This window comes from Coccinella septempunctata, chromosome 1 (genome assembly GCF_907165205.1).
Source record: "Coccinella septempunctata chromosome 1, icCocSept1.1, whole genome shotgun sequence".
Taxonomy (NCBI): domain Eukaryota; kingdom Metazoa; phylum Arthropoda; class Insecta; order Coleoptera; family Coccinellidae; genus Coccinella; species Coccinella septempunctata.
The window spans coordinates 31,448,163-31,509,110 of record NC_058189.1 but is presented as its reverse complement, the minus strand read 5'-3'; the positions used below and the strand labels follow the sequence as shown (position 1 = coordinate 31,509,110).

The 60,948-nt window shown below is 37.2% G+C and overlaps 1 protein-coding gene and 1 long non-coding RNA gene across 3 annotated transcripts; one reads left to right on the top strand and one right to left on the bottom strand.

Annotated features, from left to right (window-relative positions):
- Positions 1–266: 266 nt before the first annotated feature.
- LOC123322619 lies at positions 267–1,807 on the bottom strand. The gene is made up of 3 exons (XR_006539181.1): positions 1,350–1,807; positions 1,117–1,279; positions 267–1,039 (listed from the first exon to the last, which is right to left on the bottom strand). It is a non-coding gene; the product is annotated as an uncharacterized LOC123322619 (long non-coding RNA).
- A 5,916-nt stretch (positions 1,808–7,723) lies between these two features.
- On the top strand, positions 7,724–53,891 carry LOC123322614 (rootletin-like). Of its 2 annotated transcripts, XR_006539180.1 has the most exons (9): positions 7,724–8,209; positions 8,383–8,491; positions 8,549–8,689; positions 8,746–8,862; positions 12,899–13,003; positions 13,059–13,201; positions 37,610–37,902; positions 45,361–45,626; positions 53,029–53,891. XR_006539180.1 is itself a non-coding variant. In XM_044910569.1 (8 exons), exons 1-8 carry the CDS (start codon positions 7,866–7,868, stop codon positions 45,546–45,548), a joined length of 1,440 nt encoding a protein of 479 aa, XP_044766504.1. In that variant the 5' UTR covers positions 7,724–7,865; the 3' UTR covers positions 45,549–47,344. The 2 variants fall into 2 exon arrangements, 1 of the variants encoding a protein (XP_044766504.1); XM_044910569.1 differs by lacking the exon at positions 53,029–53,891 and having other exon boundaries at positions 45,361–47,344.
- Positions 53,892–60,948: the final 7,057 nt, after the last annotated feature.

Here is a 60,948-nt window from a genome sequence, read left to right as displayed (position 1 = left end):
TTCATCAATTCAAGACGTTTTCTGAGTTAATTTTGCGACGTTGATCATATTTTTCAGAGCAGTGTAGACGGAATTTAATAAGTCTTTTTTGTATGAAAAGAACAGAAATTTGTTCATTTTAACTAGATTAGTATATTATGAAACAATGTAATCATGTGAAATTCATCAAGGTTTTAATCTACATGTTGAACATACATATTTTCCTTCTACTATACTGAATTTTAAGTTAATTAAGGAGCGTTGTCCAAAAAAAAAACAAGTGTCAATTCTTTCTATATTTTTATTATATACAATATATAAAATAGTTTACATATATCTTCAGTAATAGTCTACAATGAAAAAGAAAATTATTGATTTCAAATAATTTAAATTCACTCGAAAACTTACATGTGCTCTGCTTCTCATCGGATTAGATTAGGTTAGAGGTATCTTCGTTTGCAATTAATATTACAAATGGTGTCGACAGTAATAAACAAATATAAAATATCACAGTGGTAACAACATGCATACAAACACAATAAAAATAAAAAACAAATCTCATCACATATTCTTTCTCGATAAGAACTTCTATAGAATATATAGTTTCATTTAAAAGCAACCTTTTCACTTCTCTCCTAAAGTTCATCTAGGACTTGTCATGAAACTCAGAAGAAAATTTATTATATAGTTTGGGGCCGCAGAAGTCCATGCCCTGGTGTATGCGCTTCAGATGGTGCACTGGAATCTGCAAGGAGTCTTTATTTCTTGTTTCATATGCATGATTTATAGAATTGGTCGGAAAGTTCTTCCAGTTCTGATGCACATAACACAGTGAGTTGTATATGAAGAGTGATGAAACTGTAAGTATTCCATGATCCTTGAATGTCTTGGGATATTATTGAATACACTTGGTACAGCATCAAGTTTCAATATTTTTCTTGTATAACTTGGATTATGAAGGTAATCTTCACATATTCTACTATACTTTGAGGGATACCAATTTTCCCTTCCTACAGCAGTAATCCAAAGTTCCAAAATATCTGGGCGTTTAAAAGGAAACCTAAAATAAAGTAACATATAATGCTTTAGAAGTCGCAAAAAGGGATCTCATAATGAAAATATTTGAAATAGACCTACCTGTGGAAACTCTTTGGCTCATTTTTGTTCGCCTCATTGGAGCATCCTTTAGCAACTTGTTACAACCATCGTTGTAACAGGAGTCTGAAATTTACCAATTTTGCGTGACTGCAAACAGTACTGATATTGATGGGGACAACAATGATTTGAGAAACACAAAAACCTATAAAATACTTTCTCTAAAACTTTATACCACAAATTTACAAACAACTTCAATTCTGAAGATTACTTACTTTGATTTTTTTTTAACTGTCCAGTTAATATCGAAAGAGGTCTTTTCAGACAGTTTCAACCCTTTTAATTCCCTCGGGTGGCCAGGTAAAGGTAATCTGTCCCTTCACTAGATCCATATTTCTCAGAAACCGAAAATCCAGATACTTAAAGGTTTTCGAGTGGGATTCGGAGATTCCCCGATTTATATGAGTTTTTTCAAGTTTCAAGCGAATATTAATCGTGAGTTTTAGCATTCTGAACACTTTTAGATCTCTTTCCAATTGAACACAACCGAAATCATCCCAAAAACTAATTTAAACTGAATAATCAACAAAACCGTCAGCTGATTGATGTAAACAAAACATCTAAAAGAGAGAGAAGGGATACCCACCAATAGTCTTTCTCTCTCCCACACTTTTGGACACACTTTCGACCGATTTGCTGAACTGCGGGTCCCTTCCATTTCTTTCTTTAGTTCAATGATCTCTGATTGAACTAAAGAACTTTCTTTAGTTCAATGGTCCTCACAAACCATAGACATAGATGTTGTATTTGGGTTCGGCTTTTGGACGGTCCGAGAATGGTTCTAGAACTGCGCAGAGGATTTTATACTAGGGCGCAACAGTTTTGCGCAGTCCTAGAACAATTCTCGGACTGTCAGATAGCCGAACCCGAATACATTGAGAGACATGTCTATACTTCATTCACTTTTATTTTGGCAGTCGGTTGGCCATGGAAATTTGACACATTTCACTCTGTATAGTACGAAAATGTGGGGTTATGAAGCTTGTCAAAACATTTTTGGGTTTTAAATCAACGCCATGTTGCCCGTTCTACGTAAAAGTTTCTGTTATTACGTATTTTATCACAATGTCGAATCACTGCGGAAAATATGTGACGAACATAATTGAAGTTTATACAAACTGATTGAAGGCATATCAAACCCAGTTATTTGCATGGAAAATACAAGAGATCAGTATATCTTAATATGCACTAGCTTGAGGAGAGTTGATGTTCGTTATCTTCTTTGGCTTACATCATTTGTAGATTTCAAAAATATTAACTCGAAGATGAAATGCATATGATGCAGTAGTTGGGAATGGGTATCTCCCGAAGGAATTAACAGATAATTACAAGAATGTTAAATTCTTCAACAAAAATCATCTTGCATCAATATAAGTAAAAAGAATTGAAGGAGGTTTCGAGTTAAGATGAACTTCACCTTTGAACAAAAATTTCACATGAATAAACAAGTAACAGGGTAACTTGCGCGTATTTGTGGCTATTCATCTCAATACATTGATGTAATAATAATAATTATAGGTATTTATTAGTACCTTAAGATATTTACATTGTATAGGACAAGTCAAATGAAAAATAGAAAAATCCATTTTAGGGAACTTAATCTCCGATGACATTTATCGAAAATCCTGTAGTAAACTTTTCGCATTAATTCACTCAAACATAAAAAAATGCCACCACTTTTTTGGGTCTCCCAATAGAAGGAAATTCTTTGTCATCCTCTTCATTCACAATCTTTCTGATTGTGGAAATATCCACCTGAAATATATGTCGTTTAGATTCAGATGAAACATTATATAAATTCTCTCATATTGAATATGTTCGCTACCGTCTGACGTATTGTGGATTTAAGAATATCAGGGTATAACTATTTGAATGAGTGGAACTGAATTCTAAATAGCACTTCCTGAAACCCTCTCTCTTTTTTCAATCACTTTCGGCATTTTCGTAATATAAATTGATATTAGCAAAGAGGAATTAATCTAATCTTTGATATTAGTTGTGGCAACGGCGTTATGATATTAACGACATTTCATGAGTGCCAACTTAACTTCGTTCCAGTTACAAAAACTTGAGAAAATTATTTCATGGCCAACCGAGTGCTAAAATAAATTTGAATGAAGTATATATGTCTATGTCCATAGAGTCTCTGTCTATGTCACAAACCAAACTAACCACAAAATTAAATTGATCATAGATTAGTCTGCAGTATTTTCGAAAATGCCCATATCATTTTTTAGAGTTTTGATCGGTTTTCTTTCATTCCATCATCATTTATTTTCAAACATCCTTACATATGCAAGGACCTACAGGTGGCATAAATGCCCGTACATAGGTTGGCCCTGAAAACTAGAAAAGAAATTCAACTGATAATATACATAGGCATACCTGCCCAGATTCAAAAAAGAAATAATCCCACAATGGTGGTGGTTTAGCTATTGTTTTAGCTATTAGCTATTGTTTAGCTCATATTAAAAAAAATTAACTAAAATTTCATAGAAAAGGTATATCAGCATATCTGCCATTAAAACCACAAACTTTTCATTTTTGTACTACAATAAAATCAATGTCCCACCTTAGTCAACATTAAGATGTCTAAAACTCTGGTGTATTCACTGATTCGATTTTGTTTTTAATTTCGTGGGGATATGGGATCAGTTTCGTTTTTCCCACTGTAGGTAGCGCTGTTTAGAATTTGACAGAGCATTGTCAACTGATATTTGAAAATAATTTGAATACTTTACTACGACTTACGAATATGGGGTATTTAAAAGCGATTATTGGTGTGTGAAAATGTATTAGTTTCGACAAAGGAGTGTAGAACATTCATTTATTCAACATGTATTTCAGTAACTTCAGTTTTCTGTATGGACAATCAAGAACTACAGTTAATAATTCGGTGTTGTTGGAATTTGAGGCGGAACCAAATCAGATGAACGAACATTCGGGACGGATATAGCTAAGTTTTATGGCAACTTCAGCAGTATTTCAAAGAAACTGTATTGAAAATACGTAATGTAAATTGTGGGCATGTATTGAGAAACAGAAACATAAATCTATTCTAGTCTGTTCTTCAAATATTCTTCATGAGTAGATATAGTGACAATTCCCTTTCCGTCAACTGAATATATTGGACATTTGACCAATCAACCGTGTTTTATTAAAATCATATTGAACCCCCCTCATGAATTCAATTTGTGAAACGGAAATTATCTTGAAGAAGAATAGTAAATACTCCTTCGAATCCTTATTCGACAGTGTTGAAATATCGACAGGTTTGTTTTTGCAACGAAAATTAAACTGTAAGTTACAAATATTCCTTAACAGCTGACAAAATGGGCCAGTTCATATTTTGAATTCGTTTATCGATGTTCGATATCAACGCACAACAAAATAAAACGAGAGAATATCATTGGACTTCCTTTGGTAGAACAAGGATAGACCGAAGCAAATGACATGGTGGCGCCGCCACGAAACTGATCCCATATCCCCGATTTTCTGAAATGTTGATGCATGCAAAAAGTGACAAGTGCACACACCAGTGTTTTAGACATCTTAGTCAACATACATATCTTTAACAATATTTTTCAAATTTTTAAAAAGCACTTTTTTACTGACACTTAATTTTTTTAAATTCATTGGCAATTCATTAAAATACTTATATGCATCGTATCTATAGCTTCTTCGACATATTTTTAGAAATTTTTTTGGTAGGGATATATTTTTTAACCTAGTTTCATTTGTATTATTTAAATAAAAATTTTTTAATTCATTATACATGAAGGCAATGGATCTCAACACAAAATAGTTCCTCAGGTCAAGTGGTCTGTTAGAATCAGTATCATCAACTCAAATGACCTGTAATATCTTATTTTGTAGTCTATTTATGGACTGGATGATGATATATCTATTATATATTATATTATATAATAGATATATGTGGATGATATATTACATCGACCACCCCAGCCTATTATACCATACACAGCTATATTATTGAAAAGACCATAATAAACATGCAGAAGTAGATTTTTAGAAAGAATATTGTTTTATCTATAAAACACATAAACTAGATATTTTGTTTTCTTGTTTATGCTTCAACATGCTTATTCCATCTCATATGCATATTCCCAGATTGAAGCACGAACAAGATCAACCCCATTAATCAATTTCAATTTTCATGTTCAAACATTGAATTATAAATATGAAAATGGAATACCTAGCAAGTTATTTTATTTTCTTTCTAAATTTATTTTTAGGATTTAATTTATCACCATCGATACTACTGAAAAAAATCTCTATTTGAAAAAAATATATATATTATATAAAATGCGATCGAGTATGGTAATTATCATGATCTAGTAGCAGCATGGACCTATAATACCAACTGGACGTCGAACTTCATATCCGTTAACGAAGAACGATGTGAGGCATTTGGCCGCCATTTGTAGTTTGGGATGAACTATAAAGATATTATAGAATTATGCGGGACGAACATGCGCAATTCAGTCGAATTTTAAAAGTTATGAAAAACGAATTCTGAAAATCGAAATATTGACCAATCTCAAATGAAGAATATTTCCGATCTGTGTGAAAAATATTGAAAATGTAAATATATGTAAATATAATACCACGCTACCACATCAAAACAGAAACTATCCCAAACTGCAAATGGCGTCTGTTTGCCTCAAAAATTTTGACAGGTTCGCCATCTAGGTTAGTATCAGGGGCTTGACACTTCCTTACCCCCACCCCAAATACGGTTTTTAGTTCTGCAATCAATCGCTATGTGGCTCTGCATACGAAAATATATATCATATTCTCCACAGATTACTGTATTCTGACATATTCGATTTGTGAACGCCAACAGTGTCAATGTCAATATGCTTTAATGCAAACTCTTGTTTACAAACGAGATCTTATACGAGAGTAAATTAAAAATACCCATTTATTGAACTCGACAGTTTTATCAGGAAATCAATTTTCTTGTAAGAAATATTTGATTCAAAGAACCACGTAATTATAACATTAATCGTTTATACTTAAACCAATCCAACCAAACCCTTTAAAAATTGTGTTAATGGAAATGAAAGTCAAACTGTGTAGTCAGTTATTAAGCCACTCCGTGGGGTCAATGATGAAGCTCATTTCTCAATGGGGTAAGTATTTTTTGAAACATAATAATACCAAAATTTACTATTTTCCTTTTTAGAAATCAAGCATCCGCTTCAGCTTCACAGAGAGGCTATCGACACTGCTGACGTTATAACTATTCTTGGATGAGTTATTTGATTCGTTGAATGTATCCAGAGCTTGGACATCCACTGCGAAACTCTTAAAGAAGACGGTTAGTATTCAAACAGAACACAATGTTGTTTGGAAGCAGGCGATACAAATTTTCAACAGTATTTCATTTTATTGCCCTCGAAAGAAAAGATCCATTGTGGTGCCCACTTTGAAGAATATAGTGACAACATTGAACGCATTCCTTTACCTTACTCAAAAACTGTTCAATGATTATCACTTTAAATATATTCTCACTGGGGCTTTCAATCAAGATTGTTTAGTAAACTTTTTTGGGTACATTAGAGCACATGGAGTAAGGAATACTAACCCAAATGTTGAACACTTTATTTCATCATTATGAATATGAATATCGACAAGTGTTACGATCTGAATTGAGCTAGCCAGCTTGTCGATATTCATATCGTCGGGTGGTATGCATCTGAATTTATCCTCATTATTTTATTCATTGCCTCCCTGTTTAGGCGTGATCATTCTTTATTAATATTATTACTGTTTATTATAATTATTGTCTTACGAAGATATGTGACCCTATTGACATTTTACCACTGCTCATATATTCTTTGCCATAATTATAGCTTATGTATTTCCATATTTTTTTTTCCTGTGCTGGGTATATCAATATATGTATATTTTTCACGACAAGTTTTATTTCTCCTTAAAATTCGCCCTAATAATCCATATTATACTATCGACGTCTAAAATACCAGTGAATGGGCTAATTTAAATTTCGCGCCATGCGATTGCAGTTTCCAGTTATACCGACATTTCTCCCGGTTAGTTGGGTGGCAGCCGCATGGGGGCGCTGAGGGCGGGATAAACTGTATTTTGCATCGTAGAACGTGAGTGTCAGATCTATTCTACTCTGTAATCTGTGGTTAGTATTATACATCTATGAGTAGCAGGCTAATTCGGTCTGAATGGCCCACAGAGGTTACCTCCATGGAATGGCCTAAGCACATAGACATAGAGACATGGACTGAGCAATGCCAGCATGAAATTGGCTATTTAGTATTTATTAGAAAGAGAGAAAAGCTCGTCGGGAATTACCTTTCTCTTTTTTGTTCACATAGAGGTGAGTGTGGACCAATCAAAATTCTAGAAAAAGACAACTGCATTCCCGACGTGTTTTTCTCTCTGTCACTTTTTTTGACCGTATTTCATGCATAGATATAAAGAGAAGGCACAGTCCATGTCTCTGTCTATGCCTAAGCATTAGTGGACATATTCACAGGAACGAAGAAAATGAAGAAGTGTCAATATGTTTTCTGTGGTCATCATTGCCATTCGAAAATTTATTTTTGTTTATGACACTTGAGTTCGTGATTGAATCTTCAACTTAAAGTGCAAAATTTTTATTTCTTATTTTCTAATTAGCCAGTGCGTTGTTTTTATGATTTATTCAGAACTACTGTGTAATCTGATTCATAATGACCGAATTATTACTGGGTCGTGGTGACACTTTCCCGAGAACTTTTATGGACACATTTCGTTATAGCAGAAATGAACCCATTTATAATGAGTTAAAGGCCAGTAAAAGTGACGAATTGATCTTGCAAAACCCTAGTGATATTCCAATATCTTGTGAAATTCATCATGGTAGATCAGAAAGTATATTAGATGTTCCTGGTGAAGAAGAATTGAATACATGTCTTCAAAATTCTGAAGTTATTCGCCCTAACACTTGCAGAAAAAGTAAAAGGATTTCAGTCTATGATAAGGTGGACCCAGAGGACAGTATCCGAGATATTGTCTCCGAAAATGATTTCTACAAGTAAGTTGTTTGGAACTATATTCATTTTTGTACAACAATTGATCATTGTCTTACAAGTCTGGTATTTGAAAGTAGGATATTTGTGTTGTCGAAGAACTCATATTATAAATTATATGAATATATTGTTGAGATGGATCTACCTTGGTCATAAAAGCCATATGATATTATTTCAGGTTCGTCCTATTTAAAAAGCATTATGATAAGTACTTACTTTTGTCACAAAAATATGAAGAAGCAAAGAATGTTGCATATTATTTAGAAGAGAAGTATCATGAACTGAAGGTAAGAATAATTTTGCATTCTCAGTTCCTTCCAAGACACTACTTTAATCAATTATAGATGGAAAGAGATGCCCTCTTATCAAAAAAAGAAGATTTGCAGCAAAGACTAGAATCATGTGAAAGTTTAGTGCGAGATAAAGAGGATGAAGTGTTTGTTCAGTTTGAGAGGGTATTATATTTGGAAGAACAGTGTGAAAAGGTTTGATACAGTTGGTTATTTTCTTTTTTTTCAAATACATTAATAATAATTTGTAGCTATTATTACAAACCCAAGAATCAGAGAAGACAATTAAAAAACTGGAGGCAGCACGTCATGAGCTAGTTAAGCATATGACTAAATTGAGGGACGAGAAAGAATGTTTAGAAAAAGAGGTAGGATTAGGATAATGGTAACATATGGTCCGAAAGGTTTGAAAAAAATTTCAGGAACTGGTAACTCTTATTAAAATGGTTTTATATTTTTATCAAATTCTCAAACAATCCATCCTAACAAACCTCTCAATATAACAAAATAAATATAATAGATAGCGGGCCTTTATTTGCGTTATTCTTTGGACAACTAGTGTCGATTTATCTTTATTTTTCTGGATATATGGCGTCGCAGTTGTTCTTCATTTTGTGCTTCCCATATGTTTTTAGACCTTCCTGCTCAATATTGCCGGGAACTTTTCAATTGGGCAAGTTTGAGGTAGGTTAGGGGCATTGTTGACTTTCTGTATAAAGATAAGGTTGTTGGCTTCATATTGGTTCTTAGTGATTGTTACGTAATGGCATGAAGCAAGATCTGGCCAATACATTCTTTCGTCATCTGCTTGATATGTAATTGGTCCTTCTTCTTCCTTCTGTGCAGGGTGGTCAAAACTGGTGATACCTGAACTACAACTTTTTAACCCAATGAGATAGAGGAAAATGAATGTGCCATTCATGTCATCCTTTTTCCTGAAACTAATAATGCCATCAATTGCATTCCTCTAACTTCTTGTTTTTGAGTTATAGGCCAAAATTTAAATTTGGGGGACAATCAAATAGAACGCCGCATATTGGACGCAACAGAGCAGAGGCCTACGCGACGTAGTAACAGAGTACTCTGTCTGCCCTGCGTCAATTGTGGAGTGCGCACAGTTTCCCCGGCAGAGTGACCACGTTTTTTTAATGAAACGGTTAAATTTTATGAAAATGGAATTGTTAATTGAAATGGTTCGCGAAAATAAGGTGCTTTACGATACGAGTAACAACGACTACATGCGTACAAATATGAAATCTGGAAGATTAGCAAAACTTTGGACAAACTATTTAAAAACAAAATGTTTTCTATTTCCGGCAAAAGAAGGTTTAACTGAGCGGCTGTATCCATATTTTTGTAAGAAACTAACAAAAAGACACAGAAACAAGAAACTATCTATACTCCATTCACATTTATTTTAGCAGTCGATTGGCCATGAAATAATTTTCTCAAGTTTTTTGTAACTAGAACGGAGTAAGGTTCTCATGAAATGTCGTTAATGTCACAACGCCGTTGCCACAAATAATATCAATTTTTATTACGAAAATGCCGAAAGAGATTGAAAAATAGGGTTTCAGGAAGTGCTATTTAGAAGTCAGGTCCGCTCATTCAAATAGTTATACCCTGATATTCTAAAATCCACAATATGTCAGACGGTAGCGAACATATTCAATGTAAAAGAATTTATATGTTTCCTCTGAATCTAAACGACTTCAATCAGTTTGTATAAACTTCAATTATGTTCGTCCCATATTTTCCGAAGAGATTCGACATTGTGATAAAATGCGTAATAACAGAAACTTTTACGTGGAACGGGCAACATAGCGTTGATTTAAAACCCAAAAATGGTTTGACAAGCTTCATAACCCCCACATTTACGTACCATACAGAGTGAAATGTTTCAAATTTCCATGGCCAACCGAGTGCTAAAATAAAGGTGAATAGAGTATACATGCAATATGCGAGCTTCGCTCATATGGATCACATTATCACATAATTTGTTGTCCTCTATAGTTCTTGGTACCTTCCCTATGCTGTGCTCAATATGCGGGCATCATTCAGGCAGAGCACAGGAATAGTTTTCCTCTGTAGTTTCTCCGCTGTGCTGTGCTAGACTACGCTTCCCTCAATGTGCGGCTAGCCTAATGTGCCCCTCATTTTCCTTGTTTGATTTGAAAAAGTTGTAGTTCAGGTCTCACCAATTTTGCTCACCCTGTACAAACTTCGTGGTACCTAGCTGTTCTAGAAGACACAAGGTACTTCACTCAAAGTTGCTCAATATCACTCTGGTTCATTTAATAGAGAGATTATTTGATTACGGCGATATATTAGAGGATTGCTTTGGTTTTAAGGAAACTTTCGGCGCGCCTGACGATGATATTATTGTTATTGTTGTTATGATTGACCGACTAGGACAAAATCAGCCTGACAAACCCGAGTTAGGCAACCTAACGTGTCCACTATATAACAGGCCCCCGCACTGAAATGTCGCTTCAGTAGGATCGAATAAGAGTATCTGTTTAGTAAGATGAACTGAAAGGAGTGAACAGAGAGCCAGTACCAATCTACTGAATTATAAGAGGCCCTGTTGTGAGGGTCTCAAATTCAGAAGGGTCAGACGATGGCAGTTATAGAGGAGGAGAGTCGAAGATCGCCTCAACTTTTACAGCGACTTTCTAAAGGCCGCCAAAGTGAGGACTGAAAGGGAGTATGAATCGCCAGTCAGTTCCGGAAGACGAGGCTGCATCACAAAGACTTTGCTGATGTTGCGGAGAAAACAAGGTCGAGGTCACGAAGGTAGTTATGTGCACCCACTAAGTTTGTCTCGAAACTTTCTCGAAAAGATAGCGGAAGGATGACTTCGGCGTGCAACGAAGCGACGATAAGCTACAATGAAAGCTGGGGTGGATAGCTCAGACGCCTATTCTAGGTGAACCGCTTTGGTAGTGAAGCAGATGAAGACAACTGGATAGGCCTTGGCTCCACGTAATCGTGCACTCGTCACACAAAATGAACCGGCGTAGTCAACCCCAGTGATATAAAAGGGTCATAGCAGAGGATAGCCGCTGAAGTGGAAGATTGTCCAGACGATTACGTACTACATTACGTCCGTCCAAAATCCAGTACCGCCGGCGAATAAACGAATGAGTATCTGAAGAACCGGCGTGCAGCAGACGATGATGGGCGCCATCGATGATCAGACGAGCGACATGATGATTTTTTGTAGAAAAACCGCATGTTTGTGTCTGTATGGTAATACGGAGGCTGAAAGGCGACCTCCAACACGTATAAGTCCATGATCATCACCAAAGAGGTGGAGTGTCATGATGAGCCGATGACGAGAAGATGCATGGTTTCTGAAGCTCAGCTAGCTCCTCCTCAGCGAGATGGAACAGATTGAACGAGACGTATTAAACAGATTTCTGTTTCCTGGAACTCGATAGAGGAGAGAAATCCTGAGCCGGTGAAAGATTGAACACGAGCATTCCGTATGAAACGTCGACAAAAAGCAGTTACGCGCTTGAGTCGAAGATACGAGGAGAAAGGTTCAATCATGGTGGGTTCATCGGAGATGGCCGAAGAAATCAGATCCTGTATTTCAGCGACTCGATTGCCAACAAATGTCTTCCACCTGTGACTTTCACCGCGGATCCACGACAAGGCAACGGAAAAATCGCGAAAAGTCAGAAATTGCACACCATACCAAAATGTTGTCCTCAAATTTCTTTTTGTTTTTTATTCTCACATTATCTGGGATTATCTCGTAATCGTCCGTCCAGAAACCATCATTGCTCTTCATTTCGGAGTTGGACAAAGTAAAGTATTCTTCATCGTCTCACACAATCATTTTGTTGACGAAATGCACTCACCTCAAAGTTCGGAAACATCTCGAAATTCTCTCCAACTCAGCCTCTGTGTATTTTGAAGCCTTCCTCTTTTTCTTGAAGATGATATTCTTTCTTGACAGGATCTTGACAGGTCTTTCATACCATAAAATTTCCTGGCCAGTTTTCGCTTGGATACCCCAACTTCGTGTTCAGATGCTTCAATCAGCCTTTCTTCTCTAAATTGGTTCAAAACTCGATGCCGATCGCATTTAGGCATATTTACACATTCTTTGATTGTGCGATAAATTGTCGATTAGCCTATGTTTTGATCTCGATAAACATCGACAATGTTTCTTTTTGGCATTCGCCCGACCAGGTTATAAACACCTCAAGATCAATTTTATGAGACCAAAACTTTTTGCTTTGTTTATTTAAATGACAGTACAGGTGACATTTCGTGGTCCTGGCCTACTTCATTGAATGTTTTCTGTCACTAAACCACACCAGGTGAATTTTTTCCCAACACTTTCAGACCATACGTAAGTAGTACCTTGAAGTATTAAATGATATGTTTTAGAATGATCAGTTGAAAGAAACACTTGAAACTGAAAGACAGGGGATGAAACGTTATATAAATGAACTAAGAAAGAAGAAAAATGAAATGGAACATAATCGACGACAGGTTTGTTTATTTTTCTGAATAGCCAGATTTGCACTAATTCAATTAATCTTTGTAGACTGAATTAGAAAGGAATGCCAATTTAACATCACAATTTCAAAAAGCCGTACAACACTTGGCTACTTGCAAGCGAAAAAAATGCTCGGTTTGCACTTATACAAAATCTGTCTATACCAAATCTTCAAATAGCAGACAGAAAGAGTAAGCCATATTTTTTTAAGCACGAATGCATGTTTTTTTTTGTTTACTCTTGAAAGAAATGTAGTTTTATGTTCCAAGGTTTTCTCCTAACATTTCTATTTTTCTATCATTGATTAATAGAGTCGTTGAATTTATAATGAAACTAGCTGTACCCGCTGTACTGTAGTGGGGATTGTCGCTTCGAAAAGGAGTACCATCACTCCAGTCATCGGAAGTGAGACCCATGCTCGAATCGATTTATTTCCTAAATTTGCAATTCTTCAACCTGCCATATCTCGTGAAATATTTGTTGAAAAAAATATTTTGTTGAAGACATTTTTCATCAGGAATAAATTCCGAAGATGAAGGTTACATTCATTTGTATATTTATTTTAGCATTATATCACTGAAAATTCATTCACCTCAAACAATGCATCACGTTTCTGCAGAAATTAATCTCTAATTAATCTAGATCACTCGGTATCACTTCCCGCACTTGTTAGGAAAATAACTATTTTAATAAAAATGCATATGAAATGACTAGACGCAAGAAGTTGAGTACGGTCGCAAGATTTATTAACATTTTTTCTACAAGCTCTTGAAATATTTGAATATATAAGGACTGAACGAGAATAGATTCGCTATCACAAAAACCCCTATATCTTTTAAACCAATTGAAATAATCAAAATTGCTGATCATATAAAACTTTGTAATGAACGTCAGAAATGAATGGAACATTTACTTCATAAATTTAGTTAAATTTTGCCGTAAAATGTCAAGCGAAGGGGAAACACGAGAATTTATAGTGAAACTTTTTCCCACTAATCAAAATTGGAACTTCAAAGAAATCGCAAAAGAGGCTCACGTTCGTCTAGAAACGGTTTCAAGAGTTGTTGAACTCTCCAAGGAAGACCTTACAATCAACCGCAAGGAAGGAACCAGGAGGAAAAAGAGGTTCATAGCCGGAAAGGATGAAGAAAGCCATGAGTCACTTTCAAAAGAATCCTAACCTCTCAGGACAAAGGTGGCCCAAATTGTGGGTTGTTCGCAGTCGACCGTTCAGAAAATCAATTCGAGTAGTGGGCTAAGAACATACAAGGTACAAAAAGTGCCAGGCAGGAACGCTGTGAAAAATCCAGAAGCAAAATCAAGAGCAAAGAAACTAAAAAAAGATTTCTTACACAATGTTTCCTGTTGCGTGATGGACGACGAAACCTACGCCTCAGCTGATTTCTCGCAGCTTCCTGGTAAGCAATTTTATACTGCAGACTCTCGTGGGAATGTTGACGAACAATTTCGCGTGAAGAAACAAGCAAAGTTTCCTAAAAAATTACTGGTTTGGCAAGCAATTTGCACTTGTGTGAAAAGGAGAAAATTTTTCGTTGGCCAAGGCTATGTTGACTCAAAAATATACATCGAGGAATGCTTGAAGAAGCTACTTTGACTATTTTTACGTGAGCACGATGTGTCAACAATCTTCTGGCCAGAGTTAGCTTCATGCCACTACAGCAAGACCACCAAGGAATGGTACGAAGCTAATCGTGTAGTTTTAGTCCCCAAAGAGGCCAATCTAGCAAATTGCCCATAACTCTGGCCAATTGAAAGATATTGTGCGCTCGTGAAAAGAAAATAAAATAGGACTAAGAAATCAACCAAAACATTAGCGGAATTCAAACAAAAATGGAAGACAGCATCCCACACAGTTACTGAGAGCACTATAAAAATTATGATGGAAAGAATTCCAGAGAAAATCAATGAATTCTGTGAAAATTAAATTTTGTTTCCTTTTGTGAATACGCTTTCCATAATAAAGAAGAGATGATTCTAGAATAGGCTTAATTTTGGAAATCAGTCCAGTGGTTCAAAAGATGTAGGCGTTTTTGTGATAGCGAATTTATTCTCGTTCAGTCCTTATATCCGTTTTAAGAAAAGATCAAATTTCTATATATAATATAATAATAATAACTCTTTATTGAGTGTATATTTTACAAATTCAACGAAGTTTATTCAACATAACCTATTGCAAAGAAATAACACCTTCGACGTATAGCAGATCACCATGTGCTTTTGTGTCCTAGTCAAAGCTTTATTTATTAACCATAATTCCAATTTTTGTAAATTTTTTTTGAATAGCAAATAAAACTATAGCACATCCAACATTGTTTTTCATTGATATCAATTGATTCCAAACAATGTTCGGATGAAAACTAACATCCTGATGACAAAACAAAATCATACTTTTATTTTTTCGCTCAGGATGTTTTTTTTCTTATCTAAACAAAATCAATATTGAAATTTAATACCTGGAATAGAATTCGAATTTCGCGCCCCCCAAATATAAAACAGAAAAGGGTTATTGAAAAGTTTTTCTGTATTGCGCCATCTCATCGTCAAGCGTGTTTTCACTGACCAAAATGTAGTCTGTTTTTAGTACTAGAGAAATGAGGGCGTATCCTATCTTTCTACTCTATAATCTTTGGATTGAAGTATACTTCAAACATCGATTATGACGGATTTTTGAATAAAATTCATAGAAAAAAAATTCTGTGATTTCACTTCAGGTTTGCCCAAATTTCAGGTTTTGGAATATATTAGAGTGATGTAGATTGAACACTTCCATAATACGAGACATAATCGTTTTTCTTCGCCCTCTCTTAATCTGGGGTGAATTAATGGGTATATATATAGTCAATAGATGACGCGGGAAAAAGTAGATTTCCTTCAACTTCATTCAGGGGACAAGGAAAGATTTATGTTCAGTCATTTGAAATTTTGAAAATATTTCATTTTATTTAGTTTTAGTTCGAGGTTTTCATCCATGATATTAGTAAATGAGAAAGATTGTCGGGAATGTGGACTTTATTGCTGCCAATTACAAAAAATTTGCCACCTTTTCGAGGACTTTTATCCTCTTTCTCAAGGCTGCAATAAACCAAGTTACTGGTACAACAACATACAAAGAAACATCACAATTATACCAATATTTTGTACACTCAAATGCGGTCAAAATCTATAATATTTGAGAATATCTATGTCAACTGTTAAAGCTTTAAATGCTAAAATTACTAAAATGCACGAGCAGGTTAAAACCAAATCCTAACAAATTTCTAGATTTATTGCGCAGTCGGTAAGACCACTGAACAAACTACATAAAACAATACTAAAAGAACTACAACTACCTCATGTTACATCTAATATAAAGTCATACACTATACTAAGGTTCTTGACATCATCTCTAAAGTTTACTGAGTTGTTGAGCTTTATGTGTAACATTTTACTAATATTTCGTTTGTATGTCGTTTTTCTGTCAAGAATCGTGGCGTTATTAAAGTTTAAATAATGTTTTTCTTTGAGTGCATGGCTTGTGAGGGTTGTTTTGTCTACTTTACGTGTATTCCTCAATTCAGGTTCGTGTTGTTTTATCCTTTCTTGCACATACTGTTTGGTTTGTCCTATATAGCACTCTCCATAGACACGGCACGGGATCTTATATACTACTTCTGTCTGTAACCTTAGAGGGGCTGGATCCTTGAGACGGGTGAAAAACTTTTTTGTTGTACTTGGGTTATAAAACGAACAAAGACAATTGTATTCATTGAAAAATTTTTGGATCTTATAGGAAAGGTCAGGTATAAATAAAAATCTGCAATATCTTTTACCGCTCGCCTCAGCATCCAACTTAACATTATGATTGTTTCCTACATTGATGACTCTTTTTATGATCTTATTAATGAAGTATACAGGGTAGTTATTCTCAATTAGGATTTTCTTGACTACTTTTAAATTATCAGCCTGGAAGCTAGGGACACTAAGAGTTAAGATTTTCTAATTAAGTTATAGGCTGCATTTGTTTTCTGGGATACACTGTGGTTGCTATAATAGTTAAGTAAGCGAGTTTGTTGGCTTATAGTACCACTTTGATAAAAGTTTACTATCACTATTGACTATAATAACGTCGAGAAACGACAAGCAGTTTTGATTCTGGACTTTCATGGTAAACTTAATGGAAGTGTGGTTGGTATGAGTTGAGTAACTGCAACAAAAAAATCACAACCATCACAAGGTATTAATTTATCATTTACATACAGTTTTAACAAGGGAACTACAAATGATATCGCACTAACCACGAACTCAAATAAATCATTCATTACAAGATTCGCGATATATTTTTCTAAAGAAGGCACCATTAAACGCAAAATAGCCACTATCGAAGCACATCTCAACTAGCGTCACAAATACATCCTTGTCCAAATATGTAAAATTAGATATTTACCTCCAACGTTTCTTATAACTCTAATAACCAACTCTTTTGGAACATTAGTGAAAAAGGATACAACGTCAAATGACACAAGGATGTAACCCTCAGGTACTACGATGATTTTTACCATCTTAACAAACTCTTGAGAATTTTTAATATTGAAAGTCGAAGTAAATAAGACTTGTGAAATAGTCTGATGTAAAAACTCACCAATGTTGTATCCTGGTGAATTAATACTACTACTATGGGTCTAAGACAAAGAACCTTTCGAGCTCGTACACGTGCACACGTATCTTGCATCGTTCTGATATTATTCTTTTGAATAGTTAGTTTTGTGACTTGAAACTTGTGCGAATTTTATGCCTAGTGTAAGTACACCAAAAATTTTTACAGTTTGGGCTTGCTGTTTCCCCTGGGACGATTTTTCTCCATTTTTTCTGGACGTAATATTGTTTGTTTACCTGCGAATTCCTTATCATTGCGCTGAGATGAACATCTGATTGATAACGGGAATTCCCTAGATTAGGGTGAACATACACGTCCATTCACGTATCCGCTGTTTCTTTCCCTGTGTTTTGCCCGTTCCAACCTTGGCCTTTTTCTGTGTGTTAACTTTGAGTCTCCCTGACGGGCCACAGAGGAGTGAAGCGTGTATCCCTGTTTTTTATCCTTCTCTGAATTTTTAACGTTCCCCAATATGCCTGTATGTAATATTTGCACAAACGGTCTTTCCGCGAGGATGCCAGGCCTAAAATGTTCTGGTTCATGCGGTGAATATTTCCATGCTAAATGCAAGTCGGATGTTGACCGGTTTCAGATGCCTGGTGTCTCTTGGACCTGTACTGCCTGTCGATGTCTAGCCGAGGTGCCGAGGCGTCGATCAGTTATTGCAACTGTCAATGAAGTTGAGGGGACATCTAGGTCATTCAGTGTACTTCAAGAGATACAGGGAGACTTTAAATCCCTAGTAGAAAAATATGAAGGCCTTCTTGGGTCTCTTTCCTTTTGTAGTGACTCAGTCACATCTCTTGAAAAAACTATTTCAAATCTCAGTAAGAAGATGAATGAGATGGAGAGGATAACTAGGGAAAATATGATGCTTAGGACCTCTGTGAAGAATTTGCAGGATCGGGTCGATTCGCTTGAACAGCAAGGCAGAGCCAATAATGTCGAGATTTGTGGAGTACCTGAGAAGGAGAGTGAAAATGTTCTGAGTATTGTTACATGAATCGCTGAGAATATTGGTTGCCCAATCGAGCCCTCTGAGGTGGATAGCTTCTATAGAGTCCCCACCTTCGACCCTAAGAAACCCAAAACTATCGTGGTTAAGTTTCTCTCTAAGCACAAAAGAGACAGTTTTTTGGGAGCGTCTAAAGCGAAGCGCCGTCAATTGGGTACATCTAGGGGATTCAAGATCGATAATATTTCCCACGAATTATACATAAATGAACATTTGACGACCAGGAACAAGAAGCTATTGATGAAGACCAAGGATGCTGCCCGATCAAAGAACTACAAATTTGTATGGATTGGCGATGGCGCCATCCTGGTCAGGAAGGACGAGCGATCAAAGATTATGAGGATTTCCGACGAGGATGAATTGGCTAAAATTGTTTAGATTGTTATTGTTTCAGTATATAGTATATATTTTTGTTGTATCGTATTATGGGATTGTCAGCTTTTTATCAGAATGTGCTTGGTATTAAATCTAAGTTATCATTGGTGAACGTGACACAAGCACCGGTAGGCATGACATTATATTTTTAACAGAGACATGGTTGGATTGTTCGGTCTTAGACTCTGAAATATTTGATTCACATTATAAGGTCTATCGCCGCGACAGGGAACAAACTTCATGTGTAAAGAGTAGGGGTGGTGGTGTCTCGATAGCAGTTTCTGGTGACCTCAAATGCTACCCTGAGAGCTCATGGTCCTCTGAGTCCGAGGACGTTTGGGTGACAGTTGTTCTGGGGGACGGGAGCAAGATTGGTTGAGATTGTTGATGGTAATCGAGATGAGATGTTTGTGGTGTGCGGTGATTTCAACCTTCCAGGAATCAAGTGGGATATTGATGAGCTGAATTCGTGTTACGAACCAAAAAATTTTAGGGATCCCAGTGCGAGCTTGTTTGTCGATTCGATGTCCTTGACAGGATTGACTCAGTTCAATGGCTTCGCCGGTATCTCGGGAAATGTTCTCGATCTGGTTCTCAGTAATAATTACTTGATAGAGGGCTTGAAAGTTTCTGATCACCCCCTGGTGCCAGAGGACCCTTGTCACAGTACTCTTGAGTTTTTAATTAGAGCCCCGATATGTTTCAGGAAGAATATGGGAAATTCTAGAGGACGTAATTTCAATATGGCCAACTACGATGCACTTAATGAAGCATTGGGTTCTGTCGATTGTGGTGCCGAACTTTCCTTTTTGAGTGTTGACCAATCCGTAGACAGATTTTATCAGATTATTGATGGTTTTCTGGATAGTTTCGTTCCACTATTGCCCAGATACAGCAGAAAATATCCATCTTGGTTTTCACTCTCTTCTGTGAAGGCCGTCAGAGAAAAGGCTAAGTTCCATAAGCGTTGGAAAAAATATGGTAATGATATAGATTATTCAACCTACAGACTTCTCAGAGGGCGGACTAAATTTCTTATAGAACAAGATTACAGAAAGTTCATTCAGAGTATGGAAATTAACTTGAAGCTTAACCCAAAGTCTTTTTGGCGTTACGTGAGAGCCAAGAGGAACTCTCCTTGTGTGCCCGATTGTATAAGGACTCCGGGTGATATTGTGGCTGATCGTCAGAAGATTTGTGATCTTTTTTCAGAGTACTTTGGATCTGTATTCTTGCCTTCTAGTGTTGGAAACTTGGCTGAGTATCCTGAGGCACCTTTACATGTGGGAAGCTACACCATAAGCCGTGACAAGATAAGAGAGAAGATCATGGAGATGAAGAATGTGGGTCCCGGTCCTGATGGGATTCCCCCTTCATTTTTGAAGAGCTGCCTGAAACGCTTGGTGGAGCCTTTATTTATCCTCTTCAACAGATCTTTAATGGAGGGCTGCTTTCCTCAAAGATGGAAGTTCTCCAAAGTGGTACCCGTTTTCAAATCTGGCGACAAAAATCTCCTGGAAAATTATAGACCCATCTCTAAGCTTTGTGTGATTGGGAAGCTCTTCGAGGGAATCGTGACAGACTTCTTATTTTTCGATGTTAAGAACATATTGAACACTGAACAGCATGGATTTGTGAAGAAACGCTCCGTTGATACTAATCTGTTAACTTTTGTGGAATATGTGCTGGGTAGTATGGACTCTGGATATGCTGTTGACTCTGTCTATACAGACTTCAGTAAGGCTTTTGATAAAATTGATCATTCAATAATTATTTCCAAGCTTGCTGATGTGGGTGTGCATGGAAGCCTTCTAAGATGGTTGGACTCTTACCTCAGGAATAGGTCTCAGAGAGTAGTGTTGGGCCAATACTGTTCCGAGTATATTCCCATAACATCGGGTGTGCCCCAGGGCTCACATCTTGGTCCACTGTTGTTCATACTCTACGTTAATGATATCGCAAACTGCCTTCAATTTTGTAAATTTCTCATGTACGCTGATGACCTAAAAATATTCCTCTGTATTCGCAATTCTGCGGATAGATTAAATATGCAAGAGGACTTGAAAAGGTTTGCCTTATATTCCGAGAGAAATCAATTATTCCTCAACCTCTCCAAATGTTGCTCCATCACATTCACTAGAAAGTCTGATGTAATCTTACCCTCCTATACTATTTCCACCCATATAATTTCAAATGTCGACTCCGTGTGTGATCTTGGGATTACTCTGGACTCTAAGCTGCTTTTTGATCAACACATATACAACATTACCAAAAAAGCAAGTAGCATGCTTGGCTTCATATTTAGAACCTCATATGAGTTTAGGAGTCCCATGGTATTGCGTACACTTTATTTATCTTATGTCAATAGCGTCCTGAGTTTCGGTTCAGTTATCTGGAATCCACGGTACGGAATATATATTGATAAATTAGAGAGTGTTCAGAAACGATTTCTCAGGTGCTGTCGTACTCGTTTTTTCCCATCGGTGTTGGATACAATGGAGATGTACCGCCGTATGAATTTGATACCACTTGAAAATCGCAGAAGAATGGCTGATGTATTGTTTGCCCACAAGCTGGTTAATAGTAGTCTGGATAGTGTTGACATCGTCTCTCAGGTTCGGTTGGTTGTCGCACCCTATAACACACGACACGGGAACACTTTCTTTCTGGAGCAGGCCAGTACCAACTATTTCCTGTATTCACCGCTGCATAGAATAATGAGGTCATATAACTACTTGTCTCGGTCGACAGGTTTGGACATTTTTGCCGATACATTATACAAGTTCCGAATCATTTTGTTTCGGTTTTTCCGATCCGCATTTTTCTGTGATAATGCTGGCTGGTTGAGTTTTCTTGGGCCCGGTAGACTGCAATATTGAACATTTAATCGTTTTCACTCATTGTTTTTGATATTACACTTGTTATTATTCTAGGTAATTATTGTTATTTTTGCTCGATGAAAAATTGTTGTCTATTGTAATGTTAAATGTGTGGATACTTTTTTGGGTTTGTCCCGTTTGTATCCCAAAGAAAATAAATAAATAAAAATAAAAAAAAAATAAAGATTGGGTTTATGAACCTTTCTTTGACAATATAGTTTAGGTGTGGCACTATTAGGTCTGATTAATGATTTATAGTCACTTTGATTGATTCTCGAGTTGTCCTTGAAAGTTTTTAATGTTTTATTGATAATAGTTTCTATATTCTTCGTTGGATCCCCGTCTTATTTGAGGTAAACTTCATTGTCATCTAGAATATTATTCGACTCCATAATGTATTCTTCATAATACATAACCACCGTGGTGTTACCCTTATCAGCGTTACCAATGATGACGGATTATCTTTGATAAATTTTGAGATTTCTGCTAACTGTTTGTGATCTGGAATGGTGTATCTGTGCTTTCTGCTTGAATTTAAAAAGTTGTTTATAGCATTGACACATTTCAACCTGAAATTATTTTTGTCCACTTCATCCAATGGGCATGTTGATATACAATGTTCAACATCTTTTATAAGATGATCTTTTATGTTGAACAGGAATGCCAAATTTCGGGCCTAATCTTGGAATGGTCATTGTAGATTTTGTGATGTGTACATCTGTATAATTCCTTAACACATTTGTCAGAAGTGAATTCGGTGAATGAACGTCGATGAGGGTGCATCGGTCTCGTTTGTTCGGAGATAATTCCAACGTAGGCAGTGTGAATTTTCAATCAATTATTCTTGAAATAATTCCTATACATTACTTGAAGTGTCTTGACTTGCTCCTGGTTTTTTAAGTCGAGATGGGAGTTTGTAGATTGTGCAGTCTTCCAATTACGCGTAAATCACCTGGTATTGTTTGTACTGGTTTTTGTCGTGATCATTATCATGCAAACAATCGGTGCAGTGATATATCCAAGGCTCAGTTATCAATTATCAAAGAATTGCCGGGGGCGAGCTGGAGGTGTGCGTCATGTCGAACCCGTTCAGCGGGATCCCCGACGCTGGGCAGCGCACTTCCACGTATCATTCCGGAGACGGCGGCGGCTGAAGATGGTGAGGACCGCATTGATGATGAAGAGTCTATCGAGTCCGGTTCCGTTGCCCGATTGACCTCGGAGATACGAGGTCTGCGGCAGTCGGTCAATTTCTGCTCGGAAAAGATTAGCGACTTCGAGATGAAACTAAATAAATTCAATGATATCCTGTCGCAGATGAAAAAACTCGAGAATGACAATTCAGAGCTTAGAAGGGAAGTATCAACATTAAATATTAAGATCAATAATTTGGAACAGTTCAGTCGCTCCAACAACTTAGAAATACAGAATGTTCCTGAAAAATCGAATGAGAGCTTAGTCGATATTGTGTCCAAAATTGGGGCACATCTGAACATACCAATAGATTCCTTCTCGTTGGACCACATTACCAGAGTTCCTACGAAAATAAAGAATAAGCCTAAAAACATCATAGTCCGATTTATCTCCAAAATAAAAAGGGACAATTTTCTGGTTGCATATAAGGCTGCTCGCCGTACTGATTCAAGTACGTCACATGGTCTTGAGGTGAAGGGAATTTCAGATGGCTTATTTATTGGTAAACATTTAACGATGAATAACAAACTGCTATTTGAAGAGGCTCGAATTGCGGCAAAAAAACTATCATACAAATTCGTGTGGACTCATAATGGTAACATTCTAATGCGCAAAAATGACACCTCCAAAATCGTGAATGTCGCTGATATTTCAGACCTCGACAAGCTATAATTCCATCCAATTATTTAAGCTATCTCTTTATGACCCTTGCAACTTCAGGATGGCTTTGAACGTTTACTATCAGAATGTTCGTGGCCTACGAACAAAATTACCTCAGTTCAAGTGCTCTTCTACAGCCAGTAATTATGATCTTTTATTCATTACTGAATCATGGCTCAATGATAGTGTGTATGACTCGGAAGTTATGAACTCCAGGGTATATGACATTTTTCGGAGAGATCGCTCCACGACGGCGAGTGCCAAAAGTGAGGGTGGTGGTGTTTTTGTGGCGGTAAAGAAAGGTTTGGAGCCTGTCAATGTTCCAGAGTTCCAGAGTGCAGCAGAAGATTTATGGATTCAGATATTCAATCAACAGATTAAAGGTTTATTTGTGTTGTGTTTATATTCCACCGGACGACGCCGCCGCGTTGACTTGTTTTGTGTCTAAGCTGAATGATATTAAACCCTTGCTTGGAGATAGTATTATTTTAGTGCTGGGTGATTTTAATTGTTCCGGAGTTTCCTGGGTGAGGAATGTCTCAAACAATAATTTAGAACCCATGAATGTTGACACTAAATGTGCCTCATTAATGGACTCCTTTTCGTTTCTTGAGTTGGTCCAGTTCAATGAAATAGTAAACCATAACAATAGAATTTTGGATTTAATACTCAGTAACAGTTTTAGAGTTGATAATCTGATGAGATGTTCTGATCCCATTGTTCCTGAGGACAGAAATCATCCATCTGTGGAATTTCTTTTTGATGTGGGACTGGTCAAGCCATTATGTCTAAGTGACTCATTTTATAGTTTCAGAAGGGCTAATTTTGCTCTCATCAATGAATCTTTACATAATATACCATGGGACGAATTGCTTGTGAATAATAATGTCAATGATGATTTGGTTGTTTTTTACGAAATTTTAAATCAGTTAATTGATAGACATGTCCCCAGAGTAAAAAAAGTTAAGGGCTATCCATCCTATTCTTCTAAGGAAACTATTAAAATCATTAAACGCAAAAACAAGTTCCACAAAAAATGGAAAATTTATAGAAATTATGGTGATTATAAAACATTTCAAGCTTTGCGGTCTGAAACCAAGTGTCTTATCAGATGTGATTATGAAAAATATTTAACCTCAGTTCAATCTGAGGTCAAAATTTGTCCAAAAAAGCTTTTTGACTTTGTCTCTGTTGGTTCTAAAGATTCGGGGTTTCCCAGCAAGATGTCATTCAAACAACGCGTCGGCGAGTCAGGCAAAGATATTTGTAATTTATTTGCCGATTATTTTGAGTGTGTTTTCACTAAGCCTGATCCAACCATAAATTATTATACAAAGAAATGCTATCCTGATCAATACCTTTTAGGCTTCTTCCAAATAACTTCTGATCATGTCAGGGAGATAATATTTGGATTGGATGAAAAGAAAGGAGCTGGTCCAGACTCGATACCACCAATTTTTCTAAAAGAGTGTAGTATCCCACTGAGTATCCCTCTTGCATTGATATTCAATAAATCTCTCCATAGTGGCATATTTCCTGACTCTTGGAAGGTTGCCAGCATAACTCCTGTTTTTAAGTCCGGTTGTAAGAATTCAGTAGAAAATTATCGTCCTATCAGTAAACTTTGTTTGTTCGAGAAAGTCTTCGAATCATTAATATACAAGCGTTTGCTCCATCATATGCAATCTCGAATAATACCTGAGCAGCATGGTTTCGTTAAAGGAAGATCAGTTGAAACTAATCTCATCTGCTTCATTGAATTTGTACAAAAAAGTCTTGATAAGGGAATTCAAGTCGATGCTATATACACGGATTTTAGCAAAGCCTTCGACCGAATTAATATTAAAGCCCTTTTGAATGAGCTCAATTATATCGGTGTTGAGGGCACATTGTTGAGATGGTTCGAGTCCTACCTCACAGATAGATCTCATTACGTTAAGATAGGGAGATTTACTTCAAGATCATTTTTCCCTACATCAGGGGTACCTCAAGGTTCCCATTTGGGTCCACTTCTATTTATTATTTATATTAACAGTATCAACAAATGTTTTAAAGTTTGTAAGTTTCTGTTGTTCGCGGACGATTTAAAACTTTTCGTGCTAGTTCAAACAATCCAGGACTGCTTGGATCTTCAGAATGATCTAGACAGCCTTTTATTTTTTTGTAAAGCCTTTAGTTTACATTTGAACATAGAAAAGTGCTGCATAGTTTCCTTCACACGGAATAGGTCAGTAATAAACTACGATTACTCAATTTCTGGAACTACCCTGCGGCGCACTGATACTGTCAGGGATTTGGGTATTGTGCTTGATTCAAAGCTCATCTTCGATGAACATATAAATGGTTTAGTGTGTGCGAGTAATAGAGTTCTTGGGTGGATTATGAGGCAATGCCGTCAATTCAAGAGTCGTGAGGCAATTTTAGCGCTGTACTATGCCTTTGTTCACAGCAAGCTCAACTTTGCTTCTTCGGTTTGTTGTCCTCATTATAATGTATATATCGAAAGGTTGGAAAGGGTGCAAGCTAAGTTTCTAAGGTTTCTAAGTTATAAGACGGGATTTCACCTGATACCTGGAAATCCGGATAACTACTTTGTTCGTTTGAGACATTTTCGAATTAATAGCTTAAAGGACAGAAGAATAATGAATGATTTAATTTTCATCTATAAAATACTATCGAATAAAATTGATTGTCCTCAAATTCTAGATTCAATTGATTTTTATGTTCCTGTTAGACATCTGAGGAGACCTCCTGTATTTTACCTGACCACCTATAGAACCAACAGTGCAAAGTATTCACCTATATCGAGAATGTTAGATCTATGCAATTCTTATGTACATAGCGTTGATTTATTTTCGGGGGGTAGTTTAAGTTTTTTCAAAAAAACTGTTAAGAGGATATTTGGGTAGTTCTTTACATTGTTTGTGAGCATTGTTTCATTTATTTCTGATTGTTAGCATTGTCTATTTTATATTATTAGTGTGCGCTTCTTTTGGGTGTTCACACCTGTTAGCGTTCTCCTTTGTAAAATAAAAATAAAATAAAATAAAAATAAAATAAAAAGTGGTGAGCGTAATGACGATTTTCTGGCTGAACTCAAGGTATTCGTACTTTTTTAAGTTAATTTCCTTGATATGGTTCATCCTCTTATTACAATCTTCGGGAAAATCCCTTCAGGCATCCAAACTTGTCATGTTCCAACGATTGTTGAAAATCGTTTTCCACACGGGGAAAAGAGTTTACCAATTTGTCAAATCTTCATTTCAAACTTCAAGATAGATTTTCGGAAATTGTATTTTATATATCCTAGACAGTGAGTCCCATATTTTTGTCAAGTTTTTTCCTCTTCAGGTAATGAAGAACATTTTTAGTTTTATGTTTACCTATCGAATCATATGCATTTTCAAATGGACTTGTTCTCATTCACATTCAGGAATGTAGAGTTCGAGATGATCGTAAGGTTGCTGAGGTTATAACTCATTTATCGAAAAATATTTCCAATATAAGCGGCCTGAAAGTAGCGCGACTTGGTAAGCCCAATAAAAATTCAAATAAGCCCAGACCTGTCAAGATTACTCTACCATCTGCTGCTGATGTGCGATCTGTTCTCAGAAACTCTAAGATTCTCAAAAATAGTCCCCAATATTCGCGGCTTTCGATTTCATCGGATAAAACACCTCGACAGCGGGAATTTTATCAAAATGTCAAGTCTGATCTGGAGAAGCGTAAAGCTGGTGGAGAGAGCGTGCAGATGAGGTTCGTCCGTGGAGTTCCGACAGTTGTACCTGTGAAAATTTAGTCTCGCCCGGTTACAGTGAATTTGGGATTAACTGCTACTATCAGAATGGGCGTGGACTTAATTCAAAAACAAATGACTTATTCTGTTCGGTGTCCGCTAGTGACTTTGATGTAGTTTGTTTAAGTGAGACATGGTTGGGGAGTGGTGTTTTCAACTCGGAGCTTTTTCCGGATGACTATTCTGTATTCAGATGTGACAGGGATCGTCGTTCGACGGGTTGTGCTACCGGAGGTGGAGTTCTTGTAGCTGTCCATAACAGGCACTCATCGGAGTGCGTGGATTTCTCAATGTTGCGTAATTTGGTTCCATGTATAGACTTGGTTGGCTGCAAAATTAAAGAGGGACCACTGACATTTCTTATTATCGTCGTTTATATACCACCTAAAATTGATGTTGAAACATTTGATTTGTTTATAAGCTGTCTTTCGACTATTGTATCAGCATTTGATAAGAAAGTGTTAATCATTGGTGATTTCAATGCGCCCCAGTTTGTAAACCACTCGAGTTCGGATGGAAAATGTGTATCCTTGGGGGTATTGGCGGAGGTTCTCAACCTTAATCAGTTTAATAATTTAGTTAATAATAATGGTAGACTACTGGATCTAGTATTTTCAAATGTTCAGTGTCGGGTCTCTGATGATGAGCTTTCTCTTGTGAGTGTTGATCCACAGCACCCTCCGATGCATTTCTGTGTTTCCAGTTGGTCGGATCGTGTTCCTTCTATGGGTGTGAATTTTGTGAACACCAAAGAATTCAATTTTCGTAAGGCAAATTTTCCGCTCATGTACCGAATGATATTGGATGCAAGTTGGGATGATGTTATTGAGTCTACTCAGGATGTCGATGTGGCATGTGATAGGTTTTACGCAACATTGAATAATATATTCATGCAAACTGTGCCCTTTAAAATCAAAAGAAAAAGACGTTTCCCTACCTACTTTGATTCGACTATTATTAACAATATCTTGAAAAAAGAAAAATCCCTTAGTAATTACAAGAAGTATGGTGATGAGTTCTATTTAACTGAATACAAGGAATTGAGAAGGACCATCAAGCGCGACATTAGATTGGCTCATAAGAAATTTATTCGGGGATCAGAAGATAGAATTCCACAAGATCCCTCTTCTTTTTGGTCTTTTATTAATGGCAAGAGGGGTAACTCCAGAATTCCTGGTGAGATGACAGACAGCGGGAAAACTTATTGCGGACCCACTTCGATCGCCAATGCCTTTGCTGATTATTTTCGTTCGGCTTATGATCCCGTTGTGGACTGTAACGCATGTGATGTGGATGGTGCTGGTGGTCCGGACGCGGTACACATTGGATATATAACACAGGTTCAAATAATTGCTGCTGCCAGGAAACTCTCTAATAAACTTACATCTGGTCCAGATGGGATACCAAGTTTTATTGTGAAGGACTGTATTTATGCAGTGTCGCATCCGTTGAGCCATATTTTCAATCTCATATTGAGTAACGGCCGTTTTCAATAACCTATCCAAGATAAGGGATAGATCGCTATCTCCAGTTTGTCTGCCTATCTATCCTTGTAGTTATCTATCTATGGTTTGCATTTCACAATTAAGGTTTGACGTTATCTATCTCAAGGCAAGGATAGATAGGAATCTATTCGGCTCAGACCACAGAACACTAATATAAGACCTTACATCATTAATTCATTTCTAGCGGTGAGATATTGGAGTGTGTTAGAAAGTGTAAATATTTGAATATTATGTATAGAAGGTTAATCGTGTGTGTATGACTACATACCCGTATGCACCATTTCAAAACGAGCTCAATTCCTTAGTGTCTTTTTTTCCCATAGAGATTCTATGCTTAAACGTCGTTCAATGAAAGGTGCATACGGCAATAAATACATCACAATAATTGTTGATCGAGATTCTCAAACACGCAATACTTGAAAATGAATTCCTCAACCGTGAGTACCTTCAAATAAAAGCGCCGTTGTTATCGATATTCATTTTTCATTAATTTCAAGTTCTGAAGGCAATGATTTTTTCAGCCTAAATCAAAATTAATGACTAAAGAAGAGGCCATGCGTTTGGTACAATTTGTAGCAGCTGATGGGGTTATTACCAGCAGAGCTATTAATGCTACCAACAATAAATTGAAAGAGGAGAGTTGGAGAAGATTGACCGAATCCTTCAACTCTTCGGTTTCAATTTTCCCACATTGCGCCCTCAAATATGGATTAATTAAATCCAATAATTCACTCACAGCACCTTTGCTCAGTTGAATTCTACATGTGAACTCGTAATCATTCAAAATAATCATGTAATCAACTCGTGCTTCATAAATTTTTTGGGTCTCTTCCGATTCACTTTCTTCATCATCAATCATCTCTAATAATTCCATGTCGCTACTCAAATAATCCATTTTTTAAAGTTAATTACAATTCAATTGTAAAGAAAAAAGCACTGAAATGCACCCTGATAGCAATTTCCAACGCTTATCTCTACCCCTTACTGCTCGAACTCGACAGATCAAAAAACTGAACTACCGGAGATAATTTTTACAATCGATGGTTTACTTCAAATTTCTTTGAAACGCAGATAGGCGCATATATAATGAAAGTTCCTATCTCTGATTGTCAATCTGACCTCATTTCAGAGGAAGGGATAGATCGCTGCGGCCAGTAAGAATCGCTATCTGCAGATAGAATATTGAAACGTAAACAAGCACAGAATGACAGATTTGTCTATCCGTAAGGCCGTAAGGCTACTTTTCCTAGAGCATGGAAATTGGCCAAGATTGTACCAGTCTTAAAAAAAAGGGACCCCTCCATTGTTGGTAACTACAGACCAATTTCAATTTTATCAAACTTCTCCAAGCTATTTGAAATTATTGTCTACAAGAATATATATCCAGCTATAAGGAACCATATTAAGATTGAGCAGCATGGATTCATGGTTGGGAGATCTTGCACGAGCAATTTGACTGTATTTTCCCAGTATATTTGCGAGGTTCTTGATTCTGCTGGTCAGGTTGATGCAATATATACAGACTTTCAGAAGGCCTTTGACAGGGTCGCACATGAGCTTCTGTTGTGGAAATTGTGGAACAAGTTCAGTTTCTCGGAGAGCCTTGTCAAGCTGTTTCGTTCATACTTGTTTGATCGTCGTCAGTTCGTTCATCTTGAAGGTATAAGATCATCTAACTTTATACCCACTTCTGGGATACCTCAGGGGTCCAATCTAGGGCCACTTTTATTTATTCTGTTCGTGAATGACCTGATGGATGTCCTTGTCTTGCCGCATCTGATGTTTGCGGACGACTTGAAGTTGTATTTCATAATTCGTTCAGTAGATGACTGTGTTCGACTCCAGCTCGAACTTAATAATCTTGTCAATTGGTGTAAAAACAATCGTTTGAGTTTGAATGTTCCAAAGTGTAGTGTTGTTAGCTTCACAAGGAAAGTAGATATTCTGAAGTATGATTATGTCGTCGGGGACCAGGTCCTTTCTCGAGTTGATAGGGTGAAGGATCTTGGTGTAATCTTTGATCAGAAGTTTTCGTTCATCCCGCATATCTCCCAACTCATTTCGTCTGCCTCGAGAACATATGGATTCATCGCACGCAATAGCAAGTATTTCAGTAATAGTTCAACATTGATGATTCTCTTCAATTCCTTTATTCGTAGCAAGTTGGAGTATGCCAGCATAATTTGGCGTCCTATTTATTATTGCCATGAATACCATCTTGAGGCGGTACAGAGGAGATTCCTGAAATTCTTGGCTTGGAGGGAGGATAAAGTTTATGCACCAAGAGGACTCGACCATACTATATTGTTGAATCGATTCAATGTTGTTTCACTAAAGGGAAGGAGAGAGATCGAGGGCGTTCCAAGAGCAGCATCTCGTGCTGTGGAGTTATTCCATCTGCAGACCCCGAGGACCAATTCCTTAATACAGTCCCCCATTTGGTTCATTGAGTCTATTTTCAACTCGATTGCGAGAGATTGTGACATTCACTTTGACACATTGGCGTCTGTTGTTAGCAGATATATATATTAGGGTTGAATTAAGTCTTCAAGGTGTTTATTTGTGTATAATTATTTTTGCCGCTTAGCGGTTGTTTTCTTCATTTTTTTTGTTCGTTGTTTCCATGCCATTGTAATTTTTGATTTTTTTTTTAGTTTGCAATATTGATTGATTTCTCAATTGCATATTTCTAGTCTCGGTATAATATTGTTCAATTTTGTTTTTTTTTCATTTTTGTTATTAGCAATGTAGCTTGGTTTCTTTCATTATGCTAGGTTATGTTATTTTCTGTAACTGGGCATTTGCCTGTTGAAATAAATGACTTTTTTTTTTTTTTCCTTCGTGTGAGGGGAAAACCCTTTATGGGCGCCCAGAGGGTCCGCACTCTAGGTTGTGTGAGACTCCGAGATCTTGTTTGGCTACTCACTAAAAACCCCTCACACTTTCGACGGAAAAGTTCTTCGTCCGGCCCTTGCAGCGTCCCTTAACACAAGTGATGAGCTGCAAGTGGCATCTAGAGTTCATGGGATCTGATGATATGCAGTGACCCAAGCAACACCGCCTTCTGCATTCTGTGCGCTAGTATCTCGGCCCAAGATCTGCAGGTCGGAATAATCTTCAATTCTTCTAAATAAATAAATGACTTATTATTATTATGACTTTAGCCTTGCGGCTTTCACACTCCTCTCCAGAGGAAAATTCACTTATCCCAGATATCTCAGATATCAAAAGGATTAAGCTCTGTTGGAGCCCTTTCCAGGTTTTCGGGCTCGTGGTGGTGGTCGGGTTCGGGTCGCTCCTCGGCTCCCTGCTGTAGATTGGATTCCTGCTCCACCCGCACTTCCTGTCGGAGCAGACGGTGTTCCTCTGCATTCCCCATGTACTTGCGTACAGTTCTCGCCGTTCCGAGCAGTACCGCCTTCTGCATGACTTTATAAATATTTTCGTCCAACTGAAGTTTTCTCAAGTTCTCTAGTAGTTTCTTCGGTATCAGGCCTGTAGATGAAATGACAATAGGGATGGTCTTTATATCTTTCAGCTTCCACTGTCTTCTGGTTTGTTCCTCGAGATCTCTGTATTTTGAAATTTTTTCAGTGTGTCTATCTAGAAGATTGTTATTATTTGGAATTGCCACGTCGATGAATAGTGCTGTGTCCTCATCCTTATTGAGCAATATGAGGTCTGGTCTATTGTGGGTTATTTTCCGGTCTGTGAGAACAGTGCGATCCCAGTAGAGCTTGTGATGTTCGTTTTCCAGCACAGCATCTGGATGGTAATTGTAATAAGGAACCCTTTTCGAAGTTAGAAGTTGGTGTTTTAGTGCCAATTCTTGGTGAAGAATCTTGGCAACAGCATCATGTCTATTTTTGTACTCTGTGCCCGCGAACTTCTGACATCCCCCGGTGATGTGCTGGATAGTTTCATGTGTCGCACAGCCATAACGACAGCTATCGTCCGCCACTGAGGCATCCTTGGCAATGTATCTCATGTAATTTCTTGTTGGAATCACCTGATCCTGGATGGCGAGCATGAAGCCCTCTGTCTCAGGAAACAACCTTCCGGAAGTCAACCAGTAGTTCGACGCAGATATGTCGACGTAATCATGGTTGACCTCCTTCTGGTGCCTCCCATGCAAAGATTTGCCAATCAGTTTCTGCATTTTACTTTCTGCGTAGTGTTCAACGGTTTCCAAGTGATCCTGGTGTAGCTTTAACGGTGTAGAAGTATCAGCAACACAAACTACTCGATGGAGTTCTGACGAAGCTGCCTTGCTCAAGAAATAGTTTCGAAGTCCTTCAATTTCCTGGGACATACGGTTGGACAAATCAACAATTCCTCTACCCCCAAGATGTCGTGGCAGCTCTGTCCGTTCTATTGAGCTTTTGGGGTGATGTTTATTGTGTTTAGTCAGCATCGTCCTTATTTTTCTCTGTAAAGCTGCTAAATCGGTGGTCGTCCAAGAGATTATACCAAATGAATAGCTCAGCGCCGAGCAAGCGTAGGTGTTAATCGCTTTTATCAGATTCTTGCTGTTAAGACCAGTTCTCATTATCCTCCTCAATCTTCGGGTGAACTCCTCCGTTAATTCTTTCTTCATCTGAGTCTGATTGATTTTTCTTGCCTGTTTTATGCCTAGATACTTGTATGTGTCTCCTTCCTTTAATGCTTCAATTTCTGCACCTTCCTTGAGTTTGAACGTACCATCTTCTATTTTCCCTCTCGTTATGTTTAGCAGTCGACATTTTTCTAGTCCAAACTTCATTTTGATGTCTTCCGAGAATCCTTCCACCATTTTCAGCATCAGTTGCATTTGTTTTTTGGTAGATGCGAAGAGTTTCAAATCGTCCATGTAAAGGAGATGATTCAGTTTCATCATAGTTCTACTGCCGCTCTTGATGGAAAATCCGTAGTCCGTAGAATTCAATCTATGAGACAAGGGATTCAGGGCCATGCAGAACCACAGAGGGCTCAGCGAGTCTCCTTGGAAAATTCCGCGTCTTATTGGAATAGGTGCTGTTGTAATGGAGCAATCTGCTGCTTTCATTTGAAGACTAGTACGCCAGGTTGACATGGCGTTTTTCAGGAACTTAACAATATTGGGATCCACCTTGTAAATCTTCAAGATCGTCAATAGCCATTCGTGAGGTATAGAATCGAATGCTTTTTTGTAGTCTATGTACGCAGCGTAAAGATTCCTTCGCTTGGAGAACGCTTGATTGTAGATAACTGAATCTATTATTAGTTGTTCTTTGCACCCTCGGCTGTCTTTGGTGCATCCTTTCTGTTGCATGGCGATGATGTTATTTCTTTCGCAATGGTTGTGAATTCGGTTTGATATGCACGATGTGATTAATTTGTACATCGTTGGAAGACATGTGATCGGTCGGTACTTGGATGGGTCTTCTGTATTCCTTTGGTCTTTAGGTAACAGGTATGTTGTGCCATGTGTAAGGAATACTGGCATTCTTTCAGGATTTACAATGACATCATTTATTGCGGAGGTCAATTTGTCATGCATGATCCAAAGTTTCTTGATCCAGAAGTTCTGTAATCCATCAGGCCCAGGTGCTTTCCAGTTGTGCAGTCCTCTGATAGCTGATTTCACTTCTTCAATTGTGATCATGTCATGCTGCATCGGCTCATATTTTATAGCTTCAGATTTTTCATCTTCAATCCATCCGGTATCTCCATTGAACTGAGGTTTCGTTGATAATTGTTCGGTCCAGAATTGTTCAATGGCTTCCTTTGGTGGTAATTTTCCATTTTCTCCATCCGACGATGTGAGTGACCGGTAGAAAGATTCTTCCGACTTTTCGAATGAATTATTGTCTCTTTTCCGGCTATAATTGCTTTTATATCTCCTCAGGCGTTCTGCATACAGACTCAATTTTTGCTTCAGAGTGTCGAGGCAATGGTGAGCTGTAGCATTCTCCGTCTCTCGTTCTGTGTGTGTCCTGTTTCTGTCCATGATATCTTTGGCAGCTTTCACAACCTTTCTTCCTCGATTCCCGTTCAAGTACTCCGTCAGTCGTCCAATGTCTCTTCTTAGCCTTTCTGTTTTGTGTTGAAGACGTTTCTGCCATGCTGGCGCGTGTAATTTGTGTAATTTTGGACCATCGTTGTTCGTTTGGCGAATTTTTGCCCCTATGGTTTTCGCTGTCGTCAGCGCTGCACAGTGAAAAACTAGATGCAGATATTCCAATGAACTTCCGTTCTGTAGGTATTCAGGTAAAACGTCCTTATTCAAGATGTCGATTGTAAGTGACAGTTTCTTGGATGTATTGAGTCGTGGAGGTGCTACTCGATGAAGAGGATCTGTTCCTTCCAGTTCGGCAAAGTATTTCCTCATGTCAGAGTCAACTTGTCGGTGGAGCTCTTCCCTATCGTCCTGGTGTTCAGGCTCATTTGCTTTGCAAGAAGGGCTTTCAGTATCAATGTCTTCTGGGTGTTGTTGCCCAGGTATGTGAATTTCATTCATTATTATTATTATTATTATTATTATTCAATACATTGATGTTGTAACGAACAGTACTACCAATTTTACTCACATATGAAATGATTCAATTTTAATATTTTTCAACCATTGATCAAGAGGTATCTGTACAAGTGAATATTAAAAAGTGGTAAGTAAAATTCGAAAGTTCACGTTAGACGAAAAAGTTTCTATGGAAATAAAATCCATGTAAATATCAAAGTCCAACTCCCTATCTGAAATTCTTTGACACTGTTTCTAGCGCAGCGCGTTTTTAAAATCATCGATTTGAAATTCTGAACCCCATTAGACTTTGCGTCGTCGTACTTGTGATGTAACTATTCAACAACAATATTTCATTGATTTGCAACAAGACTGAAGAGACTACATAAGGTAGTGATGAATCAAACAATAAAGAATTAGTTGATAAAAAAAAAACAAAACTATTTAATTGTAGGTATTGTAACAATTGAAATTGAACACTGAAATTACCCTCCGCATGAAACTAAAAAGGTATACTACGTAATAAAACGAACCGGTGTGAAAACAGCCGAATGAGATAGCAGAATTTGACCTTGAATTCGTCGTACGCCACCGTACAGTTGAGCGGATATCGATGTAAACATGAATTCTCGCGTCTAGAATGATATGAGAACTATTATTATTAAGTTACAGGTTAACTCAAAAACTGTATGTACTTAAGATCGACCTCGAATTTCAAAAGTTATATTGAAAACACCCATCATCATTCACTGTCAATGTTGTTTGAAAAATGGTTCATGAAATGGAGATTCAGGAGATTAATAGACGCAATGAAGCAGAAAAATGTCATTTATCGCATCCACTTACACCCCCTAGAAGCAAAGATTTGACAGCTGTCAATGTTAAAAATTCGATAACTCAAAAGCAGTACATAGGACCGACTTCAAATCTGGAAATGGTATCGACCAACCATAGCAGAAAAAGTGCTTTTTATCCTATCCACTTACACCCCCTAGAAGCCAAGATTTGGCACCTGTCAATGTTAAAAATTCGTGTATTTAAAAACTGTACATAATATCGACTTCAAATTTGGAAATGATATCGGCAAACCATAGCATAAAAAACTGCTTTTTATCGCATCCACTTACACCCCCTAGAAGCAAAGATTTGACACCTGTCAATGTTAAAAATTCGATGACTCAAAAACTGTACATAGGATCGACTTCAAATTTGCAAATGATATCGACAAACCATAGCAGAAAAAAGTGCGTTTTATCATATCCACTCACACCACTGTTCTTCTGTAAGATTCCCTCAACACTGGTATTGGATACCCGTGGAGATATCTCGTAGACCTACTTTCACGTCGTTCAAGTTGAGCCTCAAAAGACACTTGTTGCGGTCCCTTTAGTTTCTTTTTTGTATGTGTTGTTCCTTCGGATACCTTCCTCATTTCCCCTTCCTCCAGCCTTCCGTCCTTTATACCAACAGGAACACAACCATTATATTGTAATTTTTTTTCCTCGGATTATATCTATAAGAACTCCTACATCTAATGAAAATCCAAGTTATGAGGGTTGGCAGGAAGACATCGCTTTTGGCAATATGTCCACCCATTGCACATTGTCTATGTACACACTTCTGTAAATATTAATACAGCAATAAAGAGTTCTAATAATAATAATAATAATATTTCATAGATTGAAAATCATTTAGTCTATGCAGGATTTCAATCAACGATATCAGTTTTGATCTCTATGGTAACGCCACTCGATTCTAGCGCCTCAGCCGAATCGTACCGGCTGAAGGTCGAACTAAGATAATGGGGGCTACCGTTTTTTTGCTCACCAGATGGCGCTGAAATTTGTTTGTCGAATATGCTATGTATTCTCTGGTCGATTAGTTTCTGCCGCTCTTGTCATCGCGTGAAAATCTTTCTTCAGTCATTTTTTCAATGAAATTTTTGCGTCTAGGCTTACCGAGTAGACTCTAGATGTTGGTACGGAGCTCAGTGAAACGCTGAAAGTTCTGTTGATCACATTTGATAACAATTTATTTTTATTCTAGCAAAAAACTCCTGGGATGTTTGCAAACCCCTTTTCTTGAAATGCGTAATATAATAAAACCACCACCGTCTCCCATTCACGGTGAGGGAGCTAGTCTTTCTGAATGGTTCTGTCCCTTGTACGACGCAAATGACGATGAGGAAGACAGCAGTGAGTGTGGTTCATTGAGTATTCCGTTTGGAGAAATGGGCATCTCCTACATAGACGACTCTTCGGATACTTTATCCTCAACATTTGACCATGACAAGCCAGATGGGTCTAGTAACCTAGGTGCAACTTCTAGTAGTATGAGAGGTTGGTATAGCATGATTGTGTGCAGGTATACGAATATTAAATCACACTCATTTTGATGATTTTTACAGAAAATCTATGAAGAAAATGAAATACAGTGCATTTCGATGTACGTTTCATTTCGAAAATGGGCATAAATTCAATTGAAGTATAATATCAGAATGATATATAACTATATAAAGAATTCGAAATTCTATTTGATTATGTTTTAATGATCGGTATTTTCGACGTTTATCTCAATCCAATTCGACTTGTAAATTAGCTAAAATTCGTTGGTGGCAAATTCTAAAGATTAATATGAATTTTTTTTCAACGGCATGCAGACAGGAATTGAATTATGAAAGAAGTACCAGGATTCGAACCTACGACCCCCCAATTACCGGTCAGGTACTCTCCCCAACCGTCGTTCCGAATCGTCGGTTTTTCACCACACACATCGGTTTTTGGCGTTTTTCGAACGACGATTCGAATCGCGGCGATTCTGAATTATAATAATATGAAAATTGTTTAACAGCATGCAGACAGGAATTGAATTCTGAAAAAAGTACCACCCAGAGCAGGAAACCTACAGACAACTAGTAAAATTCCTGAGAGAAGAAAATATCATTTTTCATACCTACCAAATTAAACAAGACAGAGCCTACAGGGTAGTTGTCAGACACCTTCATCCCAGTATTCCAACAACTGACATAAAAGCAGACATAGAAAAACACGGACATAAAGTCAGGAACATCAGCATTATAAGAGATCGAATGAAAAATCCACTTCCGCTTTTTTATGTGGACTTGGAACCAAAAGAAAACAATAAAGACATATACCAATTGGAGTTCATCTTAAATCAGAAAATAATCATCGAACCTCCAAAAAGAAAAAAAGAAATTATACAATGCACTAGATGCCAAGAATATGGACACTCCAAAACTTATTGCAATAGAGCATACATGTGCGTAAAATGTGGTAATCAGCATGATTCTAAAACTTGCCAGAAACCAAAATCGACTCCAGCAAGATGTGCATTATGTGGGGCTAATCATCCGTCCAACTACAAAGGATATATAAGGTATATAAACTCATATCAAAAACAAAAAACAACAATAAAAACCCCCTGCAATATGACAGACAACAAAACATTCCAGAAACAATTCAAGAAACAGAACAACAACCAAACAAACAACCAACAAACAACCAAGAAACAACCAAACAAACAACCAACAAACAAACAACCAAAAGGAATGTCTTACGCCCAAGCCCTTCAGTGAAATAACGAACATGAAGATCCACCCTCTCAGAGACAAAACTCTTCCTTAGAAACCATGATGAATAGTTTCCATTCTATTGATGATGAACCAGAATCAGATTATGCTCAATCTGCTCACAACACTCGTGAATAAACTTCATTAAAATTCAACAGCTTCATCCGTATAGCTTCATGGAACGCGAACGGCCTTCCAAACTACAAAAACGAGCTCAGAGCTTTTATGAACCTATATAAAATAGACATAATGCTCATATCAGAAACCCACTTCACTGAAAAAACGTATTTCCAGATCCCACACTATACTACATATTCTGCCGAACATCCAAGTGTTAGAGCGCAGGGTGGGTCAGCTATACTTATTCGGAGCAATATCAAACACAATACACTGCCAAATTTTGTCACAGAAAGAATACAAGCTACAAATATAACAGTACACACAAAAACGTGGAGCTTCGACATATCAGCAATTTATTCACCACCACGACACAATATAACCGCAAACCAATATACGGAGATTTTCCAAAACTTCAGGCGAAGATTCATAATTGGAGGAGATTGGAATGCGAAGCATAACCACTGGGGATCACGGCTAATAAACCCTAAAGGACGCAACCTGAAGGAGGTGATAACAAGAAGAAATCTTCAAGTTGTTTCGTACGGAACACCAACATACTGGCCAACTGACCCGAACAAAATACCAGACATCCTAGACTTCTTCGTCACAAATGGAATAAATAGGAATTATATGCAGGCTGAACCAAATGCAGACCTACCATCGGATCACTCACCAATCTTGATGACCTTAAGTACAACTGTAATGTCCGGGAGAAAAAAAGTACACCCACAACGTCTAAAACCAACTGGAAACTATTCCAACAAATAGTAAGCGACAACATAAGACTAGACATTGAACTCAAAGAAACGGAAGAATTCGAAGAAGCTGCAAGGTGTTTAACAGAAATAATTCAGAGAGCAGCCTGGGAATCCACACCAACCCCATCAGAACAGGATGATATCGAAAAGAAATTACCACTGCGAATTCGAGAACTGGTAATTGAAAAACGACAAGCTAGAAGTAGATGGCAAATATCCCGTAACCCAGCAGATAAAACAATTTATAATCACTTATGCAGAAAACTACACAAAACTCTTGAAGATTACTACAACTCCCAATTTCAACACCACATTCAAAATATAGACAACAACAGTGAGCACAACATCTGGAAAGCCACGAAAAAGTATAAGAGACCTATAACACGAAAACCTCCAATCCGAAAGACAACTGGGGAATGGGCCAACTCCGATGAGGAGAAATCAAAAACCTTCGCTCTACACTTGTCAAGAGTACTCAAACCGAATGATCCGCACCCAGGCTACAACGAAACAGAAGTTGAGTCTTTCCTCGATGTTGCGTGACAGATGTCTCTCCCCATAAAGCCTTTCAAACCCAAGGAAGTTCTTCAAGAAATAAGAAGGCTAAAAAATAAGAAAGCCCCTGGTTTCGATTTGATGACTGCAGAAATTTTGAAGAAACTGCCACAAAAGGCTATACTACTCCTCAACATTATATTCAACCGTATGATGAGCCTTTCCTACTTCCCGACTATCTGGAAATATACCGGAATAATGATCCATAAACCGAACAAACCTGTAAACGACGTGGGATCTTACAGGCCATAAGCCTTCTACCAATTTTGGGCAAATTATTGGAAAAATCAAATACATCGTGTGATGAACACCATATCAAGAAGCCTTGAAGACAATAAATCCTGTACAGCTGTATTCCTGGACTCATCCCAAGCGTTTGACAAGGTTTGGCATAATGGCTTACTCTTCAAATTGAAAAAACTCCTCCCACAGCCATACTATCTAATTATGAAATCATACCTTACCAACCGATATTTTGCTGTGAAACAGGGTGTTGCTCTATCTGAACCAACTGAAATAAAAGCAGGAGTACCACAGGGAAGCATACTGGGTCCACTGCTTTATCTTATATATACATCAGACATTCCAGAAATCAGAACACGACGATAGCCTCATTTGCAGACGACATAGCCAACACTCACAGTCCACAAAAACGCAGCTACAGCTTCCGAAAAGCTCCAAGAACATCTGAATGAACTGGAGAATGGTATCGAAAGTGGCGCTCTACCATCAATGAAACAAAATCAGTCCAAGTCACATTCACCAACAAACGAAACATATGTCCACCAGTTAAGATAAATGAGGACCAAATCCCAGTTAGAACAGAAGCCAAATATCTAGGAATCCACTTAGACCAACGACTCACCTGGAAACCACACATTCAAGCTAAGAAGACCCAAATTAATATGAAATTTGGACAAATGTACTGGCTTCAATCCTTCAAGCGTTAACAGATGCTACATGGTACGTCTCAAACTTCACCATACATAATGATTTGAAAATCCCCTTCATTATTGATGAGATAGAAAAACGTTCAAAAAAATATCAACAAAATCTGGAAGGACATGAAAACAGCTGCATAGACCTACTAGCGGAAAACCCGTTCAACAGAAAAAGGATACAGAAAACATGGCCAATTGACTTCAATTGAAGTGTGAATAAGAAGTTTCAATAAGTTTGATAACTTCTACACGACATTTTGATTTCGCCATATCTACTTATTACTTGTGAAAAGTAGATTGTAAATTTCAATAAAGGTTATAAAAAAAAAATATTATTTGGTTCTTCCGAATGATTTCTTACTAATGTGACGTAAAGGGTTGGGTCGATGTTGACAGGAGGGAAGGAGAAAAGTCTAATACACCATATAGTTTGAACTCTCTATTTATCAATTCATACAGGCTGACATGTTTGGGCTAATATGCCATTCTCAAAGCCACCTGGAAAATGTAGAATAGATAAATCAATAACATTGAATGGAGCATGATGTTGAGGTTGTTGATTCTAAAAAGCACATGCCAACTTACAATATGAATACAGAGTTATGTCAGATATTAAATAAAATCTTCAATCAACGATTCGAGTAAAGAACATAAACAAATCGATGACACAAAACAAACTATCGCAGTATTGCCATCAAAACTAAGTTCAAATTTTCATCCAGAAATCGTGAAAAAGGCTAGGCAGCGCGTTACCAATCAAGAAGAGGTATGTGACAGTGAATGTATAATGCATGGAAAAGAATAAAAGGGAATTGATCTTCTTGTTTGGTGTAGAAACAACATTACAGAAATGCAGCAAAATTTCAATGTTTAAAATAAATTTGAAGAAAATTAACAGCGGACAAAGACAAAATATCCATTGTGTCCAAAATCATCGAGACTAAACTCCGAACTACCGCTCGAACCATTTATATTGTTCACCTTCACGAATAACCTGAATGAGTCTTGAAAGCCGTTGACCATATTTGCATTTAGTGTCTTAATGTTAGGGATGTTTAAATGCTTACCAAACTCACAATTATGAAGTAATTTCGTGTTGTATGATTTTCTTTCTTTGAATTTCCACCGAAAATAGACTTATTGTTATTTTCAACTCTAGAACTAGTAGGATGTTCATAAATTCTTGTGTTTATGCTTATTCCACTCCTTCCTATGTATATTGTATTGCAATTATCGAATTCAAAAAATTCAATGGGTCTGTCGAATCCGTTGTTTATTGTTCAGTCACTGATGCCAAATCACCATGGCAAGTTACATGCTTGAGTAGCGATGATAAAACTCTATTATCAAACTGATTGTTCAATTGTGCAAACGTTGCGCCCATTTTGCGGCAGACGTGATGGCCCTTCGAAGTATACTCTCCAACGTTTGGTGGCCAGATTCGGGATAACCGGATCGGCAAACAATCAACACTTGTACGTCAAATGAACGCCAGATCCGCCGCTGTCTGCGACGTGGACAGGAGATACCTGCATCGGTACTTCAGCTTGCACCCGTACAAGATAAAAACTTACCCAGAAGCTCAGAGTCAACAACCATTGACAATGCCGTTTGTTGGCTGACTGGGATCTGGAGCGTTTGGAAGAGGAACCCAATTTTAGCCGAAAAATCTTTAGAGACGAAGCGCATTTTTTGATCAATGGCTAGGTTAACGAGGCACAAGGTGGCATTGCGTCCGTAAAAAGTAACCGTTTGTCAATAAAGTGTCAGAAATTTAATGAATTTCTTTCTGGTTTTTTACCTATTTTCTAATGAAAATCCACTGATAATATATATCAATATGAGATGATTCCCCAACATGAGGGTCCTTTAGCGTTCCTCGAATAACTGAAGAACAGAAGTATCATCACTTGGAAGACCGGACGTGGTCGCAAGACCTTGCCGTAAAAGGCAAGGTTTCGACTGTTATTAATTTACTGAAAGGATTTCTAACGACGAGAATGATACACAAAAATCAGCAGAAGATTTTCGACGCAGATATGATATTCTTCACAGTGCAATTGGAGAACAAGTTATGTACTTACTTTTGGCTTTAGTTATCATCATGTCTTCGAATCAGTTTTGATGAAGGCTGTATTATTTACATTTTATTTCTCGTTCCCGTTTTTTGTTTCAGAATAAAATTTATTCTGATTGAGATGGAAAGAGGTTTTTTGGTCGAAGGAAAAGAAGCCCATCAGTATTCAAAGCTTACGTCCAGTTTCATAATCAAATTTAAAGTCACTTTAAGCTTAAAGCTTCCTTTAATGTCATTTTTACTAGGAAGCTTTAAAGTTTAAGCGGCTTTAGGTTTGATTATGAAACCGGCCGTAAGTCTCTAAACAAATTCCCTTCTCCACACTCCTTTCTTCTACGTAAGGAAATGGTGACGTCATGACGTCCACTCCAATTGCTTGGTGATGACATACATCAAGAGGAAACCGCATGACTCAAAGGATTGGCCAAGAGCGGTCAAGCCCTGAAACGCTCCGGTTAAGTTGGTTAGGAGGGTCTCACTGTTAAGACGAGGATTTTTTTGAGGCGAACATTGAGGAGTTGTGAAGACCTCTCATGAAGAGCGGCCAAGAGGAGACGTTTTTTCCCGTATTAAAAAGTGAGACTTTTCTAAGCGATGGGAAATGAGGCGCTAGTGAGAGTCCAGTCGGAGATGGGAGGAGTTCTGGACGACGAGGGACTGAAAGAAGCGGGCCAACCTGATTAGTCACCAGAGAAGACGGTTAATGAGATTTTTGGGAGGCAAGGCTGAGCAGAGGGGAACGAAGCAACCCGTGAGATGACGAAGTCGAAAAGAAACGGGGGCGTAGAGAGAGTCCTCTTCAACGAATTTATCGTCCCTGAAGTACTCGTGTTCGAGATAAGTCTCCGGCCACGTATTCTCTAAATGGACATGAGTCTTGAGGAAGTTCTTATTCTGGTCGATGGGTCGTTCTTGAATACTATCTTGTTGGGTGATGGTCCATTCCGTGGGCTGATCGAGGGATGCGTAAATTTCTCGCATTATGCGAAGACGGCTTACTTCAAAGATCTTTGGTTTGATGATCTATTAGTGAAAATATCCTTAGTACATTGATCTTTGAATCAATGAGAAATGACTTATTTTGCCTTGTTCTAGTAAGTAGGGTTAGTGTATATATTCAGTACGTCGGTATAAGATACCGATATTTTAAATCTTTTTTCCGTTTAGCCCGTTTGTAACAGCCGAAAATTTTCTGGAGAATTCTCTACAGAGTTTTGGCAAGAAAAGGGCAGAAATTATTTTGTTTGCAACTGAACGGCGAAGAACCGCGGAGAACTCACGGTGTTCGAATTCACTAGATAATTTCGGCTGTTGCAAACGGGCTTAAGATTCGAAATTTCCTGACTATATTGAATGTTGGCAAGACATCTATCGAAATACTCAAGTGCTAACCTGGCCCCAGAACAGAGATGGTAGCGTTCATCCTAAAATGCTTCAAACGCTAATGTGATGAGAAGAAGCGCGGAAACGTTCAACTTGTACCGTTTATTGCATTAAGGAATAATATATGTTAATAATCTTTGAAAATTATTCATTATTGAGGCACCCTCAGTAATAGGAGATAGTAAGTTTGATTCAGATCGTAATTTTTGCTATATTTATATAGGCGGGTGATACGCAAATGAATATAATTCTCTTTATGTATATTCTTGAATTTATAAAAATTCAAACTTATTTTAACTCTGTCCAAATTGACTACTAATTGATTCGTAAGTGGAAATTCCTTTTATTTTCACTAATGATTTTGCATGTTTAAGGATTCGAGAGTGATTCGGGATTCTCTTCCGACCTATGTACCAATTACACCATGACTGCTTCCACGCCCAGGGAGAAGTTTTCTCCGTACACCCCACCAGCCACTTTGGATGAATCGGAATGTGCCAAACTAACGCGGACTAAATGGACCGCCTCCTTTAGGAAACTCATCAAGATAATTAAAAAATAGAAAGGACTTGTTTACTATATCTACTTTCTAGAGAACCTGATGACTAGAATAATAGTTAATTCTTCTTTGACATGTTAGGTATGTAACGACTAATATTAAGCTCAACTTTTATACTTCTGAAGATGATGAAGAAACGCGCTTTCCGAAGAGCCCATGGTCGCCGCGAAGCGGCTATCGGAATTTCTTGAAAGAAAATCGATTTCGGGAAGATCTCGTGAAAGAACGCGCGGGGTTTTGAATAGAACTTATACGCGTGCCCCCAGCGTCCAAGCAACGGCTGCTAGAAGAAATTTCCCACTTGGTGTTCTATTCTCATTTTCCCAAGCTTATCGGAAATAACTCAAAAATGCGTGAGAAAATGTGCAATTGAGTAACATTTCACAAAATTATAAATTTCTATCGATGACCAGAGAAAATTCGGTGAACGTTGACAATGAATGTCAGTTCGTAATTCATAGGTTAAAGTCAATTTTGACGTTGTGTTGGCAGCCATCACAGAACGGGGTGCCTTAAATCGATGGGACTCGTAGAATAACATTTTTGGCCTAGATATTTGGGGGGTTCATAGCTGAAGTGAACCAAGTCCATGCAGCCTAGTTTTGAGATAAATGGTTTAGAAGTTGTTTATCACCAATTAATTCAAAAGTGACTTTTTTAGATTTTAAAAGACTAGAATGTAAGCATATGCTTACATTCACATCACACAAATCTAAAGAATTCACGTTTGAATTAATTGGTGATAAACAACTTCTAACTCATTTATATCAAAACTAGACTGCATGGACTTGGTTCACTTCAGCTATGAACCCCCCATTTATAAAAGGGCGAATCGCGAGGGTCGTAGGCCCGAGCTACAGACGAATGGCGAATCAGCCTATAATGGTGAATATACCTACAAGGCTGATCTATGGGCTGATCTGCAGTTATTCAGTAGTATAATAATATAGCTATTCGTGCTACAGTGTTTCAATGTAGAATGAATCTCACCTTCCTGACTTTATTCAAAACGATTTGGTTGGTTGAACGACACTGGAAATTCTATGTATTGTTCCTCTCTTTTGGACTTTCCTCAACACGTTGACTGCGATATCGGTTCCCGGGGACCAATACGAATCTCTTTTCTGGTGCGATTGAAGTGAGATCCAATATTTCCTCATGTGCTAACTCCATAACTTTCGGAACGCTCAAAACTTCGAATTTATAAAGTAAGCTAAGACTTTTCGAATTTTAAGGTAACGTTCGAGGAATCTAACACAATATGGCATTGAAAAATATTTTAGATATCGGTCACCGGCGATCTATACCGCACCAGAGGTCTGGTATCGGTCTCCGGGGACCGATACCGCACGGTAAACGAATCTTGAAAAATACATAATGCAGTCAACGTGTACCCCTTAGAGGTCTCAGATAATGACCTATCAGTATTTCAATCATCAGCTATTATGATTTTTTCATTGATAATTTCAATTCAAAATAACTCAAAGCTACACTTATTACTCGTGATATGTATGTAGGTTACTTCATCTTCGTTCTGATTCGCATTCAGAACTGTTCAGAATCGGTTCAAAGTTTTTGAACAGAAATGGTGTGAGGAGCAATGCTCGAGCTCAATCTGAATTAATAATGTGTGAGTGTTTTGAACCGATCTTGAACCATCGTAAAATCGAACCATATTACCGAACATAATGCTCAGTTTGTGAACCGGCTATACAGGGTGTCTACTTTCAAAGTGGCCAAACTTCAAGGGTGGGTCAGACGAGTGATTTAGAACAAAAAAATGTCATATAACACATGGTCGAAATGTTGACGGTTATTCTTCAATTTTACATTTCTTGATTTCACGAAATATTTCCAATTTTTTTATAAACTCAATTATCATTCAGTTTCCCTTGTAACCTTGTCAAATTTGACCACATATTCGGAAAAATAAATTTGCTACGAAATAAGAAAGTCTGTGTGCAGAAAAAAGTCTTATTGCGGGCGTGGTAAGGAGATGAATATCACGAGTCCGAAATGAACAAAATCAGTCCTATTTTTCCAATGGTTTCATCGATGAAAAATTAATAATTATGCACATGTTTTCTTTTCAATAAAAAATACCTCATTTAATGTACTTTCGAATGGCGTAGCAACTTTTGTGCTAGATGCTTATCCTCTGCCATAATATCATGGCTAGATAATAACGAAAAAGTCGAAAAATTCCAAATGTGGCGATATGTTGTTCATTTATGGATATGCGAATGGAAATGCTCGCGCAGCGGTTCGAGAGTACGGTTTACGTTTTTCCAACAGACGACAACCAGATAGGCAGACATTTGTACAAGTGTCTCGGCGATTAGGTGAAACAGGCTCGCTCATTCGATGGTTTGCGAATCAGAGAAGGTGGTCGAAATAGTCAGCAAAGTCATAATGCACCTGCTATACTTCAAGCTGTCCGAGATATAGATAAGAGGACCCCACTACAAGTACTCGTCGAGTTGGTTCTACATTGAGGATTCATCATTCTACAGTACACAAAGTACTCAAAAAAAAAGTTACATCCATTTGAAAAAGATGCAGGATCTGTTACCTGTAGATGCTGAAACTAGACTTACATTTTGTAGGTGGTACCTGAATAAGTTAGAAGAGTAGGGGGTCGATATGATATTATAGACTGATGAGGCCACATTCACGAAATCAGGTTTGAGTAATTTGCGAAATAGACATGTGTGGGAAGGAGAAAACCCTCATGCGACTATTGTTTCCCATTTCCAACATGAGTTAAGGGTCAACGTGTGGTTGGCAGTCATGAGAGGAGAACTTTTCGGACCAGTTATTCTTCCCGATGGCCTAAATGCTGAAGAATTTATTAGATTCATCCAAAGCAATTTAAAAGACATATTGAATGAAATACCCCTGCCAAACAGACGAAATATCTGGTTTCAAATGGATGGCTGCCCAGCACATAATAGTCGTAATGTACGAGATCTATTGAATGAATATTTTGGGATGCAATGGATTGGAAGGTACGGTTCGGTAAGATGGCCACCAAGGATCCCCGACCTTACGCCTTTGGATTTTTATGTCCGGAATACTTCGGAAGAGAAAGTATATCAAATTCGCTTTCAGACTCGAGGGGAGCTCATCGATAGAATAAAATTGTGTTGTGCAGATAAGCGTCAGAAACGCTATTAACTTCGCAGAGTTGTAGATTCAGTAAGAAAACGATGTGTCAAAGGTATTGAACAAGGAGGTGGACATTTTGAACAATTGGTATTCGTATATGTATAAGAGTTCTGTTTTCTTTATCAATTTCATTAAAATTAAGTTGATTTTTTTGTTATTATTTTTATTCAAGAAAAATTGGTAATTTTCATGAGAATTATATTAAGATTCAATCATGAAGAGCTTCAAAATAGAGCAAATTCAGGTTCGGAATTTTTCGACTTTTTGTTGTTATCTTTCTCTTGCTATGATATTATAGCAAAGGATAAGCAAAAGTTGATATGCCATTTGAAAGTACACTAAATGAGGTATTTTTTTACTGAAAAGAAAACATGTGCATAATTATTAATTTTTCATCGATAAAACCATTGGAAAAATAGGACTAATTTTGTTCACTTCAGACTCGTGATATTTATCTCCTTACCACGCCCTTTCCGACTATGTGGTCAAATTTGACGAGACTACCAGGAAAACTGAATAATGATTGAGTTTATGAAAAAACTTGAAATATTTCGTGAAATCAAGAAGTGTTAAATTGAAGAATAACCGTCAACATTCCGACCATGTGTTATATGACATGTTTTGTTGCAAATCATTCGTCTGACCCCCCCTTGAAGTTTGGCCACTTTAAAAGTAGACACCCTATATGGAGTGGAATAAAGGTAAGCGTCCACAGTTCCGCATCGTACTCAACGCACGGATCGCATTAAGGCGCGGTTCTCACTGGAGCGATACGATAAATTATGCGACAGGTGATTCGATAAGCAACCCGACCCTGATTCGACACCAATCTCTTATAACCATGCAAACGTAAGGCGCGGTTCACACTGGAGCGATACGTAAAACGATGCGACAGATGATTCGATAAGCAACCCGACCCTGATTCGACACCGATCTCTTATAACCGTGCAAACGTAATGGAAGCAACTAATTCAGTGCACACTGAAGCGATCGCGATACTACACCGATAAATATCGAAATCGCGTCGGTTTGGGGGACACAGCTGCTGGGTCGCTTCAGCGACAGAAAGGTGATTGAGAATCAAATCGGAAAAAGTAGCATAGAATTTCGTAATTGATTGGCAATTAAGCGCTTGATTTGGCTATCGTATCGCTTGAGTGTGCACTGGTGTGTTGCGAAGATAAAAGTTGCATCGGGCGATAAAAGATTGCTCATGTTGCATCGCTTATCGTATCGCTCCAGTGAGAACCGCGCCTAATGGAAGCAACTAATTCAGTGCACTACTACACCGATAAATATCGAAATCGCGTCGGCTTGAGGGATACAGATGCCGGGTCGCTACAGCGACAGAAAGGCTTAGTATCGTTCGACAAGTACGTTGAAGCACAGCTTTCTTAACACTTGTGTTTAAGAGGGCTGTGGTTGAATCGTGCCGGGTCAGGACGAAGGCGTGCAATGCTCTATTTCCTTCGTGAAATTGGTGGAGCAGAACCCGTGCTTATGGAATTATACGCTGAAAAGTTATTGCAGGACTGATTTGACAGGTGTTGTATGAAAAGAAATAGCCAGAGACAACCTCTGGAAATAGCTGAAACAAAGATTATAGAGTTAGGTTAGGTTAGGTCTTACTCTATAATCTTTGAGTTGAAAAGGAGGAATGTGCACTGTAGAAGATAAAAGTTGCATCGGGCGATAAAAGATTGCTCATGTTGCATCGCTTATCGTATCGCTCTAGTGAGAACCGCGCCTAAAATAATCAAGCGATGCATCCGGGCAGTACGATACGTATCAGTGGACGAATTTATATGAGTTTTTATACAAAGCGTCCTAATATACTTTCGATGCGACCCGTGCGTTGCGTACGATGCGGAAAAGGGAAGGTCCACAACCTTCCCTTTAATGACCGTATTCAGCGTTTCATTGAACAAATCTTCAACTCATTTTCATTGCTTAGAAATTCCCTGGTGAAACTTGTTCCAAGTATTCAATCTTTAAAGGAGAAGGGGATCTTCACTTCTTTCAAACTATGATTCTGTCAGGTCTTTTTCAGGACAATTTCGTCATGTGTATTACGATGTGAATGAAGTTGTTGAATCGTAATAAATATAACTAAATCGTCCAACAGAATCGAAACGTCGACAGTTTGAAGAAAGTATATTATTCACTCCATTATCAGTTCTGAAGCCAAGATTCCCTTTCCCTCAGTTGACTGTAAGGACGAGATTTGTTCAGATATGGTATTCCATCTTCGTTTAATGAAACGGTGCATGCGGCCATAAGAGAACCAGATTTTCTATCTTACAAGCCATAAGGCAATTGGTGCGTTATCTGTGATATGAAGTTTTTCTTATATTATTCTTATATTACTTATAGGAAGTTTTCAGAAGTATGAAATTTGGGAGAATAAGTAATACCTACAATTTCCTATTTCTTGTGCTAGTCAATTATCGTAACTTTTCATCAAATTGTTAGTATTGAAATTTTTGAAACAATTTGAGATACTCATCACTCTTTCGTTTCAAAGTAGGAAGATAAAATACAAGGGTCTTATGAATGATTAAAACAAGTAGCTGTTGCAAAATAATTATTCTGTGGTGTCGCGTTCTGAACGTTTTTTAACTCAGTATCAAAGAATTTAAAATTGGACGCCCACTACAATCTTCCCTGTGGACTAACCCAAGGTGGAGCTAATTATTTTCTAATTGTTGTAAATACTTATCTTCATCAATCTAACCCAATATGGATATTGAATTGTTCTTCAATTTCTGTAAATCTTCATGTTCATCAATCAGTATTCATATTTATTGTTACATCCGTCCTTTCATTTTCACATTTACTGAAAAATTTGTAGATCTAGTGAGAATATATATTTCTTCGTATTTTCGAGAAAATTATCATAGAAATTTTATTTTTCAAGAAGACCAGTGATCCTATAAGCACCCTAATACAAAACCCAGAAACACAGAAATTCAGGATATAGGTACCTGAAAACTGTTTCAGCCCATTTTTCAATTAATATTTAAATCGTATTATACCGTTAATTTCTAAGAATTATCGGGCATTTTGGTGTTCTAGTATTTTATTATTCAGAATAATTTCTGAACATTCATTTTGTTTTCTAAATTAATTAATTTTTCGGATCGTCGAAATTTTGTAATTATGTAACATTGCATTGTTCATAAATTCATATGTTAATAAATCTGAATTATTCTCCATTATAATAAAGGGTGTTTCAAATTGCGCGGTTTTTTTTTAAGAATAAATAAAATATAGATGGCGCACTGAATTCGTCTGGGTATTTTGACATTTAAAAAGTGTGATGTATGACATTTATAAAAATGGCTTCGTACACGATACAACAACGCGTTCAAATTGTTAAATTATTTTATGAAAATCAGCGTACTGTGAAAAGTGTTTTTATTTGAATTTTATGGTTTACATAATCGTCCATCTGAAAGCACTGTTGGTCGAATTATTAAAAAATTTCAAGAGACCGATTCGGTGATAATCGAATTTTTGTTGCCTGAATTAATAAATATTGATCTAGAGGACATTTGCTTTCAACAGGATGGCGCTACACCTCATTTTGCAAATGACACAATTGATTTGATACCGTTGGACTATTTTCTTTGGGGTTATGTGGAAAGCCAGGTCTATAAGAATAATCCACAATCAATTCCTGAACTAAAGGATGGAATTATTCGTGTCATTTGTGATATAGAGCCTCAATTATGTCAAAATATCATTGAAAATGTTAACAAAAGAGTGGACGTCTGTAGAGCTGCAAGAGGAGGCCATTTGTCAGATATTATTTTTGGTACATAAATGTCATAAATGATACTTCAATTACCTATAAAATGTTTTTGAAAATTAATGCAAATTATGTGTTTTATTTACTCTTAAAAAAAACCGCGTAATTTGAAACACCCTTTAGATATAAAAAAAGTATCCACTAGCTTATTCGTTCTCGTTTGTTCTCACAAATATACTCAACTCACTACCTTTTGTAGAAGTGCTCGTACATCATTTCATTAAATGATTTGAATGTGCATTTTCCATAATTGTGAATCATGTTCCAAAGGTTTCGACAAGCATTCGTCAGCCGTCTTCAGGGGTTCTCTTGTTTCAAATCAAAAAGGTTAAATATACTGTCAGATTTCTTGCGAATGAAGTATGATTGAATAGATATTTTTTCGCTTTTCGAATGCTTGCAGAAACGTTGAACATAATAATTAATAATTCAAAATGATAAAAATATGCCAAACAATCCTACAATAAATTTTTCATGATCAAATTTTCCACTTCATTATATTAGGTGCAAGATCAACAAATTTTTGAATTGATGTGGAGGATACTGGATCAAAATCCATAGTTAAACTGGATGATACCATCTAAAGAAACGATAGCGATATCGAAACTCGTGCATTCATAAACATCTCATCCTAGTTTGAATAAAATGATTCAGTTTCTTCTGTTCAACAAAGTTTTGTTACTAATTAAAGAATTCAAAATCTTGAATTGGTTGGGTTAGGAGCTAGCTTATACCTTTGAGTATTAACGATTATACATTCCGCCATATACGATGTTTTTCATAAAATAACTTTCATATCTCTTACGTTCTGTGATTTAAACATTGTCGCACCAGAAGGTGCGTTTTTCAATTCACCATATTGGTGTAGTTGAGGAGGTAAAATATGGTGGACCGAAATATCAAAACGACTCAGCGATAATGTGGTAGAATCACAATACAACTGACAATGGTTTAAGGTTGAATTCAAAACTGATTATTTTATTTATATCTTTTCACTATACACAACTTCCAACCCACCAGATTGGTGAATTAAAACACTCACCTAGACTATTACGCATGCCATTAATACAAATATAAAACTTCATTATTTTTGTTCCAGCAGTTTCTCATTGTTTTAATACTAATATATTATCAGCTATACATATTCACTGAACTGCATTGTAATACTAAAAATTCTTAGTAATTGTTTTCGCGATATTCACATCTGGCACCATCCTGATTTTTTATAGCCTTTGATGTGATTGAATAATACTCAATATTTAATATGAAATTTGAATATGTACATATAATAATTTAAGTTGTTTTTTGAGATGTTCTTATAGGTGATGGAAATATAGAATTATAATAAAGATGATAATAATAATTTATTTCTTATACATCATACAATACTTAGGAATAGTCATTGAGGAAAAAAGTGAAACAACACAAATGCAATTGAATAATGAATATCGAAAAAAAAAACATTTGATAAGAGTAACAAAAAGAAAGCACTATGAAAAATATAAAAAATTTAAATGAAAGAACCATCAAAAAACACTTAAACACTTCCAAAGCATTTTTCAATCAACACCAATTCGTCCAATTCCCTTATAAAGTTTGGGTAAGTGATTATACAATTCAATTCCCGTGAAGGTAGGTGATACATTTTAGTTTTATGCTCGGGAATACATTAAAGTGTCCTCAGTACTCAGTACATATTTTAAGTTTTTTCAAATTTTTGTGTCCATAAATTAAGCAAATTTGAAATGTGAATGGAAGGAAATGTTAACATTTTATTTTCGTTGAATTCAGGACGTCTCCGAAAAAGCCCCCAATATTTAAATTCTCTCTTTTTTAAATTCAAATCCCGTACAACGAGAAGAAATTGAGAGAAAAAAAGCCTGTGTCAGTTACGTGTAGGCGAAGGATCGTACTTCACTTCCATCATCAACTCAACACCACTTCGATTCAGAAGAAGAAACTGCACACCCTAGGATGAATATCTTGGTGATGTAAGCCCATCCATTCCATCCCTCAAACCAAATAACACAAAAGATTCAATGACTGATATCTATATCAGATTCCTTCATCAGACGAAAATCAATTTTGACAAATTAGTGCAAGAATTTACGCAGGAGCAAATCGTTTATTTTATTTTTAATTGATTTTGTTTCAGAGATTGGGAGTGAAAACCCTAAAAAGTATTATTGAGAAATGCAGAATCCTCCCAGAATAAATTTCAATCGTTATCTGAAGATTCCGAAACCCTAGAATTAGAAACTAATTATTTTATTGATATTCCATCCATCAAAAACAGAAGATTCCAACCTTTAAGGATGATTCATGCTAGACCGTGTCGGAGCCGGGCCGGTACCGACTCCGGGCCGTTGCAATGGGTCGCCACTCTGAAAACACGGGCACGACACGTGTCCCAACCGGTGTAGTGTGGATGGGTCAATTGAAATTGCTCATATGATTCTTTTACCGTGTCCCGTCCGGGTCCCGGCCCGGCTCCGACACGGTCTAGCATGAATCATCCTTTATCCAGCAAGAAGGAATTTTGAACACTCTGAAATGAACAACCAAACTTCTTACCCTGTTGTTGACGCGATGTCTAGACCAGACATCCAGTTATTACTAAATTCATTGCCCGAATTTTCCCCAAGTCAAAGTTTGTCCATTTTATCAATGAAGTAGACAATTTAGTACCACATCTTTCTGGTAGATTAACAACGGATTTGATTTATGCTTTGAATTTCACTATTCGTTCAAAAATAAAGGGAGAAGCCAGAAATTTTGTCTCCTTTCTGAACTCCTCAGGTTGGGAACTAGATCACTTTTACAAAAGAACGGTGATCAAAGAAACGAAGATCTATTAATTTCTTCTCCAGGTCAATGTGTACAAAAAAAGAAAGTAGAATCACCAAGAGTCTGAACGATCTGAACACTCAATATTCAAGATAAGAATTACCTCATATCATTGAGTATTTAACCCCGGGTTTAATACTCAATGCTCATATACAAAAAACATGATGTGGAAAAACTAGCTTTGAGGCCATTCAAATCGGACTCGTATTTAAATAATTTTGAATTGAACACCCCCGAAGAATGCTTAAATAGATGTGAATATTATGACAATAGGAAACACGAATGGGAATATTACGAATTTTTAAGTAGAACTCAGGACACTGTTAGAAAACCTGTTTCTTGTCAACAGAATATAAACTAAAGTAGAAATAGTTAAGACTACAAAAACCTATCTTCAGTCAAAATCAGTATTCCAATACAAATGCGCAGGTATCCAACGGAAAAAGTTTTCCTTATCATATTGTGGCGGCGTAGTTGTACCCATGGTAGAGGAATACTTCATCTCACCATGATGGTACCAAGGGTAGCCAAACGATGGCATCACTGCGCACGACGGTTGCGATCACAGGGTAGATTATACGTCTATTGCGGTGCAGCATACGCCAAACGATGGCGCCACCGGCGACGCAACACTCTATACCCTCGACGTAACCGGCGTTTATAGCAGGCACAAACTACGCTGCTTCGGCGATTGTCGTAGGTAGCTGCTAGGGTTCATTAACCTACCTGATGAGTCCGACCCTAGCAGTGGGACGAAACAATCACCCCAAGAGCACGCCATTCTTCAAATGGCGTGAACTCACCCCAGCACATACCGCCAAAATATCAATGATAATCAAAACCTCCCAACCAATCGACAAGTTTTCGGCACAAAACCAGGTTCGAACTTGTATAAAACTAAACCAACACCCATGTCAATTTCAACAAGAAATACTTTCACACCATCTGTTATGCCAATGTCTATTTCTACTAAAAGAATTGGATATCGAAAAAACCGAACATTTCTGAAGAATTGTTAAACTTACAATTAGATAACGAAAATCTACATGAATTTGAAACAGAATACGAAAATAAAATAATTAATTCTCAAGAAGAATGGGAAGAAAATTATGAAGATGAAAATTTTCCTGCCTTGGAACCGAACGAACCCTAGATTTGAATTGTGTTCAAATCAAATCAAAAGAACCTTCCAGTTGTAGATTTAAGAATTCTCATTTATTGAGGTGTAACCAATTCAGTAATTAATAGAATAAATCAGCTTATGAAAAAATTTTTAAATTTCCTATACAAAGAACCATTCAGTGTGTCAGGATTAAGAAGCACCATTGAAGCAGATGAAAATTTGAGTATTCCAATTTTATACGAATTAGGAATCTATGAAATCATTTAATTGCTCAAGCGAGAGACGGATTCCGTTGCGTTCCAATTGCACAAGCAATTGAAAGTAACATCCAAATTAATTTTTCTGAAAGAATAACTGTTCAATCCTTACTTGAAACAAATAATAAAACCGCCTATCAGAAATTTAAATTCAACAAACGTTTAAGAACCGCCTATAGGAACTCAGAAGAAAAAAGAGAAATTTTGAAACTTTGGTAATAAATTCAAAAATATTTTTTATAATTGAAATAAAAATTAGAACCCGTTCCTGTTAAGTCCTTCAGACATCCCCACTCTGTTATTCAAGAACAAATTCAAAAATTACTTGGTTATAAAATTATACGTCCATCGATATCATCTTATAGTAATCCTGTATGGATAGTAGTTAAGAAAAAAAGACGCAACTGGCGAAAAGAAATATAGAATGGTAATTGACTACCGTCGCTTACATGAGGAAACAATAGAAGATAAATATCCCGTCCCACGTATAGAAGAAATCTTGGATAACTTAGGAACAAGTTGTTATTTTTCAACATTAGATATGGCGAAAGCCTTTCATCAGATCGAAATGGACCCAGATTCTATCTGGAAAACTGCATTCACAGTGAACAGTGGCATCTTTGTATGCCTCACGGTTTGAAAAATGGCCCTAGCACATATATTTCAACGTGTCATGATATTTTGAAAGGGCTTAGGGAAGAAATTTTCTAGTCGATTCGGGTACGGGCCAGCATTCACTGTTGGGTTAAAATTAACAGTGCTGTGCCTAAGGTGGCGTAAGGACCCACTAACAAAGCCTACACAGAACACAACTGGTACTCCGAACTTGTACAAGCTCACGGAGCTTCTAAGGGGTGCTTCGGTACCTACGGAGAATCAGGATAATAAAATATAGTATATCTTCACAAATTTTTCTTCGTATACATGGGCGATATTATAATTTTTTCAAAATCTCTGCGAAAGCGTATTCACCATTTAAAATTAATTTTTCGAAAACTACTAGAATTCAACCTGAACATCGAGTTAGATAAATACGAATATTTAAGCAAAAATGTCGGATTCTTAGGACATGTAATAACACCCGAAGGAATATCACCAAATCCTTCCAAGTTGGCGATTGAAAATTATCCAATACGAAATGCGAATATGAAATTATTCTTAGGCTTTATGGGTTATCAGACTAAATATCGACAAACCAAAATCCTGGTAAGTCCGTCAGAAAGCCTTTCAATCAGATATCAGCCTGGAGGATGAAACTCTCAGGTTGAGCAGTTCAAATATTCGGGAAGCTTCATAAATACTAGGGCTGACCTAGACACGGAAATACACAACCGTATCAATTCGGCATCACGGGTTTTTTGGAAGCTAAAGGATAGAGTATTTCAAAATCACGACCTCAATCTGAAATTCTGAAGACCAGAACAGCTGTTTACCACCAGTGGTCCTCCCAATGCTTCTTTACGGAAGCGAAAGCTGGACGCTCTACAGGCGACATATTGAACAACTTGAACAAAAGCAACAACGTCATTCACATAATTCACATCAGATGGTTCCACAAAGTTTCGAATGCATCTATAACAATTGAGACTCAAGTAACGAGGGCTCGACTCAGATCGAGCGGCCACATTCTGAGGATGCAAGACACAAGACTCCCAGACTAGCTCGGTAGGTATGTCGAATTCACAGAGGGAGCCCGGAAACCAGGTCAGTATAAGCGGTTTAAGGCGTCGCGTCGGCTCAGTATTTCGCAACCGCAAGGTACTGAGTTCGATGCCGGGCTATATAAGGAATTTTCTAGTCCATACGGGTACGGGCCACTATTCACTGTTGGGTTCAAATTAACACTAATGGGGCTAAACTGGCGTAAGGACACAGAACACAACTGATTCTCCTTAAAGGCTCTCACAAACTAACGCGGAAAAAACGCACCACTTTCGAATATTCGTACCGCATCCGATCCACAATATATTGTTTCTACGTCGCTCAGTAGACAAGTTCAGACTAGCACGATTTTTATCGTCTACATTGCGATACGTCTGCGTACAGAGATTATAGAGTACTCTAGAGTACTCTATAATCTTTAGTTATAGAGTACTCTAGAGTACTCTATAATCTTTACTTATAGAGTACTCTAGAGTACTCTATAATCTTTGTCTGCGTATTTTTCCGCGCTCACTTCGCATTCAGATGCGTTTTATCAGTCTATCCAGTGAATTCGCAGCGAAAATACGTATTTCTGAGCATTAAAATAGAAGAGATATTTGAGTTAGTTCGGAGGCACCCTATTTTGTATGATCTTTCTCATGAGAATTACAAGAATATTCGCAAAAAAAAAAGATTTGGGAGAAATCGGAGAAGAAATTTGTGAAGTGGGTGAGTGAAAAAATAATGTATGATTTTTCAATAAATATGATTTTTATTTCCATACAAACAAAAAGTATATGATAGTCTAATTCATCATTTTTCTGTATTGAAGAAAGTAACAAATTGATCTCTTACCCTATGTCCTAATTAACAAAGGATATCGCGATCGGGCGATGGCGGTGGTAGTTGGATCGCGCGATGAAAAAATCAAACGTGAACAAATAAAGCTGGATGTCCGAATGCAGCACCAAATTTGGGAGAAATCGGAGAAGAAATTTGTGAAGTGGGTGAGTGAAAAAATAATGTATGATTTTTCAATAAATATGATTTTTATTTCCATACAAACAAAAAGTATATGATAGTCTAATTCATCATTTTTCTGTATTGAAGAAAGTAACAAATTGATCTCTTACCCTATGTCCTAATTAGCAAAGGATATCGCGATCGGGCGATGGCGGTGGTAGTTGGATCGCGCGATGAAAAAATCAAACGTGAACAAATAAAGCTGGATGTCCGAATACAGCACCAAATTGGCTCGCGCGATGGAGAAGGTCGCTCGCACTTATTTGTTTCGATATCGCGTCGAGTATACATCGCCTCAACGCCTAGATACCAACCTATACGTATGAAGGGTTGTGACCGAATTGGTTACCGACTTCGAGCGTTCAATGCGATTCATCGCTCCAGAACAAGCAAGTTTGTTTTCGATCGCGCTATCGAACGTTGGACAGGATGGACTTTGAGTAAAATCTAATTAATGAAGTGCTGCTTTCAAGAAAAAATATGAAGACGCAACTGCTGACGATAAACGATTTCTTAAAATTGTTGGCATCAGATTTCAAGGGAATAGGAAGCAATCCAAAAATTGAGGATGAAAAGCAAAATCGAAAACCTTATTCTTATTCTTCTTGTAGCCCCGGTTCTTCCCATTCAAAACCTTCCCATTTCTTCTAACTAATTCAGGAGGAAAATTCACAATAGTGATCCTTAAAACCTTTCATGAATATTGTTCATATTATATTTCAATATACTGGGTTAGAACTATTTAGAGGGTGACTAGAGGATTATCGAAAACCGTTTAAAATAAAGTAGTACACCAGTATAATCGCCATATAGGATTATGCCTACACACCCAATTTCGTGTAGTTATCTCCAAAAACAAATAAAACAAATGAATTATGAAGAAAAAATGATAATCTTGATTTTCAGTTTTTTCGAGATATCTCCGGAACCATCAGAGATATTTGGGAACTGTTCACACCCACCCACTCATCCTTGAATAACGCAACTTTTTCGTAATTTAAGCTACCCTGTATTTCTAACGGTTTTCGATATCCCTTAAGTCCCCCTCTAAATGGTTCTAACCCTGTATAAATAAGCTAAATATAATATATTCGTTTTTGTCATAATATCTTAAATTCGAATGAATAAGGCATCATCATCAATATGATGCATGAAAAAGATTCAATAAATTTGAACAACTTTTCCACAGAAAGTATGCTTATTGGATTGAAAGTTTAGAAGAGAGTTGAGAAATTAATGCATACATGTAATTCACGACGAACAGAATTTCATTCTGGTATAATAAAGTTAGACCATTTCAGGTGAAAATTGAAAATTTATATCACTTAGCTTATGGTTACCATCAACCTTTCTTCTACACTTATTAGTATTTTAAAATTAGTAACTTTATGACGGTACTCTAGCTAAATTTCCTTGTAAATGTAGTCAAATGATGAAGTTGATATTCTCGTGTAATGAAAAAACAAATCTTCTTGACTTCACAGCTAGCGGTAAAGAACGATGAAATTTACCTCTAGTTTGGATCGGGTT

Bases quoted from the DNA above. Each gene is read 5' to 3' on its own strand.
- LOC123322614 (XM_044910569.1), top strand. From the start codon at position 7,866: ATGACCGAATTATTACTGGGTCGTGGTGACACTTTCCCGAGAACTTTT. The intron at 8,210-8,382 runs GTAAGTTGTTTG...ATATTATTTCAG, and splicing joins TCCGAAAATGATTTCTACAA to GTTCGTCCTATTTAAAAAGC. The intron at 8,690-8,745 runs GTTTGATACAGT...AATAATTTGTAG, and splicing joins TGGAAGAACAGTGTGAAAAG to CTATTATTACAAACCCAAGA.